At 42.0% G+C, this 61,211-nt stretch overlaps 1 protein-coding gene across 1 annotated transcript; it reads right to left on the bottom strand.

Moving 5' to 3' along the window:
* Positions 1-4,748: 4,748 nt before the first annotated feature.
* Positions 4,749-60,930, bottom strand: sema4f (sema domain, immunoglobulin domain (Ig), transmembrane domain (TM) and short cytoplasmic domain, (semaphorin) 4F). The gene is made up of 15 exons (XM_084924459.1): positions 60,121-60,930; positions 15,414-15,562; positions 14,991-15,050; positions 11,008-11,106; positions 10,132-10,240; positions 9,876-9,995; positions 9,628-9,779; positions 9,369-9,550; positions 8,905-9,046; positions 7,820-8,033; positions 7,474-7,583; positions 7,231-7,382; positions 6,879-6,934; positions 6,567-6,757; positions 4,749-6,451 (listed from the first exon to the last, which is right to left on the bottom strand). The coding sequence occupies exons 1-15, from the start codon at positions 60,209-60,211 to the stop codon at positions 5,744-5,746; spliced, it is 2,535 nt and encodes an 844-aa protein (XP_084780585.1). The 5' UTR covers positions 60,212-60,930; the 3' UTR covers positions 4,749-5,743.
* Between the last annotated feature and the right edge of the window lie 281 nt (positions 60,931-61,211).

The following is a 61,211-nucleotide window of genomic DNA, read 5'->3' as shown; positions in this document are numbered from 1 at the left end:
TTCTTGTGAAATGCAAGTATGCCCTCACCAGAAAGTTTCTGCTGTTTATAATTGATGATGGTATTTATAATTTAATACTATAATAATAACTATTATTATTATTGTTAATAGTAGTAGTAGTAGTATTGCGAATGTTTGATCTTTTTTTTTTCATTTATTTGTATAGTGCTGCAGCATTCATAGTTTTGCATTGAATTGGGTTAACCACATCTGTGTGTCACTGGCACAGACACCCTTGTTAAGAAAGCCTGATTACTGGTGCATGATGGTAACTGGAGAAACGCATTCAATGTTTGTCCATAATGTACTTTCATAAGCATCATGCTGCATCTTACACCTTTACTAGTTTCCTGTATTGACTCCTTCCATACACCTCACTCTCAGTAGTCAGATCATGTTTTTTGGTCCCTTCAGTTGTTTATTATTAATGATCTTCACACACCACACACCAAATCCGGTTGTTGGTACTTCTTGGCTTGAGTAGCCACTAGGTAACAAAAGCTCAACGCTGCGCCCTAGCATCCTGGAGCACTTCTGTTGTCTTTTGTACGTGTTTTGAAGTTTGTACGTGCTGCTTTGTCACTTCAAAGACCCGGCTCTCAGAGCCGTTTCGTTCGTTTGGGCATTCGTTTACATACAGTTCTCTTGAAGTCCCACCATCCATCCATCCATTTTGCTCCACTTATCTGGGGCCGGGTTGCGGGGGCAGCAGCCCAAGCGGAGAAGCCTAGACCTCCCTGTCCCCAGCCACCTCCTCCAGCTTATCGGGGGGAACTCCAAGGCGTTCCCAGGCCAGCCGAGAGACATAAACTCTCCAGCGTGTCCTGGGTCTGCCCCGGGACCTCCTCCCGGTGGGACATGCCCGGAAAACCTCGCCCAGGAGGCATCCTTGTCAGATGCCCGAACCACCTCAACTGGCTCCTTTCGATGTGAAGGAGCAGCGACTCTACTCTGAGCCCCTCCCGAATGGCCGAACTTCTCACCCTAACTCTAAGGGAGAGGCCAGCCACCCTTCGGAGGAAGCTCATTTCTGCCGCTTGTATCCGCGATCTCGTTCTTTCGGTCACTACCCACAGCTCGTGGCCGTAGGTGAGGGTAGGGACGTAGATCGACTAGTAAATTGAGAGCTTCGCTTTTACACTCAGGTCCCTCTTCACCACGAGGGACCGGTGCAGCGTCCGCATCACTGCGGCCGCAGCCCCAATCCGTCTGTCGATCTCCGGCTCCCTTCTCCCATCACTCACGAACAAGACCCCGAGATACTTGAACTCCTCCACTTGGGGATGAGTTTAAAATCATATGCACAAATTTAGCAAACAAAGTTATTTGCAGCCATTTACCTTTTACCCTTTTTCTAATAACCATTTCAAACTACTTACATAACAATCAGCTGTTCTACATTAAATAAGATGCCACACAAATTATTTTTGCCACTTCAAAAAAATAATTTCTGTCCACTATAAAGGAGAACATCACACCCTGATGCCTGCAGGTCTGACAGCAGCAGGTGTATCACTCCTGTTTTCTACCTGGAGACAGCAGTCACCTCATTGTTGTGACACACAACACAAAACTATCCACAACACTACACACTAACTACACAAGACCACACATTAACTACACACTACAAACACGCTAAACGTCACAAATCTCTCACATCTCAAAACTCGCTCTCCCTCTTTTTCTGCTGTCTTTATCTCTCTCGCCGTCACTCCTAAAACTTCCCCCTCTTCCTAAACAACCAAATATCATGTTGCCATATCATTTTTTGATTGGTCGACATGGTGCATTTTTCCACCAAAACGAACGGGCTGTTTTTTGTTTTGTTTTTTTGTTTTTTGGTCATAAGCAGAGTGCTTGCTAGCGCTGTCCTTAGACGTAAACTATTGAGGAAAAAACGCTGTGTATATATTGTTTATCATGACTCTGGTTTTATGTGGCCTATCAACACAATTTAAAAACTGGTATCACCTTGTTGCTTTGTCATCTTAAAGTGATCATGTGATTGGCTTACCACGACTACTTTATTCTTCCTCAGTCAAACAGCAGCACTCCTGTGTTTTTTTCCCCCTCTTAGCTCCAGGTGTTGTGCCAAAAAGTGATCCTAGGGCAAAAAGTGACTGCTGTCAGCAGGAGCGCATGCAACTGCTTAGAACTGTAGCGCCCAGATTACTTACGTAGACAGGTATTTCCGTGCAGCTGATATAAGATGCGGTAAGCTGAACACAGCTTTAACCATCTGTTTGTTGAAAAATAGTAACACGACAGCCCCGCATTTTCTTGTCGGTAACGTAATGGTGTAACGGTGACGATAGAAATAGTAATTAGTTACTGAAAAAAGTAACGCCATTATTCCTATCACTGCAGGTAAGTAACTCACTATAACATGGTTTATACAGACTTCACATTTTCTTATAAAGTAATTAAAACGTTCTAGATTGAATTGTAATTTGAGTTTTTCAATCGTGATTCTTTGTAAATCTTAAAGTTGCACTTTTTCAAATTTAAAATGATAACTCCACTGGATAATGAAGACGTTCATCTGTAGGTTGTAAACCGTCAATTGAACTCTTAACAGTGTACAACTCTGACTTAGAGACACAGTTACTCAGTACAGCGATTGCAGCAGTGACTGTTTGCAGCACCACCAAAGGCTTGTTCCTCATGTTCACGCTGCTGTTTCTGGTTTGCCTTTCAAGTGCAGTGACGGACAAGGACCGATTGGTAAATTGTTTTTTCTTAACCTTCAGTAATTTTGCGAGTCACCACAAGCAAAGTTGTTGGTGTAACTTTTTTTTTTTTTTTTAAGTGTAACCACCTGTATATGCTGGATTTTCAGAAACAACTCAAAGAAAACTATCAGAACATAAAACAAGAGACGGACAGACTGAAGGTCAGTACATGTTCAGAGAACTGCGGACATATATGACAAAATATAACGTTACAACATAGTAAACTGCCTTCATGTAATATGAAACCGTTACATTTTATCTCATCAGGCTCAGCGTGAGGAAGAGGTGAACTTCAGTTCCGAACAGTTGAGTGAATACTTGAGCCTTATGTACCAGTTGATCGCACTGATGACAGTTCACTGAGGACTCACAAGCAGGACTCCAATTCTTGGAATGAACACATTGGGATTTATTAAACACTTCACCAGGTTTATGTACAAGGAGTGCAGGGAATAGTGCAATATACAGCGGTGACAGGGGCAAGGGCTCTGGCAAATCCAGAGAGGGGAAGACAGGAAAAAACACTCTCTCCTCTTCGGTCACACACTGCTCGCTGCCAGCCAATCTCCAATCACTCACAATAAGAATCTTCTCAGGAAACACAGTGACAGATCCAGGAAATCTATGTAGAGGATACACATTAGCACAAAGGCACAGAACCAGCAAGAGCTATCAACTATATTTTGAGTCACACGACGATCCAGCGATGAGTAGCTGCCATCCTCTGGTTTAAACGTTGACAGCGATAATGAGGCACAGGTGTTTCCTCTTCACAGGTGCGTGGGCCGAGGACGTGAACCTGCAACGAGTTCCACCCAGGCGAGAGAGGGGGAGAGAGAGAGAAACAAAAACACTACTGATCAGCTACCTGCTGATCCACCGGGGCGTGACTGAAGAAATCTGCGAAAATTTTACCTGATGGTTCTCCTTGAATTGACACATTTATGGAAAACATTAAGAATTACGTGAAGGAAAGTAAGGCTAATATTGTCAGGGAGAATGAGGAGTAGGGTGCTGCGTCTTTATTTACACTTTCACTAGTTTCCTGTAGTGACTCCTTCCATACACTTCACTCTCGGTAGTCAGATCATCAGCAGAGTATGCACAGCCCAGGCTCTCTTTCCTGAGCAGATAGGCTTCATGTCAAGTAACAACTATATGTTGGTGCTGAATCAAATCAGTCAGTTGGGCAGTACTTTTAGCTTGACAATGCTGTCATGGTCCTGGATTGCTGACCCAGTGTTTTGTGTTTTTTGGTCCTGTCAGTTCTTTATTATTAAAGATCATCAGGATGATTCTTAGGTTCTTTATTATTAAGTTTTTCAACTGTGTCTCCTGGGTGTCTCTATAGTCACCTTTTTATGTAATATATTGTCTCAGTCGCCCATTGCACTTTGTCGAGTTGTCTCTTGTTGTCTATGATCTTGTTCTCATGTGTTTTGGATTCTTTGGATTTCTGAACTCTATTTCTGTACTGTTTGTACAGCATTTTGAAACCTTGGGGCGACCGTGGTTCAGGGGGTTGGGAAGCGCATCTGTAACCGGAAGGTCGCCGGTTCGATCCTTGGGCACTCTGTCCTGGTCGTTCAGTCAGTCAGTCAGTCTGTCTGCCCCAGGGCAGCTGTGGCTACAACTGTAGCTTGCCTCCACCAGTGTGTGAATGTGAGAGTGAATAGTGGAATTATACAGTGGTGCCTTGAAAATTAATTGGAAGTCAAAGCTCTACAGCAGACACGTGGGAAATTGATGAACTTTACTGCTCATCACTGTATAGTTCAAGAACTGAAAAATGAAAGGATGCATTTGCAACGGTGTAATATAATCCATGTATTTCATGTACCAACGTACCCACACTCAGTCATAGACACAAACAGGACCACATACACACTACGGTGAAGACAGTTACACAGACATGAGGCACAGAAGCTGCTTTGTGCATTCAAAAGAAGGACACGTCACTATTTGTTACATGTCCCCACATCCAGGCTTTTAGCAGACAGTACGGCAACAGGATAATAACTTTTTAAATGTTTTATTACAAAACAACGTGACAAAACAATACACTTTATGTTAAAATCCACACTCACAACATGAGGTGATGGTGTCTTTGAGTCTATAAGGTCCATTCCTAGAGACTGAAATGAATTTCATATCCTTTGAACGACTTCTGTCTCAGTGATGGTGAATCTGAGCAGTGACAGAAAGCAGCATTCAGTTTCTCGCGTCTTCTCTGCAACTACACTTTTCCACAGTGACACAAGTCTGACGGACCTTGAACCTATCAGCCTCTGCACATCTTCGGCAGAGCAGAGAGGGACAGCCCCGTCACAGTCACTGCAGTCCATGTGAAGGCTCCTCAGTGAATTTATGGTTCTAAATCTCTGTCAGTGACGTTTCTCTGTTTGAGGCCCAGGACCGGTGCAGTCTGACCGGGCAGTCTATGGCTCAGCAGTCCTTTGGTGCCTTTGAACCCATCGAGTTTTGGGATTCAAGTGGTGTGTGTGAGAAAGAGAAGCACAGACAGCAAGAGAAAGAGAGAGAGGCGGTGAGAGAGAAGTGCACTTTTCCTTTCCAGGAGAAGCAAATGAGAGCAAACAACAACAAAGGTTAAGGAGAAAGACAATATGGCTTTTCCATGTCTACAGATGTAGACGTTTCATCTTTGATTCTTTGTAATATTAGAATTATGTAATCACTCAGTTTCAAGTCCATTATCACCTGTTCACACTGCTCATATTTACATTTATATGTACATCGGCAACAGCTCTCATCCTGAGTTACTCATTATTAGAAGTCTATACCAACACTGTCATATGATTTCTGTCCTGCAGCTCTCTCTGTGCATAACAGGTCTCTCTCACATGCTTGGACATAAAGTTATATTTCTCATAAATCTCTGAAGTCTCTCTCACATCACAGCTCGTATTCAAAGGCATTTGGCAGTAGCCACTTTGCACTGATTCCAGTAGTTTTCAGGTTTTTTGGAGGATGCAAAATGGTATCGAACATTTTCATATCGAACTTTCTTCACACCTAGCCAGCGGTGCTGGTGATTTAAACATGGTAAAGCTGGAGATCTCCTCTTCTAGTCTTTTCATTCCTTCCCCCAACCCATCCCTCAGACCCTCCTCCACCTCTTCCACCTCCCCTGACTCTCTCTCTCCCCCCTCAGACCTCACTCTCTCCCGCTCCCCCGTCCTTCTGTCCAGCATATCTGGTGATAGAAATTCAGGGCCAAGCCTCCTCCCGCTGCCGCTTGTGTTGCAGTTGGCGTACAGAGAATTCCCATGGCCATTGCTGGAGTTGCTGCTTATCAGAGTGTCGCTGTAACTGTGCCCACCGTTTCCATGGTTGCTAAGGAGCGTGGTTGTTGTGGTCGAAGTCGCCGTCCCGTTTCGTTTTTCCGCCATCCGGAATCCATCCGAGAAAAGGCTGGAGCTGCTGGGGGATTGAGGAGTGGCCGAGGAACCCAGCAAGTCCCGCCCCTTTCCCGATGACAACGAATTATCTGGCAGGTTGCGGGCAATCCCACACCGCCGTTTCACAAAGAAGATAAGGACGGCGACAAAACTTAAAACTAGTAAGATGGCAAATATGTACAAGGCCAGGATATGACGACCTTCGGATGTTGATACTTTTTCGACACTGGGAGCTTCTAGTGTCAGGTAATAGGCTGCTCTGCGGCAAGGGGTGGGGTCTCTGACTGCCGGCCCCCCCTCCTAGATGAGAGAAATAGCACAGACAAAAAAAAAGTCCTTATTTTCAAAAAAATAGCAAAAACAACAAAAAAAGACAAAAGGAAAGCAAACACAGCTCTGCTTCGTAGCTTCATACCTGGCACGTGCAGACATATTTTCCCAGATTGTCGTCAGTGACAACCACCTCCAGGTCAGAGTTGTGCTGCCTGGTGTGTCTGTGGAGAGGATACTCCCAGCTACAGGGCCGAGGGGACAGCTGGACGCACGACAACAAGAGGCGCAGGCCCCGGAACACTTGCAGCACTTGGGGCGACGGATTGCAGCGACCTGGAGCGGAGGGCGAGAACGGAGACAGCGAATAGCTGATTAACAACAGCAGAGGCATTTTCACTCACAAACACACTGGACAGCGACGATCACGTTATCTGAAATGAAAGTATAAACTTACCTTCTGCTACATTACACTTTTTTAAGGCAGCGTCTACCACATCACCGGGACCGGGCCTGCACACAAGGGCAAAATTATAACAGTTAATAAAAAAGTCATTTTAGCAGCTGAACTGACTTCAGCTTTTGTCTTTGGTGTAAAGTGTATTTTTATGAACACTTCTTACATATAGCTCAATTTTCTGTATTACATTTCCATTTTTTTCCTTAGGAAAACATTGGTACACGAAAGTACTGCTGGAATAAAAATGGGTCACTGTGGTATTTTATAACCTTATACAGCTGCTGCCTGCCTTTCATTTCCATTTTTCTGGAAAATTTCCAATTCATTGTGATATTCCTGTAGTACTCACTCTTCTGTTGTTTGCTTGCAGGCTTCCTCCTTTGTGCTCCACACACAGCCCAGTCCTCTGGCTCTGGCGCACACCTCACAGCTGCGATACAGAGCGCAGCCTTCAGCTTGGACACGAGCCAGAGACAGAGGGCTGCCCACCAGAGCGTGGCCCTGGAAACACGGAGAACAGTTGCAGAATCGCTGAGAAATGGAACGAAGCACGGCTGTGCTTATAGTATGTATATGTACACGTGCGCTCTACCTTGTGCAGTAATATATTGGTAACAGGTTCCTGTGATGTGAACAGGGGAGTCTCCTGCAGTAAGGTGACATTCTGGCCCACTACTGCCACCTGGTGGAGCTCCCCACGGTCTGCAACACATTTTTGTTATTTTTATTTATTTAATTATTTCTCACTTGAGTCACAACTTCTAATACAACTTGTGAAAGTTTAGGTTTTTATCAATTTTGCATTGACTTCAGTTTTCAGGACCATCATCTTTATCTTTATCTTAGTTCAGCTTTAGGGAGCTGTCTCCATTAACTACAATTTTAAATGCACTACAATTTCTATATCCTTCTGTCGTCTCTATTGTCTGATCTCTCACCTGTTCCTAGATACAGCACTGCTGCCCTCCGCTCCTCGCTGCCGTCCTTCAGAGTTACAGCCAGTTTGGTGTAACTGATTCCCTTTCGAACCAGCAGGGATGCTGCAGTCACACTGTTCTCCATCAGAGGGTGGTCTCTCACAAATGTCAGCACCTTGTCAGGAAGTTTTAGGGAGGACTCAAAGCCCTCCGCCTTTAATGCACTGTTTAAACACTATTATAAAGAAAGGAAAGGGTGTGTCTTAGTATTTTATGGTAGTAAAGTCAAATAAAATGCATGCATGGTACATTTAAAGTTTGAACTTCCAGAGGGCTTCACAATATTTCATATGTGCCTCCTTTAAAATGTGAAGATATCATGTTTATAGAAATAACTAAGGTATAAATTTAACCTGGAATTTATTTTCATCTGTTATTTTTTAATATATACAGCTGAGAACTCTTGCAAAACCAAATGTTATAAAGTCTATACATCAGAGTTCACATTATAAATGCACTGGATGAAGATTTGTGGATTGAAAATCAGCATATACTTGAAATCATCTTGAATAGATGGCTAAAATTAAGATAAACAGATGGCTGTACGTTTGAACATGTGTGCCACCCTGTTAAATATAACTGTTAAAATAAATATATGTACACCAAACATATTCACTAACTTCTCACAGATTAAAGGAACTGTGTTTTTAAGTGTTACGCTGACATTTTGGGAAAAGGTCAGAGTAAAAGAGTATCTTTGGATCATATCCAGAAGGACACGTTGCTAATAGAAGAGAACAAACATCATTTAACCTCAGTTTTAAATGCCAAACAGATCAAGTATTTTTGGCAGGATAAAAAAATATTGGACCAAACAAGTTACGCCTTGGATCAAGGAAATGATTCCAAAACATCCACTAGAGAAATTCACATAATGTCTCCTCCTTTCTGAACTTTAAAAAGGATGTTCAGTGTAAACCAAGCATTATTTAGATTGTAACATCTTCTACAACAACCATAAATCATCAGTGATGTTTGCGGGCTGCCATATTTTGATTCAGGAAAGCAGTGTAAATCATCGAAAATGTGAAAGTACAGTTTAATACCTGGCCAGGCCGCGGTGAGGGGATCGGCTCATGATTGATCCAGTTGTCGCAGCTTTTCTTCAGCTCTTTAAATGGACCATCCAACACTTTGCTGATGTCAGACAGGCTGAAAACACACACGGCCGACAGGTCTACTTGCTCCCTGTGAGAAAGGGAAAAAAATGTTTAGCATGATGCTAAGTATGAAAGGGAAAAGTTCATTTTTTAAAAAGAATAAAATCACATCTTTTTTTTGGAAAATAAGCATGAAGCTACAGCAAGTAAACAGCTTCATGCTTATTTATACTTTTTATATCATGCAATTGAAAACTGTGAATGAGCCTGTATTGCACCATATCCACTGATAGATCATCTATATTTGTCTACAACAGCAGAAGACAACAGCAAGAAACTACATTTCCAGTGTTACAATATCTCGTATGACCAATGCCTGGCCTCTTGCCCCTGGTTACTCTTTGGCTTACCACTGGGAGGTGAACAGTCCATAGAAGTGTGTGCTGCTGGGGTCGCCTGGAATATGTTGCATGGTGAAAACATCAGTTAGGACGTTATAGCGCTGGCCGCTGGGCTTGTCCTCGCACACCAGCTGAGCCTTGAGAAAGGTGGTCCAGCGTCGCTGCAGAGTCTTCATCCCTCCCACATCAGACTGAACAGACAGAGTTAATCTTAACAGGGATTCAATCATATATAGGGATCAATGATTAAGTCAAGACAGTGGGTTACCTTGCAGACCCGGGCCACCCTGGGTACTTTGACTTTGGTGTAGAAGTCATATTCTTTGGCCACCTCGTTAAAGAAGAAGTAGATTTTGTCATCGTCTCCTGTCGGGTTTCCTGCAGACTGCTCTATGAAAGCGGAGCTGACAAATTCTGGGTCTGAGAGAAAAAACACCCGCAGACACACAGTTCTAATTATCCTTGTGGGAAAGTGTGGGGTCAGCATGTGTGACTGTGGGCAAATGTGTCTCTTACCGCTGAGCCAGTTGATGGATCGTTCAGTTCGGATGCGCTCCTGCTCAGGGCCCGTTGCCCGGGAGATGTCGAAGAGTGTTCCCAGGAAGTTGCTGGTAGCTGCTGTGTAAAGGAGACCATCTAAAAGGCAAAAAAAATGAGAGAAAGGACAACGTTTATTTTATATAAAGATATCAGGAGAGCTTAAAAACTCTTGTTTAAAAATTTCATTTTGACCAGGAAACTTAATCAGTCAATCACACACAGTGGTACTTACCTGCCATAATAGATGTGTAATGCTGACTAGGCTCAAAAGGACACTTTCCCTTCCCTGACTCCATCCTCACCACTCCATCAACTTCTTCCAGAGTAAAGGTAGTGGCATTCTGCAGAGAAGAGAAACAAAGGACTTATATTTCCTAATTAATTACAGGCTTTTCTGTCTGATCTCGTACAGATTGCTTTTTGGTAACTTACACTGCTTCATTCATAATTCATTCATTATGATCTCCTGTGCTTAAAAGGCTTAGTAATATGCAAAAGAAAATACAAATGCAATATCATGACATGTTCAGACACCCACAAAAAGAATCGAGTATCTCTTTAATCTTGCTTTTGCACTCCACAGTTGCTATTAAAATGTTGGTCTATTTCCAAGTCTGTGAATGAATGTGTTCCCCAATTTAGCCTCTTCTTTAAAGGTATAATACTGTCAACAGATATTCAAGGTGCAACTGCAGTATATTATGATGCATCACAATAATGAGGTTTATTTTTATTTCACAATTCAGTCATGATCAAATGATTATGTCATGTCCTCTCTCTCTCTTTTTTTTAGAATCATCTGTTTTCACATCAGTTAAATTTTAATTTGTGGATTTGGGGAACAGCTACACTCCTAAAAATAGTTACTGAGAGAAGGTGTTGCTGAAGCCTGGAAAAGTCTTTAGACCTCACTGCAGGTGGTGTATAAACGCATTATGGGTACAAGTGTGGGAGATCCATCTGCACTCATTAATGCTGCATGTGCAAACTCAAACCCATTATGTAACCATATTGTGGCTCGCCTGTCTGTATGTCTGTCTGTTTGAGCGGGGTCAGAGGTCATCATCATGCATCAGTCGCTAAACTACAAGCGCATGGACGCACTCACCAAGAAGGCACACTGAGGGTCGAAAGCATAGGTGCCGCACACATAGATGCGACCATCTCCCAGGAACTCCAACAGTCGGATGTAGTTCCTGCAGTCGCCCTGCAGGGGGGGACAAACAGTAAAAAATAAAGGCAACATAGAAGGCAAGATACCGTTTCCATTTTAAGCTCGGTTTAACAATCAGGACATACAGCAAATATGTTCATAATTACACATGTTTAATAAAAGTTAAATTCACATTGGATTAAGAATGATTTCACTCAGTGAAAAAGGGCAATAGGTATGTTATATGATAAAATAGTCTTTGTCTACACTGATATATGAATAAGTTTTGTTATAAATATACATTAACTTTCTGCCTTTTTTTGTTCTTCTTGTTGCTGAACACCAAATGATTAATGATTTTCAAAAATGTTTTGAATTTTGAGACAAAAAGGTGTTTTCTTCATGAGCAGTTTTAAAGAGTTTAAAGGGAAGAGTTCAGTTTTGAACAACAAAACGGGAAATTGGAGATGCCTCGCTGCTGGAGGTGACACCTGAGATTCCCACTGCTATCAGCCGAGGCCTCACACACACACACACACACAGGCATGAAACTTGAGATCATCCACTTTCATGCATGACACCAGATTACACATATATTTGAGCAAACTTTATTTTTCTTTCCTTATTGTCACACATCAAAAGCTGTTATGGAAAAACACCCTCACTGTCCCATGCCAGTTACCAAGAAACCATGACGTAAGCAATTTCTACTAAGCTCTGTGTGTGTGTGTGTGTGTGTGTGTGTGTGTGTGTGTGTGTGTGTGTGTGTGTGTGTGTGTGTGTGTGTGTGTGCCATCCTGGATGAGCTCCAGGCCTGATTCACCTCCCCAGAGACCTGATCCTCTCTGATGCACAGATCGTGTCACTCAAACCAGCCCTCCCCAGCCCTCCCCTTCCCTCCATGCTGGTACGGCTCCACGTGAGTTGGACAGAGAGCCAAAAAAGAGAGCGAGAGATAGAGAGAACGAGAGAAAGACAGAAGTGGAGCTCAGGCTGGTAACAAAGGGATCAGCCTGGGATTAGCTATTTCATTGGCCCCAAATTAACCCCATTCATACTAATAAGCTTCATTCACAATCTGGCATGGGGTGGCTCGAATGGCTCTATTCTATTCTGTTTGATTTTATTGAATTCTTTTGTACTCTTGATTAAAATGGCCTCCAATTATACATCTTTCATAGTAAAAACTTTAATGACTTCGGTGCGCATCGCAGAAATAAAAAGTCCTGCCACCTAAACATCTAAAAGCTTTTCATGCTTGCTGACATTTACCTGCTCAAAGCAATCTCCCGGTAATTACTGATGTATGTGTGTGAGTGGACATGGTCCAACTTTTTTCTCCTGACCTCATGCTCCGCGCTGACCCTCCATTATCTCTTTCTGTCCAGCACTTTTCTCACTGCTTCTCTTCTGCAGACTTTCTCCTTGCAAGCACTTCCACAACAGTTGTGACAGTGCAGCATATACAGTGATGCTACTGTAGTACCTGAAGTAAATTAAGTAAATATTGATTGACAGGGGTTGTTTTCGTCTTTCCCTCAAAGCCTCAGCTTAATTTGATTTAATTTGAATTATATAGCACCAGATTGAAACAATAGTCATCTCAAGCCACTCTATATTATAGGGTTATAAACAGTAACGGAATCTCCAACGATCCACTTTGAGCAAGAACTTGGTGACAGTGAGGAGAAAAAAACTCCCTCTGAACCTGAAGATGGCACATTAGTGCAGTTTTAGTGTCTTTCAGCTGAATGTTTTGGTTTTAAGCTCCATTCAGTTCATTTCCTTATTTGGCTCATAGCCAGTCTCATCAGCATCAGCTAGATGCCCGCTGCTTTTTTGGTCTTTCCAAGTATGTGTTACCCACCCAGCAATGAAGAGACGTTATTGCATTTCCCCCAATTTTCTTTATTAAGAGGGCATTTCTGTAAGGTTCTTACAATTTAACTCAATTGTAGTTCTTTAAGGTGCTTTATATTGTAAGGTAAAGACCCTACAATAACAGAGACAACCAGACAACTAATTATGAGTAAGGACTCGGCAAGAGCAGGAAGGAAAAACTTCCTTTTCACAGGAAAGAACTTCAGGAGAACTTGGCTCAGGAAGAGGAAGCCATGTGTTGTGACATGTTGGGGTGTTGGGGGTTACAAAGGAAAAGATTCAAACTTACAAACCAAAAAATCCCAAGAAGCATTTAAGATTTTAGTATCAGTGAAGCAATAACTAGTAAAGTATGATGACTGTATACATGCACACCCACTACTTGCTAAAGCTTTTTCTTACACCTTATGATGAATGTGATGACAGAATTAAACTCAAGTAAGATCTTTTATCATATATCAACGTCTTTTCCTGTAATCCTGTAGTTAGTAATGTCCTGCTGATAGGAGTAAACTATTACTAACGTGTCCTTATTTGTCTCTGAGTCTGCAGTTTTCACATGATTCACACACACACACACACACACACGGGCAGTTACTCTCTTGTTGAGTCTATTGTCTTGTCTCTGCAATCTTCATTTATTCTCCCCTGCACTTCCTCTCTCTCTATTGGTTCGACTTCCCTCCTGCGCCCCCTGCCCCACTTTTTTAAACCATCTGACTCACGTATATTCTTGTAATCAATGCCTTTGTAGAAAAAAACAACCCTTTCCTGGCTTTATCAGTCTATCACCTCCTTACAGTAGAAAACAGCAAACTGTGCTGATGATGATTACGAAAAAACAGGTCAAAACTAATTGCACTTCCTTCTCTTTTGAACCGCTGACCTTCCACTGGTTTTGTTTATTTTTGATTTGAGAGATTTTCTTCTGGTCTGATTCAATTTGGAGCATTATCCAGTCATTTAAGGAAATCTTTTGTGTTTTTCTCAGGCTGCACACTCCACTATGCCAGCAAAAGATCTGTTTCAGTCTGTTACTTTTTGTTTAAACCAATAAATCAGCCAGGTACAAGAAATGTAGATCAAGTGTGTGTTTCTGCGAGCAGTTTGGTCAGAGCAGAGTAACATGCTGACATGTACAGCTTGAGTGGATAGTGCGCTCTAGTTAATCAGTTTCCGTAGTCAATTACTGGACATCTGTGAGTCCACATCCACTTCTTTCTGGTTTTTCATCTCTATCTCTCTCTCTCTTTATATACGCACATGCACGCGAGCACACACAGACACACACACACACCCCTACTGGGGCATTGGCATAAGTCCCAGAACTTCCCATCCAATGCCCAACAGCACAGGTTTGTAAAGCACACACAAAGACACACAAATGTACAGCACAGCACAAAATAAAAGCAGAGACATGTGACATTTAAGTGTTTGGTGATTTTTAAATATATATATATATATAAGCAGTAACCTCCTCTTTGTCTATATTGGTTTCTCTTAATGAAGACCTAGGCTTTGTTGCATGCATCAAAATCTTTACAGCTTCAATCGAGGACCATGCGCTTAGTCATGTGCACCATTCATGTATATATGGGTGGAGTATAAATGGACTCCTATACATATTATTGGTATATCTGGTAAATGCATTGTCTCCTCAGTTGCAAAGGTTGGGATTCGTCATAGCTTATTATTAATACCTTCTAGTCCACTGTGTTTATGTTTATCCAGCAATCTTCGTAAAATAGTTAAGCCAGATATTCTCATTTACATAGCGACTCAATTAATTTTAGAAACAATCAGCGTAGTTCATGGACATTCAAATGGTTCATTAGATTTTATCTGGGTACGACTGAGCTGAGTTCCTGCAGGAAGTAGAAGTTTCAGTGCTGGCTGTGTTTTCCAGTCTGTTCTTGGGTTTCAAACAGCAATAATGGAAGTCAAAGCCACATTTCAGAATAGCAAGATTTAAGACAGTACTACAATTTTGCATTACCACCAGTTTGGCTGAAATAGACAAAAATAACACACAAGCAGCACACATGCACTGTTCTCACCTCTGTCTTTCCCTTTCCCTCACATGACTTCCTCTTGTCGTCTGAGACATCCCAAATAATCTGCAGGAAGAAAGAAGATACACAGACGTAGTAAGTCTGTCAGTTTTCTTATACACAAAGATAATACCATAATACATGCTTTGGCAGAGAGCACCAAAATACAACACAAAATACATTTAATGCTTTAAATCCACAGCTGTACACCGCTGTCGCACTGTTAGAAAGAGTTTCACTTGTTTGCTGGTAGGTAGCATAACAACAGTAACTGCAGTGACTCCAGACAAGCTAACACAAGTATGGGACAAGTTTGACTATTATATGGACGTATGCAACGGGTCACACATATAGATTCTTTTTCATACACCCTGTATTCAGTGGTTTAACGCTGCTGCCTGGTTACTCACACACTGGCACTACGCCTACCTTTAATGGGTTTTTTTCATTGAGCTTCTTGGTGTCTACAGCCAGTATGGCATCCCTGGCACCCAGGAACAGCATGCCCGACGAGCGGTCCAGCAAGAAGGTGCTGAAGTTTGCCACATCCCCGAAAGTCTCCGAACCCAGGATGGTGTCTGTCAGACAGAGGGGGTGAGAGAGGGCGATATATGTCAATAACAGGATCTAAATGAATTTGGAAAGACACACTCAGAAAACAGGGCTTGGAAAAAAAATACATCTGTTCGCTGCCTCCTTGACCCATGTAACTGTGGAAACAAATGGTTGACAGGATGAGATTAAGCAAACACCATATTCCCAGCAAGAAGTTCTAAAGAGATAAAGGTATGGAGGGATGAGAATAGGAGGGGAGAGATGAGCGCAACCCTTGTTTCACACTGTCCTCTTACACAATCAGAGCAGCAGATTAATTCCTAATCTCTCTGAGACTTTTTCACGTTCTTTTCACTCGATGTTTACCGCCATTTTTTTGCCCTTCTCTCTCTGCAGTGATATACTGTTTACAACAAAGGCATCTTCCAACTCTTCCGTCCTTCCTTGCAGCTCTCTGGAAACAACCTGCTGTTTGCCTCCTTTTTAAACGCCGTCCTCGTTCAAACGCAAATCCACTGCAGAGGAGGAAATACAACAAACTAAATTATGCATAATCATAATGTATAATACATAACTGAATCATCTTCTACATAATACATGGTGTGTAATATCAGCCATAATTCTCTCCTTAATCTAAAAACTATCAAATGAATCAAATCCCCGAAGCTTTTAAATTGTGTTCCAGCTCTTGTTTGCTCTCTCACTCAGTCACTCTCCCTCCCACTCTTTCAGCTCTAGGACAAAGCGTGTGTGTGTGTGTGTGTGTGTGTGTGTGTGTGTGTGTACTGATGTCCCAGCTGCTGAGAGGAAAGAGCACAGCTGTGTGCTGAACTTCTTTTGAGTACTGGTGAGAGATTGTGTGTGTTTGTGTGATTTAGCAAGTCCTCCAATGCCACCCTTTTTTAGCCTCACGAAGAAAGACACGGCTTCGCCTCCAAAGAAGGCGGGGCCGGCGATTGGTTTCGACGTCCCAATCAAAAACACAGGAACACAAAAGCACGCCTCAAATAAAGAAGCGCCATTGCACCACAGATGACAAATCAGATGACAGATAAATGCTAATGAGTGCAGCATGTGGTGTTAATTTAACCTCAAACAAACTAACAAGAGCAAAACAGATAATGTGCATTACTCACTGCACTTGCACAATTAAACAATTAATGAATCATGACTAATGACAACAACAGAGCCAACTCCCATGTTTGTTCATAGGGCAGACGTGGCTTTATAATATGAGAAACTGTATTTATCACCTATATACACACATTTACTGTCAAACTCGACACCTAGCACCTAAAATCTAAAGAAAAGGTGTCCAACATAAAGCCTGGGGGCCATAATCGGCCCAGCAAAGACTGCAATTCAGCCCGTTAGAATGCTTTGGAAAACATGAAGGAGTGCATGAGTTTTTGAACTGTTAACTGTATTTTCATAGTTGTTACAGCTTTTTCTATTGACAAAGACCTATCACATTGCCATTAATAGCACAACAAATAGCTAAGTAATAGATAAATGACAAAAATGTTCCTTTTTTTCCACAATTTACTTTAGAAATTTCTGTTTGGTAACAATGGGTATATGGGTGAAACAAAAAAGAGCATTATTATGAATACAGGATAGTCTGGGCAATGAGTTACCAGAACATCTTCTGTAATCTTACACATTTATCATGTAAAAAAATCAGATGTTTTGTTGAATTTGCACTTCTTTTTCTTATATTAAGAGTTAAACTTAAATGACCATCATTTATGTCTGGTTTAAATGAAAAGTTTGTTTTCAAATGTCGAATCTCCAGCTAAGCACACATCTATTTCTTTAAAAAAAATCATGTGAATCACTTGAATATTCAGTGGTCTTAGGCTCAGAAAAATGTTTGGAAAGCCTCTGGACTGCCCAGTCCACATCTTGAAGTTTCCTTGTGAACGGCACTGAACACAACACCTGTAGCCTTTCTGTAAATATGCTGAATCAGTGAGTTAAATGTGGTTGACAATACAATAATACAATACCTGATGTTTGAGCCCTGACTGCAAGATAAGATGGCACTAAAACATAGTGCAGCAGCAGCCCAAGCACAGAAAAGTCAGCTAACTGACGCAGTAAAGCCTGCTACAGTCTGTCTGAAATCCCTCACAGTTTACTATGTTTACATTGTTTGCCATTTATTTTTACGCTGCCTGTTCATTTCCTGCAATTTTATACAATTTATGCACTTCACAAACCCTCAAAAGCTCCCACAATGGAATTAAAGAAAGCAGCATTTAAGGAACGTATAGTATAGATAGTGAATATTACAACTGTATGACATTAAAGTTCCAGCGAATTACGATGGTTCACAGTAGCATCTGAATTCTAATTTAAAAGCTTTCTTCAGAACAACTTCTGTGGCTGCAATACAGGAAGTGATGTCAGATCACTTCCCGTGTATGTATGTCAATATCTAAAGTTAACTAACTTCACCTGGTCTATAAATAAATGTGTACACCGCAGAACAGATAAGACTGAAAGCAGCATCACTTCTGATAATGAAACCAAACAAGAGAGCCCGTGGCTGCGTCTGCACGCATGTTTCACAGAAATACTGCATTACTTCCCCTTCAGTGAAAAGCCATATCACCATGTCACGAACATGTTGTGCTTCAAATCTACGAACGCCGCCATAAGAGAACAAGTAGCATTCCTTTGTGCATTTCTTACTTAGAAATTAGAACGATAGAGAGGAGTGAATAATAGCACACACCCTCTATTATTATGCAGGGAGGGCAGGTGACACTGGCAGACGTTAGAAAAATACAGAACAGGCAATGCAAACAATCTAAAGTACAAAAAGATTTGTTTGTTTTCTATTTAGAGGTAATTTCAAATTGGTGATATACTCCACAAATTACGTAGAAGAAAGCATTCCTGGAGGAAAATCTTGCGAGGACCACAAATGGAGTTTGAAGGAACACGACGGCCAATTTGGCAGCTGTCGTCTAAATGATTAAAACAAGAACAATCATTTTCTTTCTTGTTATAGTGGGTGGGACTACGTCCAGTCACTTTTATAAATGGCGCTCGGCGTTGACATGGTTTTCCACTTAGAGCTCATCTGGGTGTCCGTCTGTGTGGCATGGGAAAAAAAAAGACCCCAACATGCTGACATCTGCTTGTAACTGAATCACAGACATTTTCACGTCCCCCCGCCTTGAATCCAGACTCCCTCATCCAGTCAGTCTGTGTCTGTTTCCTGTAACATTTCACATGAATGTCATTTCTCATTCACTAAGAAGCCATCTGTTCGGCTAAAAAAGCCTCCAGGCAGTCAACAAGCGAGAGCGGCACTGATTTGCTAGTGGAGGGTTAGCACTTCCTGAAAAGCAGCCAATATTAAGAAGGAGAGTGAGATCAATATAATAAAAGGAGACACACACACGCACAAGCACACATGTGTGTTTATGTGTGAAGTGTTGCCCTTGATTAAAAGTTTTTTCTTTTGGAGTGTGGCGTCCTTCTTTTTGCTTTTACACCCCGAGCTACTGAAATAAACAGCTCCCCTCCTCAATCTGTCAGTCAAAGCTGGCTTCAAATGAAAGACGAGACAGGAGGTAATAAAGCATTAGAGACCTCTCCCTTTCGTTCTCACTTTGTCTCCTTTTTTATATTTGTCACTTCTCTTTATCTGCTCTGTCATCATCCACGTTTTTGTCACCCTGCAGCTTCATAGCACCAAAAGACCCCAATTCTTTAAACTCCCTGCGCTGCCTACTTCCTCCTGCTCGACTGATACATACATACACACACACAGAGCGAAGCAGACATGAGTGTTTGTGACAGAGGCCGAAGGCAAAGTCTGGAGAAATGTCCTTGTGAACTGGGAGACTCATGCACGTGGGTCCACCACCTGCTGTGCACCCTAATGTAGGGAGATGATTCCTAGAGCTACACCATCTGCCCTTCTCACACACACACCTTCAAACCAATCCATCCAGAAACACACAGCAGAAGAGGCGCAACGAAATAATGTGCAGTTTCTTCTTTTTCATCCCATATTCGTCTTTTATCTTTACAATGACATCGCCATTTTTTTTCAAGGGTTTTATGAATACATTTGGTTTGACGTGTGTCACAGAGGGGAGAAGAGGATGCTGCGCAGGTTAGGGTAAATGCCTCCTCTTTGACGGCAGGAGACTGCAGCGCACAACCTATCGCATCCCACTTCCTGTGTGTCTTTGCAAAAGGACACATGTTGCAACAAACAACAGGAGGTCAGGATTTTGTGTGTGTAATCATCTTTCAAATCCATGTGTTGTGCTGTAGAATAAAGTAGATTAGCACACTAAAGGGTTATTAGAACGAGGCCTGTGTTTAACCACTGTACAGCTTCTTCATAGCGTGGGCACATTGCTAAATTAATGCATTTTCAAGCAATTTCTTTTTTTTTTTTTAGCTCTGTTTTGCCCGTCATGACCTCCTGAGGAACACATCTGGCACTTTAACTAGTGTCTGGTGCTGAGCAGATACTCTGTCAGAACTGCCTGGGCTTCAAATAGCATGAAACTTCTGTGAGACTGAAATAAATGGCAAAGTTACAGGTTGGTTGTAAAACACAAAAAGGACCAAAAGAGTGTAGAATAATCCTGTATTCTCAGTAATAGAGGTACAGTAAAAAATAAATTAATTTCTGCAAACTTAGATGAATTTGCCAGCAGCAGTAAAAGATTAACAGCTTCTGTCGAGCAAATTTGGTAAAATATAGATTTTACTGTTAGATTTTACGATTTTATTGTTTTCTTATAGTTAAGTGAAAAGCAGCTAAAGCGTTCTGACATTCTGTTTGATTTGTGTCCGCCCTGTACATCTGCAGCAGCACAGCGTTGCAGAGGTCAGCATCGTTGCCTCACAGCAAGACGGTTTCCGGTTCAAAGCTGTCCTTACTCTCCGTGTACCTGGTGGCCGCAGGTGGAGCTGTCAGACAGATAAAGCTTTGAGTCGTCTAAGTCTAGAAAAGAGCTACACAAAGGTGATTTGTTTTCCATGTGTGCGGGTGAATAATCACTTACTGGGTGTGTTGCAACTAATTTTCCACCTTTTTTTAAAAGAAAAAAAGATCCATGTCTGCACCGTTACATTAGGATACAAAACTGTTCAAGAATAGTTTAATTAAGGTTCCAAACCACAAAAGTGCAAATAAGTATCCTCTGTCAAGGGCACAAAGGCAGGACTGAGTGAGGCTCACTAAGGTAATTTATGTCTTAACTGTGCACAGGGACCTGCTGATTATATCGTGATAATCATTTTTCTTTCCCCGCCACAAGTGCAGTCACACACAGGGATCTGATTATTTCTTAGAATAAAGGCCTTTATTCTCCTGTGTGGATAAATACATGTATACAAATATAAAAGTCGTAACCACTAAGGCTCATTTTTAAATGCTGAGATAAGTCGAATGTTACTGAAACCACACAGAAGATGCAGGTTTCGTCGAGCAATCGTTAAAAAAAAAGATTCATATGATGCATCTAGAAAACCTGGTGACCTTAAACATGCTGGCAAAAAAATCACACCCTGACTTAAAAGCGACTGGTGTGAGTATAAATGAATAAGTAGTCCTAAAATACAAAATTCTCTCCCCTGCCATGAATCATTCATTCATTATACATTAAACATGACAGAGAGACAGCAAGGGAGGGAGGCCGACACAGAGTGTGTGTGTGTGTGTGTGTGTGTGTGATGGGGGTATCCATTAAGAGTTTAATAAACTGGCTTTTGCTCTGGGGGACCAACCTTGACTGCAGGGCATTGTGGGACTGGACCAACCAGGAAGTGATAAATTATACACCTCCCTTGTTCAACTGTCAATCAAAACTGACGGGATGGAGAGAAGAGATGCAGAGAGGCGCACAAACACAGGCTCCTGCCCCCACAGTCTCTCAACACACACACACACATGGAGTCAGCCCCTACGGTGAGACAGGACACAGCTGCACGAACAACACAATCCCACACTCTGCAGAAACACACATTTATAGCACTATCATCCACTCAATGCCATTTTCCAATTTTCCAGCTGCTGTTTCCTCTGAATTGTTCTGCAGCAGTTGGGGGCAGACGCACTTGAAAGGTTAAAAAGGACAGACCAGATTTTGGCAGATTGTCCCATTGGGCAGCGCGCGCATTAGCCGGCTCCCCTGCTCCATGCTAGCACTTCAGCGTGCATTATGTTGAATGATAGCAGGCAGCCAGTGTCATCCAAAAGCAGACAACCATCATGTCTGTTACACACAGCCATAAATCCTAACTGTTTGAGTGATAGAAATAATATGGTTAAGCTCAGTGTTGCCAGGTTTGATGCAGTACAAGCAGGTCAAGCAGGTCGAGCTGATGAGCTTTTCACCAGCGCACACCTGAACAACTGTCTTACAAATCGCTCTGCTTGCTTCTGTCAAAGAAATCACGAGAGAGGAATCCTGAATAGAAATCCATGGTGGGATTTTGTAACTCCGAAGACCCGACCCCCATACAAGGTCATCGTCTACGCTGTAAGAGCTAAATCCATAAACATCAACCCAGTCATGTTGTAGGACTAAAGCACTGTTTTGCATCTAACTGATGCAAACGTGCAGATTTTGTAAATACAATCTGGATAGTAGATGTTAGGATTGAGACAATAGACGATGATGTCGGGGATTAACCCCAGTCAAGGTGATAAGTGACAGTTCCCCAGTTGAGGCAATTTTAGCTCAGTTCTCCATTGATGCTTTTTATTAATAGAAATATTATTAAGCTTATATTATGAATCTGATGTCCATGTATAACCAACACTGCATTCATGGCCGGACTTCTCTGCACTTTAAATTAATGTGTGCGGGGAACTGGCATCATTGTTAGATGTAGAGAAAACAGGAATCTATTTCTGACTAGAGGTATAAGGTGAATCAGCGAAGAGTGCAAGTGTTATGAATTAACACAACTAATTAATCAACTGATTACCAAAGATCGAAGGCTTCACCATTGAATGCAAATGTTTTTTAATGCTGAAAATCAAAAATAAATTGCCTGTTGCTGTGTTTTACTGTCATCCATCAACTTTTTTCCTGTGTTTAGGCCACACGTTGTGCATTATAGAGGTTAGCGGGTAGCGCTCTCCACTAGCCTCCTCTGCTGACCCGCCTGCGCCAGGGGATCAGTGATGCCACAGCAGGGATGATGGAACAATTGGACTATGAAGCAAATCGCCCAATCCTAGCAGAACTAAAACCTGTGGGGCGAAAAGCTTTTAAAAGCTTCATTTGTGGCACAATGGGTTCTCAAGCAGCTTCTATCAGATTCGGCTGTTGAGCAGTTTCTGTTTTTGGGTAACCACTGAAAATGTAGTTATGAATCTGTTATTCTTCTAGATGTTTCTGTAGCATGAATTCACTTTGCTGATATAAAATAAAGGCTAAATAATTCCACTTTGATGTATTTCAAATATATTTCACAATAAGAAGCATCTACTTCGATTGTGCATGTGTGGTGATGATGTTTGGTTAACCCCTTGTTATTGTTCCTCAGCAGCTCATTGTCCTTGTTTTGACTGATGACAGCAGTCGGCTATTCAGCCATATCCTGTTTCAAAGAGCTGCGCGTTAAAGTGATGGAGAGGGAGGCGGACAGCTCAACACAAAGTGCTTCGGAATTTAAAATGAAAACGTAAACGTGTAAAGAGGAAAAGGCCGGCCCGCATCTTCGAGTCCCCACGTTCGTCTCTGATGATGAAACATCACAGTCGAATTTGTTGGAAATGTGTGACAGAGATCAAAAGGCTTCGAGTCAAAGGCAGACAGACAATCCTCCTCTTGTACTCCTCTGTATTCGCTGTGAATTTCTGCCTTGTTTCAGATGTTAAATGGTCGCACAAGGGCACGAAGTCAGCGTGCCCAAAATATCCAGAGAAAGAGCTCATCATTTAGCTCTTATAAATGGTAAATGGCCTGTATTTATATAGCGCTTTATTAGTCCCTAAGGACCCCAAAGCGCTTTACATATCCAGTCATCCACCCATTCGCACACACATTCACACACTGGTGATGGCAAGCTACATTGTAGCCACAGCCACCCTGGGGCGCACTGACAGAGGCGAGGCTGCCGGACACTGGCGCCACCATGCCCTCTGACCACCACCAGTAGGCAACGGGTGAAGTGTCTTGCCCAAGGACACAACGACCGAGGCTGTCCAAGCCGGGGCTCGAACCGGCAACCTTCCGATTACAAGGCGAACTCCCAACTTATAAGCAGCAGTCACTACCGATTCAGCCCAAAGCTAAAAAGGCTAAAACCTAACAAGTGTGCGACATGTTTTATGTATGGATGCAATTGTTAATTTCACTGAAAAGTTAATTTCACTGAAGTGCTTGCAGCTGCGGTTTGGTACTTTTACACGTGATCAGGCAAAATCCAAAGAGACACACTTACCACGCACATTAGATTAAGTCTTTACCACCTGTAAGAGTAACAATGAGAAATCTATTTCACACAGGTGGCTCGAAGTGACATACAATTTTGAGTCTATATAGTAAAATACACCGATTATTTAACAGATAAACTAATATAAAGAGTGACAATTGCTCAAACACGCTGCAGAGGTCTTTTTCTAGCCGCCTGTTTTCCTTTGAGTTAGACATGATAGAGACGTAGCAGTGGGCTGCCTGCGCGTCTGTGAATTTCATCAAGTCAAATGTAACAGCTCGTAAGACATTTAACAGCTGCTATATTAAAATAAAAAGACCAATTTTGCCCCCGAAATGAAACAACTAAATGAAAAACGCAGTTCCGATCAGAGCGAAGTGTCGGGGTTTGCGTGACTGAGCTGAATTAATAAAGCGCATACTGAAAAACCCACAAAATCTTGGGACTTTAACGGTGACACGGCGTGTGTAACCGTTTTAGGAGCGGCTGCAAACATTTTACTCCTACTTGAGGTCACGCTGATGTGTTCTTTTTTTAAATTGTGTGTGAGAGTTTATCGACCTGCGTGCTACAGAAAACGAGCCTGCACTCCCCTACCGCAACGATGTAGGTAACTCATTTTGGTGAATATCAACCGAAGCTGTTTAGGCTTATCCTCTTTAGTTACAAATGAGAAAATTAGAAATATAATTGTAATTAAACAGTTAAGGTTTATTGCAATAATCTAACCTGAAGCTATAAATGTTAATAAATAGCAGGGAGACTCACAGGATTCAAGCTCTTCCGTGTTATAGTGTCAGGACTTATCTACTAAGGATTAATAAACGATTCGCTAAAGATTCCTTCCAGACATGATTTAACAATCCAGTCAAAAAACTGAGCTTAGAAAAACAATTTCAGTTTGTTACAAACTTTTGACTTTCAAATAAATGAGTCTTTTATGGGATACAGACAAGAATTAAAAGCTTCTGATAAAACCACAGTGTTAGATCTTATATATTGCACCTTTAAACTCAGACTTGGGATAAACACAGGTAATATTTCCCTCTCCAATGTGAAAACTTTATTCTTTTATCAATGTGCCTACTTTTTAGTTCATGTAGTTCATGTAGTTCCATTATCTGGCCTAAGCTCATAAGTGAAGACATCAAAAAATGTGAAATGACCCTGACGCACAGCATCGGCCTCACCTTTCGGGTTCTCACTTAAACTCACTAAAACTCCCAAGGTCCATGACAAGCAAAGGTAGGAAAGGCTGGGAAACGAGAAATGAGAACATGCAGTATGAAGGAATGACAAGAGCAGAAAATTAGTGGCAGATGGAGGAGTACGGGTGAAGGTGAAGCAGAGGAGGTCCAAGGTGACAGTGACTGATCATCCACTTCATCACTTCATGCTCTGCTCCTCTTCTGCTTCTTTGGGGATTTTTTTTTATTGTTCCACTGTTTCTCTTGGGGTGGGATGCTGTGCGCATTTGTGTGTTTATACTTTGATGATTCTCTCCCCTCCTTCTCCCTGTTTCCAGCCTCCCACTACCTTTTCCCCAGTTTTCCCACTTTCTCTCCCACCCCCAGCCTCTCTCTCTCTCACTTCTCTCCCCCTGTCTCTCTCTCTCTGGCTCTGGGTGATAAGCAGTAGCACTACTAATCAGGCTTGCCCTAAATTCACCCATGCCCTGTAGGATTAGCATGTGTGTGTGTGTGTGTGTGCGTGTGTGTGTGTGTGTGTTGGTTTAGAAGTTGCATGCCGGCAGCATTCATCAGCTCTCACACGAGATGTGTGTACATAAAGCCCAGTGTATATGTGTATATATATGTGTATGTGCAAGAAAGAGTGAGAGCCTGTATGAATGAGTCACTGAGTCAACACAACCCTGCTATTTTTATCTTACAGTAAGACTGTACTGCCTTATTACATAACTTAATAATCTCTTAATATCACTGATCATTTATTACATAAAAATAAAAGGCCTAAAATAAAACGCCTGCCTATGGAAAGGTGAAAGAATGACCCTGATAGGGCTCGTGAAAATAAAAGAAATCCACGACCTCTCAGCCTCATGACACACCTATGGTATCAGTTTGAAAATCCTTATTCTTCTTCCTACTCTTCTCGCATTCACAAGATTTTTCAAAAACTTGACCTCTGACCTTGACTTTGAGGTCAACATAACTAAGATTCAAACTCATCCGAGACTTTTTAATAGATAGACCTGTTTGTATGAATTAGTATGAATTTCAAAATCCTTTCTCGGCTGGTTTTCGAGTTATCGCATTTGCAAACTTAAGCATCTATGCCGCCCATCCAGGGGGGTGACACTAATACCCCGTCAGCCTTTTACAGCTGAGGGGTAACAAAAAAGTCTGGTCTTGTATTTAATATCAACCCCCACAATCATTAAATTCGGTGTCTGGAAACTTGCGTTACCGCATGACGCAGTAACATCATTCACACAAAGACAAGCTCACCTGCCTCACTGTGTTTATCTCTGGCCGGCAAACTCAGACTAAACAGTTAGAGACTCTCCAAAGCCAAAACAGAGCAGGAGCAGCCATAATATCTGTCACACTAGAACAGTTGCTCTGGATCCTTTTTTGGCTCGTCAACCCCTTAAACTGAGACAACATGTACTTGTGAAGTCACATAATTACATGCAAATCAGGAGCAGTTCAGAGTTTCCTTCACAAACTGCTTCATCTAAAGGATTTGTAAAGGTCTGCGCGACAGTGCTCGTGTCATGCTGTTTTTCCTCCTTCTGACTTCGAATGCGTTGCTTGCTGCGCTGAAATGCAAGACGCTGTATCGCTATCAGCTTAACCTCTTGTGTAAGGACTTAGAACAAAAGCAACATTTATATACAGACATCAATTATGTATTTAGTGTCTCATTTGCTCAAACCTTCAAAGATGCGTTAAACGGTAAATGCCGCTGCTGCATCAAACTCCTCTTCTACTGAGAATTTACAGATGGCGGAAAGCGTTTTTTTGTTTCTGATTGAATGAGCACACGGCTTATGTTATTTGTTCAGTTGAGTAATATTGCTGCTACAGATGATTTCCCATGAGTACAGAGAAAAAAATAACAGTGCTCTGAGAGAAAAGGCAAGAAATCAGTGTTAAAGAGACAGAGAGTGAGAAAGTGAGAGGGTCACGTGGACACAAGCCAAACAATGTGAGATTAAACAATCTGATCTTTACGTGTCCATGCACACAAACAGAAACCACCTGATGCATTTTGCTGGATTCTAGTATATATTGTGGCACACAAAGATATACACACATTTATGCACACACACACACAGACACCAGTTGATACAGGCTGATTTGTACGCTTCATCGTGCAAGGTTTCTGTGCATGTGTGTGTCTGTGCTACTGGAAAATCTGTGACCTGCTTGCATTTCTCCTGTAGTTCTTTCTGCTTTAATTCTTAGCTAGCTTTACCCGCCCTGCACACCACCACAACCCCACAGAGACCCCACACATTTCTCATTAGAGCTGCACAAACCACACAGCTGCAGCGAACATCAGCATACGATGGCACACTCACATACACACTCCCAAGTTACTGAGGCAGCAGCTGGTCAGTGTCACACGCGGATCACCTTTGCAGCCTCAAGCCACATGTCACACTTTGAGTGAGGCTCCAACTGGCAGGCCTATAGAAAGTAAAACCACAAGCCCACACATGCACACACTGACCGTATCTACTGAAATGCTTCTAATCTGCTGCTTGCCGCTGGCTGACATGTTTAAAGATGACCCATTTAATGATGAAAGCAACTGCTTTCCACGTGGTGATCTGACGTCTGGAAACTGATACTAATACTCTGAAAAACCCCAGTCCACTAAAAAACACCTTGTTTAAAATGGAAAAACCAAGGCTTATGGGTAAATGTGAACCTCACCACAAAGAGTAGGTGAAAATGACTGCTTATTGTAAAATATAGGACAAGGGTTTTTTCAAAGACTGCTGAACAATAATGAGCAGTGAGTAAGAGTATGAGTGCTAACTGTGGAGACTCTAGTAAATAATTAACAGGCAGTTTCCTGTCCACTGCTTATAATGGCAATGTTAACATCAGCTACATACACTCTCTGTGTGTTTTATAGCAAATTTCTTCTCCCATATGCTTGGGTGACAGGTGATTCTCCCATTTTCACTTCCTGGTTTGTAAAAAGATGACAAATTGATCAAAAATGGACAATAGCATGAAAAAAGAGGGGAAAGGGCGGTATGGCCTTTCATTTTTATGGTCTGAAAACAGCTTTTAGCAGCAAGCCAGCAGCATGTCCATTAGTGGACCAGATAGTAATAGAGGCTAATAGGGAAGGGAGACAGAGGTAATCAATAATACATAGATCAGTTAGTTGCTTGTTGGCCTGGTTGGCTGATAGGAGAGAAGTTTAGGACTCAGCTTTTCAGTCTCTCATCACAACTAGTATCCATCATTATTCGCACTGCAGCCACTCTCCCAGCTTCTTTTTCTTCCATATCTTCAATAATGACGTCATCATTGTTCAAGGACAGTCCAGTGATCAAATTTAGGAAGATCTAGTGTCAAACATTCATATGTACAGAGGCAGCAGGCACTCATCCACTATGTTAACTATGTTGCATTGTCATATTTCAACAGTAATCCACAACGGACGAATCAAACACTGGTTCTAGGAAGGGGATTTTGTGTTTTTCGCCGCTAGCTTAGGTTCTCATTGAGGAAAGAGAAAGGTCTGATTGCATCAAACTGATTGCAGTCTGCAACATATCTGGTAGGAGTCACAAAATCCTACATGCTGCTCCTCTATCACATTTTGTCTCAGAAAGAGTTAAAAAAAATTAAAGTCAGGCAAAACGCTGGGGGTTAGGAGTTATCAGGAGCGACCGGGAAGAGCGGTTTCTACCGTAACAGCAATGATAATGACAAAGGCTAATTATAAAGAGACTTGTGACTGCTGAGCCTAGCAGTTTAACACACAGGGAGAGCCATGAAAAGCAGGCATGGAGTGATTAAATGGCAGTAAAAACACAGACAAACACACCAGTCCTCCTCATTAACATTAGTGGAAACCAGAAAAGGTTAAAAAAAAAAAAAAAAAACTTCCACTGAGCCATTTGCGAAAGCCACTGCAACACATACACACCCACAGGTGACCCCACATCCTAGGTACCACAGCCTAACCCTTTAATCACACCAACATCTGTTTCCATGAACATTTGCATCACATGAAACCAACTTTATAAACCCAACATGAACCATCTTTTCCAGACAAATATTTTTTTAGGTGGTAGCTTTGCGGTTATGAGAAATATGAAAAGGTTAGAGTGCTGATACTTCTTCTTCTCTCTAATGTGAGAAGCCAAATAAAATGAAGCAAAGTCCAATTTTCTTTTAATGTAAACTAAATGTTTTTTTAAATGTTTCAGTTTTTTTGTTTGTTTTATTCTTTTAAGTCAAATCCATATATTATATGCACCAGCAAGGAGCCTGCACCCTCTAGTTTGAGGATCAGTTTGAGGGTTGAATGAAGTGGATTATTACGGTGGCCCTGAGAGGTCAATTTAAGAAAACACCAAATGTTGCAAAAGCACACAAAACACACCAGAAGTTGAGTAAAACACAATGAAAACTAAAAATATAGCAAATGTTCACAAAAAACGACCTTGCAAAACACAACGGAAGTGTTTTTGGGGAGACAATAACGTGACGGGCCATTGCAAAAGCAGCAGCAAACGTGCATCTACAGTATTATAGGAATCATGTGACTGAAAGACACATCACCTGCATCTGTTTCTCCCTCACAAAGATGAACCACGTGTCACTTCTGCAGCTGTTCCTTCACTGTCTGCCCAAAAACCTACTTTGTTAAGCTACTGCGATATATAATTAAAGTAACCCTTTCTTTAAAACCTAAAAGATTGAAAATGACATACATTGACCCGACGTTGCCTCCAAAGCATCTATTTTGTTCATGATGTCTGGGTTCGGTCTATTCTTGGCACAGAACAAAGTGGACAGTGTGTCGAACTGAGTTTGGCCCCTGATACAGACCACGGATCAAAGCGACCAACATTTAACCACTAAGAAGTGACTAACCCTGAGGCTACGAGAGTGTTTGTTAGGGACATTGTGTCAATGCCAAAATGCATAAAGCACTCAGTGCATTAAAGGTTCATGATCTGTGTTTTAGCTTGAATAAAATGCAAACTCAATAACCCTCAAAGGTCTATCGTGAAATATTTTCTAACCGCCGCCATCAATCTTTCTCTCATTTCCTCTCTTTGTCCGACCTTGGCCTTTCTCCAGGTACAGTAGTTAGTGCTCTTCATAGATCTGAGACTTTGCTGGCGCTCCCAGAGCAGCTCATCCTGAGGAGGATGCTCTCGGCAGCTCCCTCACCTCGCTTCTCCACTCCTCTCCTTTTCAGTTTAAAGAACAATGGACACATTGTTGCCAATACACAAGTGACTCTCTATGCCTCTCTGTCTCTCATTACCCAAATTGTCTCTTTCTCAACTATAAAGCCCGAGCTTTAACTTCACTCACTGAATAAACCACACGCGTTAAAACATACAAGCACACACACCTCACCATGTGGCTGTCAGTGTATTTATATTCAAGGTTCCACTCTGGCAGTTCTCACCAGACAGTGACATAAACATGACACCCTTTGTGACCTATGACCCCTCGCTCTTTACAGTCTGATTCCCTCACATACTTTTAGCAGCACAACTGATAACACTTGAGATTCAGTATCGGTAGTATGTGAGTGCGTGTGCAGTGATGGGGGGGTTAACGGCCTTGGAACTGCACAGAAACCAGTCTCACACAATGAAAACATACAGAGATTCCCAAAACAGAGAGGGAGAATTAAATGTTTCCTGCTGGAAATACAGATTCCTGCTTCCCTGCCTCCTTCTTTCGCTCCCTTTTTCCCTTCAACTCATCCTTCCCTCCGTACTTGGCTGCATTATCAAGGTCAGCTGGATCCCAGTTTGTTTTGATGCTCCTTCAAAATTGCATTTGCTAGCAGTTCACTGCCTCGCTCCATCGCAGCTTGTGTGTGAGCAGTTTTAGAAGCTATTTAGCATACCACCAAATCACAGCAGGTACTCCACAAGGGGGAGAAAGACAGAAAGCGACAGGGAAACGAGGGGAAGAGACACAGGGGAATGTGAATAAATAAAGGTACTAAGTAGAGGGAACTAGAAAGGGGGCAGCGAGAGAAGAGAGTGAAAGAGAGGGAGAAAATGCAAGAAATTGGGAGATAAAGTGAGTATGATGAGCAAATACAAACAAGCCACATGTAAATACCTTTGATTGCACCTATATAAATTTTGGTAGCAACCCAATAAAAGTCATACAATAAACAGGCAGTCAATCACAAAAGTGGTTCTGACGCATCAGAGTATGGTTGTGGGGCGGAGCTTCACCCCACAGGCCCATGACTCTCTGAAAAGTATTCCTGAAAAAGTTTCTGGGGTGCAGATTACCGTGCCGAGGCCACTGCTCGACCCCACGGGTCATGTGCCTATTCAGCAACAATGTTTAGGTATATAGCACATTGCACTTTAAGAAGACAATAAGTGAGACACGGAGGAAAAACACCAAAATCCTTCCATTTGTGATACTCACCTTGTTACTTTGTACTAAAACAGAGAACGTCACGAGTTTCCTGCCATCTCCACTGGTTTCTTGGCAAGTTCCCAATGATGGATAGTCTCAACAATCCCACTGCATCAAGATATAGCCCCAGTAGTTTGGCACATAACCCACCACAAACAGCAAATTGCTGTTTTTACATTTCAGTTTTTGATCAAACCGCCTACACATGACGTGACATTATTTACAGTACACAAAGCTACTGGCTGGCTTCAGCTACGCGTTTACCCTCACGGAGATTAGAATAGTCCACCTTCTCATCACCAACTCCAGGCAGGAGAACGACCCCGAACGTAAACGACTCCTTAAGTGTTTCTTTCCCGTGTGTGCTCCCGTTACATGTGGGAAATTGAAAATAATCAATGTTCATTTAAAAGGCTTTGCGGTAATGCTGCATGTAATGTCTGTAAAGCTTTGAGTGCCACAACTGTCGCTGATCACAGTTATCCAGGAAAAGTCACTATTCAGTGAAGTTCAGCATGTTTCCGTCCTAATTAATGCGATCCACAGAAACCATCACTTAAACTGACAAAGAAAACGTTTACATTTAAAGTTGAATATCATACTTCCTCAAACAGTGATCAAAGACCTGAAATGAAGGCATGATTTTGTTTTTAATTTCCACTGCTTGATGAGTATAGCTGATCGCATTTTGATCACTGCGTTTTCTGCTGATGTTACTGTGCACCCACTAAACACTTTACTCTTTCCCACTTAGTTCTGGATGATAACATAAACTGATTTGAATATCAATAAAAACTTGGATTTTGTGTATTTGTGTTGTGTTGCTTTGTAGACACATCTTTTTTTTTCTTTCTTTGTTTGTCATATTATCTTGTGAAGTTGAGAGAAATAAGAAAGTGCATATAGAGAGAGATGGAAACTGCAGGAGGAAAGACACAACACATGGTGTGAGGAAACTAAAGCAGATGTATTTCCTGAGTACTACTTGTACCGCCAGTGCTGCTGAGGTTTGTGTCTAAGGTAATATATAGCAGTAAAGGTCACTGGGTTAAGTGTTCTTGTGAAATGGATGTTGAGGTCCTCTGCGTGTCTGCAGAGCAGATATCGCTCGCTCTGCTGTAGGAAACTCTCTGAAAGAGCAGATGATGCGGCAAACATTGTGCATCTCTGCTGCTGCTATCGGGATTTTCTGGAAGATTTATCTATCTGGGAAAGACAAAAACGACACCAACAACAAACAATCTAAACTGCCTTTAGTTATCTGGGGAAATAATTACCACAGCTACCACCCAGATGATGGATGGCACAGGTGACAGCTATAATATGCCTGGTGACGAACTGTAAACGAACCACTGTAAGCTGTGTCGTGTAGCTCGGATGAAAAATGTGGTGCTAGACAAAATTGTCATCGTTTCCAGGAATTTAATCAGCGTGTTTAATTTTCAATGTAGTTTTATGATCCCCGAGGTTATTAAAACTTAGATGCCTGTGATATAATCCCTCGGCTAAAGTACAAACATAAATTAAAAACTCATCCCGCATGGGTCAGAGACAAAAGCAAGACAAACACTGTTTTAAGTCTGTGAGGGAATCAAATATTGCATGGGAATGAAGGCTGCACTGTGAATTCCCTGCCCCCAAATCATTGTCTATCCCAGATCTGTTATTGACTTGAATAACTTAAGAGCCACTCCTCATAGACACACAGTCATGCATAAATAAAGCATGAGTTTAAAGAGATCAAGGCATGTGATTTTTTATTATTTTTAAGTGAACAAAAGATCAGTACAACCTCAAATATCTATCTCTGCAGCAGACTTTACAATATTCGGTGACTGTCTGCCACAATCTGCATCGGCATAGCAACATGAAGAGGCCTGCCGTGCTTCAGATCATCTATCTGCATCTGATACTGTCTGATAACTGTCAGGTTTTATTCACTGATAAATTCGTCCGTCACAAAGTGCAATAAATGTTAAGCAGATTTTCTTCAGATACACGCTGCTCCTGTTGCACCACGAAGGAATTGCTAAGTTCATTTCAAGCATGCCGATCACATAAATGCCGATAATGTTTCGATATTTCTAGAAAGTCGAGTATATTAAGACATTTCTTGTTTACAGCATCGATATGAAAAAGACAGCAGCTGGAGTTCTTGTGCTGTAGTTGGAGCGTAACTGACCACACCTGAATTTGATATGACAAAAACACTCGGCAACACCTAACCTATCAGCTTCCTGGCTTCTGGGGTGACTTTAATGAAATTAGGTCACATCAATAAAAAGCTACAGACAAAAATATTGGATCTATAAGGGCATGAGTGAGTGCGCGTGTGTGTGAGAGAGAAACTTTATACATATCAGTAGTTTGTTTGTTGCATGTACGTGCATCAGATAAATCTCTAGATATCGTGTCACACAAACCACACAGTCATCGCTCTCTCCATAAGCAGGCTGACGTGCAGGCCTGTCACATTGGCGGAAAACTAAACAACCTTCTCAAAAACATATATTTATCTGTTTGTGGCTGACATCGCAATTGCTTTTTTTCAATAAACACATCATTTTCATGCTTTTTCTATGCTTTTAAGAGCAACAAATCATACTTTTAATGGGGCAAGGACTCATCAGCCAGCAAGGAATTGGGCAGCTTCTCACATGCTGCCAGTGTTCACCCATTTTCTCAGCTTGTCTCAGTTTTTTGCATGAATCTAACTGCACAGTGAATAAAAATAGGAAGTCTAACACAAGGCCTAAATAAAAACTTCAAATAATAGCCCGACATAGGACTCCAAAGTCCAAAGTACAGTGATTTGACATGTGCAATCAGCACTTGTTCACACGTTCAGTACCTTGTCTGTGTGTGTCTGTGTGTGAGTGTGTGTGTGTTTTCTGGTTCAAGAAGATGGTTTGACACAGTAATGAAAATGGGACTCATTATTGTGGCAGTAATCTTAGACGAATGAGAAACCAGCTTACCCTTATACCGTATACAACACACACACGCACAAACTCACACACAGAAGCTGTGCTAAATAAATGATACCTATTACATCCGCATGACTGAAGCTCCTGTGCTGATTCACTGCAGTGTCTATGACTGCACATATATAAACACAAGCAGGCTGTGTAACACGGGTTAAAACGCACACATTCTGCGTGCACCCATCGCTGACTTCCAACGAAGCATTAAACACAAAGTTTTGTGTTTTCCTGAGTTCGGGTCTCCGTGTTAGTGGCAGTTAGAGTATTTAAACACAGGGGCGGTGGAGCGGGGCTGAAATCATGGAAGATTGTTTATTTAAAACTTTTGAAATGAAGCAGGACGAGGGGTGAGATGCAGTTCAGCCGGCTCAAGCGTGGCTGCGGGGCGTTCAGGGTCTGATTCCTGTGTGCGGATGAATGCTTTTAGCCTCCACATTTATTTTAATTAACAAAAAGGCAACATTTACGAAATGCTGCTACGACGGCTTCTGACACTTACAGGAAGCGAGCGATGGACTGAGTTACATGTGCCGTTTCCGTGCAGTGAATATCAAGTTTAGGTCGGGATTTATATTTCCCTGCAGGCGAAAAGCCACTAACACAGAGGTGCAGCTCACGTATACTCTCTTCCTCTTTGCAAAAAGATGCAGTGCTGTGTGAGTTGAAACTGTCAGTGTCCTCCTTCCGAACCTTTTCACTCATTTTGATTAGATGTCAACTTGAAATAGCCTCCAGCCTGAAATAAGGAAGGTGGGATCTCACAGGCACTTCAGGCTGTGAGGCAGAAGGGGACAACAAATCGTTTGTGTGAACAAGTTTGTTTTCCTTTCCATTAAGTTTCTTACTGTAGTAAAACTCAAGATGTGGACATTTACCAGACACGTAGGGTCTACCTGAACAATTCTACCGAGCTGCGCTGCTAGAACATCTCAACCTCTATCTATTTTTATGCTACGCGTTTCTCACAGAGGAGATGCAGAAAAGAAATTTGGAAGACTTTTTAGAAACAGTGTTACTGTTAACTACAAATAGCTGTGAGCTGTGCTTTGAAAGGAAGTAGTTCTAACAGTGGCTGCTGTGGTTAATGCAGTCATAGGATGTAAAATTCACCAAATTCACGCAGCTGCGGTGTGAAACTTTGCTTCACCACCAAATGAACACACGATATCTCATTTGTATTGATTCTGAATGAAAATAAGGTTATTAGTAAAAACTGTAGAGGTCGGTGATTCTGTGAATAAACAGGAAGATACTGTCTCTCTCTTTCTGCCACTCACATGATTAATGCTTGACCAGAAATCAATATCTTCCACTCCCACCTATGGGTGCACAGAAAGAGCCAGGGGTTCTTCATTTACTGCCACTTCCTTTGCCGAAGCGCTTGGATAAATGTTTATAAGTTCACGCTACAAATGTGACTTTGAGCACTGGGGAATGGCACAGATACACTCTCAGGGCTGCGTCTGTTTTATCCCCCCACCTGATACTGACGGCGAAGCTAAAGAGACGATATAGTTGCCTGCAGGGTCAAGAAAATGATGGCGTGACATTTAGAAACCATCAGTTGTTAAGAGGATCTGAGAAAGATGCAAAAAGGTTGAATTTATATAGTGTGTTCACACACGCGCACACACACAGCAATCATTATATGGATGGCGGGTTTTACCTCTGAAGCTTTATCCATAAAGAGCGATTTACCTCTTGGCTATTTCCCTCCCCCACACTCAGACCCTGCGTATGAGCTCGTATCTTCTTCTGCACACTTGGCTTTTTCAATTATATATAAAGCATCTAAAAATGCACTTCCCCAAAATACTTGTGCTTATCACACTGATAAAAACGAAAGAACTGCACACATTTCGCACAATTTATTAACAAACAGAGAATTCCCAGCAGTACTGGATGCATGTTTTAAGGTCTGTGAATGTTTTATGAAGTTTGTAAGTTAACACGCACTTTAGAAAAGTTTCTCTTCTGTCTCCAGCTTACGAGCTGTTTGAACTAAACACTAACCCGCTGCACTCTCTCTGATTAAATCAAAATTCCTACTTGTGTATCTTTATGTATTTTTACGTTGTTAAATAGTTTCAGCAAATAAAATATTTGCTCAATTTTGGACTATGTATTATTTGACATTTTTATGCCAAATCTTCACAAAATTGCCTTTAGCATTTCATTTTGTAAGGAAGAAGCGAACAGAATCCAATTTAAAGCATATTACATTATGAAATAAATTATGACAATTTATCTGCGCTTGAGTTTGTTTTCGTGCTGTAGGTATAAATCAGAAGATTGCAGCACACTGCACATTAAATATGAACGTACATACTTAGGAGACACTTAGCCGGAAGACCAGCTGAAAGCAGTCCAAAGGTCATAAAACCCACTTACGAACAGCTGGCTTTTGTAAGGTCTGAAGGCCTTACAAAAGCCAGCCAGTGGAAAAATGGGTTTTGTTTTAGCAGGTCTTATGTGCTGGTCTATTTCTAAGCTTCCTGCAGCGACAGAACTACTACTGCATCGCTGCCAGATTCAGGTTGGATTCATTCACGAACAATGCCGACTTTAAGAGCGCTGTTGGGTTTGGGGTCAATTTGGTAAAAGGACTGGTTCTTATACAGCACTTTTCTACTCTATTTGAGCACTAAAAGCGATTTATACAATTTCCAATTTTTCTGCCTAAGTCCTTTTTATCTAACATTCACGTACGTTCATACTCCAATGGATGGATCGGAGAGCAACTTGGGTTTAGTATCTTGCCCGAGGATATTTGGGATGCAGATTGGAGCAGCAAGGGATTGAACCACCGACCTTCCAATTAGTAGATGGCCTGATCTACCGTCTGAGATACAGAAAGCCATAATGTCACCAGTCTGTGGTTTCAGACTGATCATCCTCACAGTAACGTTGGTGTCACATCACTCTGATGTTACCTGTACTTTGCCTGTTCCCACACAGACACACACACAGTGTTTTGAGTTAAATGGTAAAATGATAACTGGACATGTAAAACAAGCACAGCCCTAAGTGACAGCAGCATGCTGCAGAGACTCACTGATATAGAACACATGCACGGTTAGCTGAATTACATAAATAAATAAATAAATTTCTGTATTTCTTCTTATTTTCTTATTTGCTGTGGTTTCTTCGGGGAGGAAGAAGGCCAGGAGGTCCTGCTGAGGTCCTGCTGACAATGCTCTAACCATCGTGCCGCTGCTGCTGCAGACAATATGAGCTTTTTTCATGCACAATTTTCTCATTGTACATTTATCATGAAGCAGTAGTTTCCTTCTATTACATACAATGCTAATGCTACAAAGATGGGTTTTACTTTAATGGACTTCAATAAATGTTACTGGAATCCTGACACATACTGATTGGCTGCATCACACACACTAACTAACAACAATAGACACTTGAAAACTGTGTGTAGACATTAATCATGTCAGTAGGGTTGCCTTCATCCATTTATCTATCCCCTCACCCCCTCTCATACACACACACATGCATGCAGTGACAAATTGCTGACATGGGTACGATATCACCAAGTCTGGAGATGGGAGTCCCATGAGTCCAGCCCCTTAACCTGATTCCATGTATCTCATTCTCTTTCTTCCTCTTCATGCATCCATACAACACGAGGACGTGTTTGCGTGTGCGCCTGCGTGAGTCTTCTTGACTGGGGGTCTAAAAGTCATTTCCCACGATGCCCTGTATGCAGCTTCAGCGTTCTCTGTGATGTCATCGTCACTCTGGGCGACAAGGGGAAATAAAGAGGCGGGGCTTTCCTTCCTGACACCATCTCCAATACAATAGAGACGCACACTGTGTCGGGTAGTGCAGGAAAAGCTCTTGGATTGGTTTATGCAAACCGTGTCTATGTAAATGGCTGTGTTTTATGAACTCCGCTCTTCTGGTCATGCTTCAAGGAGGAGTCACAAATGCAAACAAAGAAACACAACAAGGTCTGCGGGAGGTAGTCGGTTCCATGTGCAACAGGAAGTGGAACTAAAGCTAAAGACCAGGTATGCTTGTGTTACAGAAATCAGCCAGAAAGCAGAAGTTTAAGAAAATGGTTCACTGTACCATGAATCCTGTGAGTCTGCTCAACAAAAATAACCAAACCAAAACCAAGGTGAGGTGATGACTGCAGCTACCACACTGTGTGACTGACAATTTGTTAAAGGAGGAGTAGCATATGATGGAAATAATGCAAAAAAAAAAGGTGAAACTAAATTCAGGCTGGTATTTTTTAAATCTTTGGTAATTACTTTAGAGGAAGACGACAATGGACAATGACTAGAAAACAGGTCTGATTACTCTCTTAGCTTCTCTTGAAATTAACTGGATCCAAAGTACATTTCACCGACTGGAAACAGGAAGCAGGAAGTGTTTTGTGTTGTAAGAAGATGTGAACCGCTAGCAGGTCCAGTTACACAAATATACACTCAAAATCTACCGGGCAAAGAGAGCGTGAGTGTAAAAGAACATATGTAGTACAAACGAGCTACGAATGTGAGAACAGAGTTTACAATGAAAATATGTATTTTTAAAATCCCACTTTTTTAAACCATTTTTAGACCATTTTATAGTCAAAACAAACACATAAGAAAAATAGACACAAGCATGATCACAAAGAGAACACGTACATATATGCTGCACTGTACACTTGGCTTCAGGCTATTATGGAGAACCCATATCCCCAGGTACTATCCGCCCCCACACTCTTTCCTGCCAGTCACACAAATATGCAGGACCTGTTCTACAACTCCACTAAAGCATCCGCGTGTATCCGCGTGCACGTATGCTGTGAAAGACTAAAATTGGGTCAGGTTGGGGGGGGGGTCAATCATCAGCCACAACATGCCAGCTTTTCGTAGTGCCAAGAAACAAGATGAGGAAGGAAGAGAAAGAAGGAGACAGATATTTTCTGGATACAGTCGCAATGTACAGGCAGCTGGAGACGGTAGGTGCATTCGCTTGAGCCTTTTCCTGGAATGCTGCTTTTACAGTGCCAACATCCTCACTGTGTTTCCTCCTAACAGCCCACCATAAAACATATTGCAGGACCTATTTTTTTAAGCCATTCACCTCAATGACCTCTACTCAAATTCTCGGATTTGGACATTTAAGATTTGTTATAACTTTGGACATTTACATTTACAACACAACAACACAAAATTTAAAAATGTTGGCTTCAGTGTGAATAGATATTTGGGATTCAGGTACTTGTTTTACTTTATTTGCAAGCAATGGTTAGTGCTGCTGTCCCAAAGTGCTGGGTAGGATTAAGGTTAGGCTTAGCACATATGATGACTTTGACCTCAGAGGGTAAAAAGGCTCTGCTTATACTCTAATTCTGCCCGCTTGCAATTGATGTGACCTTTTTTAATAAAACAGTACCTAATGCTCATGAGGCTCAGTGTTATTGGTGCAAAGCAACTATTATTTATCAAAATAGCTTTGACACTCTCAAATGGTTCAAGTACAAACCGTGTGCAATCTTTTTTTTTTATTTAGTGGCATTTCTTTTGGAAACACTGTTGTGTACTTGAAACAGAAACAGTTAAATCCTCAAAATATTAAATAAGCTCCTTCAAAATCTATTAAAGTATATTAATGATCTGCTAATCTTGTCTTTGGTCTGATGAGTCTGCACCTCTTTGTTAGCTCAAAGGACTGTGAGTCAGCACAGTGTAGTATCACCACACAGGTGATATATGTTCTTTTCAGCTGCTTTTTGCCCAAATGACAAAAACCCTACCACTAAAACTCCAGATGAGTTAAAGAGACTCACTAAATTGCAGGTGGGTAAAAAAGATGAAGAAGCTGCCAGGACTGTATAAAGTATTGAAAGGATAAGTCTCATAACTTTTGCTTTTGCCTGAGGAGATCCTGTGCTGCTCAGAAAACACACACTCTGGAGAGCTGCTGTGTCATTATGTAATCAGCACTAAAGATCAGTCATTCGTGTACAAGGACAGTGTGTGCAAACAAACACACACACAACAAAATGTGTTTGGTACAATCCACATACAGAGCGTGCACTACGTGTGTGTTTCTGTGTCATTCATGCACGCACCACACACGGCAGTAAAAATGGAATTGGACAGCACCAGCTTCCAGTGCACATATAACTGATGCTGACCTTCCAAACAGAGACAGCAGTTCCTCTCATCAGAGCAAACCAAAATAAATCCCTCCCCGCTTTCTTAAAGTTAAATCACCGTCTCTTTGGGGGGAGGGTTTTTTTTTTTGACTTCCCCACAGTGTGACTTTCCCCTCGGCCACCTCACTCTGTCAGGGCCGGCTCCATCCACTGTGTAAGCCAGCAGGGGTGGTCGCTCTCATCTAATAAGCCCCTGTCACACAGATTAATGCCCGGTGATGATAAATCTCCCCCCCGGATCGGCTCGGACCAACTGTCCGCCTGATTAAACCCAAAGGGAGAGACAGAGCGGGTTACACAGTGTGATATGGAGAGACAGACAGGGAAAGGAAAAAACTCCTCCTTTTATCTCTCCTCCTCTCAGGCTGCCATGAGTCTACAGGACATGACAGCTCGTCTTGACTTCCTGCCCTTGTTTCTCATCTTTCTCCTCTCCTTCCATCCACTTTCATTTTCTCCCAGTGATGAGAAAATTTCCTTGTAGCTTCTCTATCTCTCTTCCTATTTTTTCTCTCACTCTGATCCCTCTATCTCTGGTTGTGCCCAGAGATAGAGGGATCATCTATTCCACTGACTTGATCCAAATTTTACTTAAAAAATACTATCCTCCCTTTCTCTCGTTCTTACTTTCATTTCCTGCCCGTCTGTCCTCTCTCCAGTTTTTTCTCCCTTTTTATCCTCTCTCATACAGGACACTAATCCTAGAAACACCTCACTTCATCCTTTTTACACCATGCTCACACTCCTGGATGATATAGTTCTAATTCTTCCATAAGGATTCCTTTCATCCTTGTTGTGTATTCCAATGCACAGAATACAATACTGCTGCTTATTTTGAGCCCATATCAAAATCTAGTTATTGAATTGTTCATTATTACAGATTAAACTAACCCACAGGTAATTCCTCTGCCAAAAACAAAATTCAAAGGAACTGCAACATGTGGTGAACTTATGGTCCTCTGAAGCCATAAATTGTAAGGATAGGATAATGAGACATTACATACTGCCTGAAATACGGCACCAGTGCAATTCCCCATGCAACAAGTACAATATCGCATTTGAATATCAACATCTCAAATAAAACGAGCAATTTTAATGTCAAGAAACTTCATGTTGTGTCCAACTAATTTACACTGTATTTAGGCCTATATAATGAAAATGTAAGATATTGATTCAAGGTCAGAAAATGTAATGAAATACACATTTTTACAATACAAATCTAATGCTAAGTATTGTACAAGACATTTTTGTACTGTATGTATTGTTGTAAGTATTAATAGCAGTTAAGCAAAGCAGATTTGGCTAAGTAAAGCTAGCCATCTTAATAGCTCAATGACCTCTTCTAGCTAGCGGGCTAGCTAGAAGGTTAGCTTCTAAGCTTCTAGCTAGCGGGCTAGCTAGCTGTCAAAATGGATTCAGTTGGTTTGTGATAACAAATAGCAGGTTGCCAGCTTTGCTGCTATAGACCGAAATCAAGCAAGTTTAATATTAGCAGACAAAACAAGTCAGATCATATCATTAGGTTGTCCAACGCTATGAGGGTTAACCAAGCATCTGTTTTGCAAAGCTCTAACCAACAGCTAAAAGCTAGTAAGATTTACTGAGTCTAGCCTATTGCTTGGTCACTTGATTTCATATGCTAATGTTATTATTTCTATTTCATGATAATAGCCTTATACTGAGATACATTATTACCCAATTTTATATATATAACATAGAGCTATAACATGTACATGTTTTTCCCAGAAAAGACATTCAGAAAGATATTCTTGGACGTTTAAATTATTTTGATGCTGCTATTTGAAAAAGAAAACAGTTGCATAATGTTGTTTTAAGCATCACTGAAATATTAAAACCTCAGTAGTAATGTAACACCAACCGATTTTAAAAGTACAGCAGAATATTGGTTTGCAGTTCAAAGAAAAGATTTTTGAACAGCAGTGACAACAAGATGGATCTATTTTAACCGTATATACCCCTGCTTTCATAATCACCAGAAGGCCTCAAATCCGCTTTTTTCACTGCAGCGGCTTCACACCGTCAAATCCCTGTTTACCGCCAAAACAATCACTTGTAAGGTTTGATTTGGAGTATTTTGGGGACTTCTGTTTGAGCAGTGCAAACACTACATAAGACAACAACATTCACAGATTGTGTGTGACCTAAAAGAACAAAAAACAAACAAACAATGGAGCTGCACCACCCAGTCTCGGTCAATTCATTTACCGCACATGCAGGCATGCATTCGTGTGGTTGCACCTGTATGTGCACACCTGGAGGGAGGAGCTTTACACAAAGGGAAGAAGGAAACAATGTGAAAAATAAAATTTAAAAAAGGTCTTCAAAGTGGTGCGACTGTCTGTCAGCGTGTGTGCACGTGTGTGTTTGTGCACATGCAAGTCTACATAAACTGCATAAGCAGCATGTTTGCAAGTGTAAATACATGAATATTCTCTATGTGTGTGTGTGTGAAAGAGAGAGAGAGGTTAAATTTGGTCAGTTTGCTCCAGGACAAGCAAGATTAATGAACCTTAGCTCATTCCTGGCAAATGCTACGATCGCTCTGTATGTGTGTGAGTGTGTGTTTGTGTGTTTGACCTAACAAGGAAATCTTTGTCTGTGTAATGGCTTTTAGCTCCCCTGGAACCTGCTAATCAGCATGTGCATGTGTGCAAATGAAAAAAAAAAGGAGGATACCAAACTGTATTTTTAAAAAGTGGAAATTGATGACATCGTTTTGATACCTATAAATATTCTGGGCCTTATGCTCTAATAAGGATGTGTGTTAGTTGCATGCGTCTGACATGAAGCATGTGTGTGGCTGCGTTCCTCTCTTATTTATTTTCATAACATTAGCTGTGCAAATTTTTGACATGTTTATCAGTGTTTGATGGCTTAAAGTCCAGCAATGGAGCACTGAACGGTCTGCAATGAGTCAGCTGGCTTAGGAACAAGCAATGAGCTAGCCCACATCCATACGCACGTATGCATCGATAAGAAGAAGCAGAAAGACAAAAGATATATACAAAAAACACATGAGCATTGATTATTGTGTCAATTCAGAGGGGAAAAATACATGATGCATACCACATATACAGAAAAAGGTCAGGGTTAAATGCATTCAGGTGTCCATTGTTAGGGTTCTTCGCTCGTCACTCAGTAGCTTAAAACAAATGCTCTATATTTAATATAGAGCAAGTATGATTCTTATGCAGGCATATACACAAATACCCACTTCACCAACCAATTCAGGCATGTCAAAAGTGAGCTCACACAGCTGAAACGTCTGACTTGTTTCGTGATAAAATATAGCAACATTACATCGTCTGAATGTTTCTGGCTGTTGTGGTTGAACTGTGGTGTCAATTCACTTGTCAGACAGATTCTGTCTTTCTGGCTGACAATGCAAATAAGCCTGTTAAAAAAAACAACTTGCTGCAGAGAAAAATACACATTTTCTGCTCTTGTTGCAAATTTGTCGTTCTTTGCATCATGATTCCAGTCCTTTGTATAACAGACACTTTATGCTACTGTGTCATTTTTACATTAGTACATTAGTACATAAGTACAGTTTAGATGCACGAAAGCTGACACTAAGCAGCATTTTCTATTACCTATTATTGCTGCAAAGGCACAGAGTTTAGCTTTAAAAAGCAACCTAACTTTAACATCTGAAGCTATAAATATCTTATAGTTAAAAGAATATGCCGTCTTTCCCGGCATCTCAGAGGGCAGCTCTGTTTGAAACACAACAATGATGACATGCAAATTCCCAACTCGTTCATAATGCAAACCAGTCCAGCTGACAAAGCTAAACACGCCCATGGTGTTCAACGTGACTTAGAACGTGTATACTACACAAACAGAACCAGCACTTAAAGGGAAAGGAGCTGGACTCATTTTCCTAACGCTTTAAAGTGATCTACTTTAAAAGAGTAGTTTTGTCTTGCTCCAGTTCTTATGCTGAAAACAATTATGTCCATGTCCACGTACAAAACATACCTGCTAAGCTACTAACTGGCCTGACACGTCCTCGGTCAACCTTCACTTGCCATGTTAGTTCACATCTTTAACTCTTCTCACTATAAATAGAACTGTAGGTGACATTTATTATTATTATTTAAATGGGACTCCTCCTACTCTTTTAAAAGTACTCTTTTCATGCCCTGCTCTTCACGTTCAGCTGTTAAAACCAAAGCTGCAAGTATGTGTGTATTTTGTAAGGCTGTTTGTGCAATAAAGGTGACTCATGAGCTGGCGTGAAGTCAGCTGACGATGCATTTACTTGACACTACAAACATGCACCCATATGGACAAAGAAAAAAATGCAAACTTAGGAAAAATTGAATTAATACATCCAAATGATGGGAAAGCGTGTTGTGCATGAATGTACAAATTCTCCAGTGTTACTTGGAATTTGAACTAGAGCTTTTCTGTGTCTCACACTGACAAAGTCCCCCACAAAGATTTATCAGAGTCTGAGTGCGTGTAATTTGCATGTAATTCTTTACTTTGTAATGAACTGTAACTATTTAAGTGCAGTAAGCCCATAAAACAACTCATGAGCTCATTCCATAAATCATAGTTTCTCCATAATATTCCTCCAGTTTTATTATTATATCCACGATTTTCTTCACAGGCAAAGACTGATCTCTGCTAACTTCGCTTCTACATTCACAAATCCTTTCTATCTGCCGAAGCGTAGCATGTGCAACACTGCTGCACTGCTGGTATCTGTGCAAAGTAATGGGATGTTATGGAGCTTGCAAAATCCTGTTACGCAGCACAGTACAGTGCATGGCGCAGTCATTATTTAGTACCGAGAAGACTGTTGACACAGGTAGGTACGTAATGGTTTCCTGGGTTTGTGAATAAGCCATTAATGGCATTAATCACTCACTGGACACTGAAAACATGAGGCAAATAACACAAATACTCTTATCACGTCTGATTTTAGCAGCTCCGGCCACATATGTGTAAATAGGTCACCTGTTCTACCATAGACTCAGCTTATAAGCACTGCCGCTTCTGCCAAAACAAAGCCTTCTGTGTTCTTCCATGACAACAGGACACACATGGGTGTGATGAGATAATCGTAAGTAGTGCCTTAACATCCTGCCAATCTTGCACAAAGCAACTAGGAGCTGCATAATGTAATCAACATAAGCACGAAAACACTTAAGCCTTGCAATTAATTATCAAAGTGATTCACCTTAGATACCAAACCACAAGCTTATTAGCCCTAAATTCCCTCTTAAGCACAAACACACACACACACACATAAAGGCTTTGACCTGACCCATATGTTTGGTGGGATAAGTCCACTTCACCTCTGAGTCTATGATTACAGTGTTTGCTTTAAATTCCCTATTAGTGCACTAACCAGTCCTCACACGTTAGCACACAGACAGTCTCATTAACAGATTTCCCCTGCATTCGTTTACCTTTACGTTGTGCTTGCGTTAAGACGACAAAGGTCTCAGTATGTGAGGTCAGTAAACAGTGAACAAGAAGATAAAGCTGTCCTCTACTCGTTCATCTACTAAAAGGTAATTACAGAGGCATAAGCAAATATTTAAACTGGTGCAGAAAAAGCAGGTTATACTTTTAATTTCTTGATTGCCCTCCTTGTCAATGACATAATCGAGTTATATAAAAGAGCAGAGCATTGTCCCTTCCAAAGTTCAATGTGAGGTCTTAAAATGTTTAGTTTGGCCACCTAATAATCCAGGCAGACACACCAAAGTCAAAACCAAAGTTAGAAACAATGTGGACTTCATGCACTAGCAGCCAGCAGGGGGCAACTCCTCCAACTGCAATAACAAGTCTGCTTGTATGGAAAACAATGGAAAAATTCTCTGCTTCTCTATATTTTTCCCTTAATTTATGACCACGGAAACAGTCGATGGTTTCAATCGCAGGTTTTAAGACCTATTTATTACAGTATGATGGTCATATTTTTTTTGTAACATTTGACTCTCAGAAGTATTATATATATTGAATGAGTGGCTAAAAAAATTGAACGGAATGGACGGATGGATGGATGGACAGATGGATGGATGGACGGATGGATGGACAGATAGATGGATGGACAGATGGACGGACGGACGGACGGACGGACGGACGGATGAATGAATGAATGGATGGATGGATGGATGGATGGATGGAGGTAACGGCCAAAAGGTCTTGCTTCAAATAACGACTCAACAAACCTGCAGATGACATCAAGGTTGGCAAGTCCATCTAACAGATTATCAAATTCAATTTTCTTTATTTTGGCCATTTTTTTGTAATTGTGCTAGCAGCTTTCACGTGCATGCATTTGTTAGGTCTCTGCGCCACATCAAGCAGCAATGTCATTAATCTAATCAGGGCCGCTGCGCTCTCATTTCTATTCTGTTCCACGTGGATGAGGAAGCCGTTACATAAAAGCACTTAAGCTGATGAGATCTGCCGAGATGGAGGCCGCTGCGATGTCGTGCCGCCATCTGACTGCACACGCTGAGGTGTGATGTCATCGAAAACTTTTAATTAAAACTTTAAATCATGATCAGGTCGGTAACCCGCTGTTTCATAATGGAGGTTGTGTGGTGCTGTCTCAACAGATTCACTACATTAAAACTTAAGGCAGGTTAAATATTGAACATTTTGAGCAAACAATGGCGTTACTGTCTTTGTGTGGGGACTATCTGAGTTTTAATCTGTGCTCACTTCATCAAAACAAAGGCCTGGATAAAGTGCGCTTACTATGATGCCATCACCTATGTTTATATGCCCCTATGTTGTGCTCTGCAATGCCAGCATGCTTTATAGATCAGTGTGATATGGCTTATATGAGGCTTTTCCAGCATGAGTGATATTACGCACACACACATACATTTTTTGGAAGAGCCTGTCGTCTATTGTAATGTTAAGCTAAAAGATGAAAGTATGGTGTCTGTCTGGCACTAAAGACCCTCTCTCTTTCTATATTCCCCCCGGACCCCACCACACACACACAAACTACACAAACAGGCTCAGCAGACACCTCAATTATGATAATGTGGATCAGCATTAATGTATCCTTACAGCACGGCTGGCTTTCAACAATGTTGTGTGCAATGTGAGTGTGTGTGTGTGTGTGTCCCAGACAGCAGGAGAGGAGGGGCAGCTACTGTATCTCATTTAACGCAGGTTACTCCCTGCAGGAAAGCAAAATGCTGAGGCCTTCAGCATTTCTACCTTGCACCAGGAAAAACACATACAAAGAGAGAGAGGGAGGGAGGGGCTCACACACGTGGTTAAACAAAAGTTTTTCATGAATCCAACAAAGGGAAACATGGGCGACACATTTAAAGCTCCAAGAAATCCAGAAGCCAGTGTGTGCTTTGAGAAAATGGAAAGACAAAGAAACACGACAAAACAGTTGTGAGAACTTGATTTTAATAGCACGAGGGAGAGATGTGTGTTATAGTGGTTACATGTGTGTGTACACATACTGCTACAGTCACACAGAAAAACCTTAGTGCTCTAATGGGATTTTTTTGGCTTGCCTGTTTACACTAGTCTGTAAATGTTGCCAATATCTTGTTTCACTGTGAACTGGCTGCAGTAGCTGCCCTGACATGTGAACATATGACAAAGAGGACTTTACATCTTCATTAGGGCTTTTTGTGGAGCATTGGCTCCTGCTTCTCCACAGAGATGTGGATGCAGAGCTTTAGCCACGAGTGGTTGGATTGTTCCCCGAAACAGATCTGCACCCAGATGTTCAGGATGTGAAGGAGCTCTTTTAGCTGTCAGCTCTTCTCCACGAGGCGCATGGTCAGACGCTCAGTTCGAGCACATGAAATAAAAATCGCATGAATTCTCTTTTGAATATTTACACTAAAAATGTTTTTGCCAAAAAAATATTTGACCGTAATATAATATAGGAGCGCATCCTAAAGTGGGCCAAATCTAAACTGAGTAAGACTGGATGAGATGTGAAGATTGTAACCCAGCTGATTCAATGATCAGTTGATTCAATGAGATACCAAGAATATGCATAACATAACAGTCTTGGGAAAAGACCAAACTATGCAGAAGAGACTTAAGCAAAAGCACAAGTGCACTTTGAGCCTACAGACCACCTTACATTTGTAAAAAAAAAAAAAAAAAAGGATTGTAATCCTCACTCATTTATCTGCATCACTGTTATGCTCCTCGACAACCCTTTCTCTCCAGTGTTGCCTGGGCTTGATCGCTGATTGGCTACACCTGATGCCTGAGCTCAGCTTAGAGGGCGCACACCACTTCCTGCCAGACCTCATCATGTTCTCTTGGCTGACGGTTATTAAGTAATTTGAAATAAAACCAATGCTTCTACAAACGCTGAGCAAACCCTTTTTAATCAGCGTGCTTTAGCTGGAAACTGTGCTATCCTTCTACTGAAGCGCAGCTTTGTTGCTTAGGTTTACTGTGTTTGGTGCCATCCTGATTGGGGATGTGCGTCAGACGTTGGTAGTGAATTACACAAAAGTTTAATGTTTAGAAGCGCCTCGAGCCTTGTGCATCACTGAAGACTGATAAAACTGAGGTTATTGTGCGCGGCCCTAAAACTCTTAGAAACATGGTGTTGAACCAGATGCTTACTCTGGATGGCCTAATCTAGGCCTCCAGTGAAACTGTGAGGAATCTTGGAGTTGTTACCCACATTTGCACCGTATCTCTAAAATTAAAAACATCCTGTCTCAGAGTGAAGCTGAAAAATAAGTTAATGCATTTGCTACTTCTAGGTTCAACTATTAGAACTTATTATTATCAGGATGTCCTAAAAACCTTCAGTTGATCCAAAATACTGCAGCAACACTCTCCGTTAGCTACACTGCAATAGACCTAGGCTGCTGGGGACTTCCCATGATGCACTGAGTGTTTATCTTCATTCACCTCTTTTCACGCTCTATGTGTTTACACGTCACTCTACAATTAATCATTAGTTTGTCCTCCGTCCCTACCCCCACACCCCAACCACTCACGGCACATGGTGGCCCCTCCCTGGCTCTGCTGGAGGTTTCTTCATGTTAAAAGGGAGTTTTTCGTTCCCACTGTTGCCAAATGCTTGTTCATAGGGGGTCGTCTGATTGTTGGAGTTGGAGGTGACTGTTGTTGTGATTTGGCGCTTTATAAATAACACTGAATTGAAATTGAATTGAGCAGAAATTAGTTTTGTTGTTATATTACGACTGAGAGTTGCTCAAAAAGGCAAACCAGTGACAATGAGTTTTGTAGGGTCTTTTAAGAACATTCCTAACTCACTCACTTCAGATCACATAGGTCTTTAGCTGAGTTAGCTAATGTTAAATCTTTGTCCAAACATTATGAGTACACATGTGGATCAGTGTTTAAGGATGTCTAATGAGCTGAGTGCTATGATCTTTAGTGTTGGGGAGTAGCAGGGCCCCTTCTGGTGGATACTTGTGAATATGGTGGCAGTAACTGTGTAAGCGCTGGGCCACACACTACCTGAGTCTGCGAGACAACTAAAGCACAAGCAGCTCCTTACAATCCCCCGGTCATCTGAGAGTACACCGAGCACTCCGTTCTCAACAACTACTTCTCTTGAACGTTGTCTCCAGTCTCACCTCTTTCATACAGATCCTTTCCTTACCTCCTACTCCTCATTGTCCCTCTTTCTTAACCGCCCCTCCCCGACCCTGCTTCCTTCTTCCTCCTCCTCTACCGCCTTCCTTGTAATTACCACCTCAGATTCCAATTAAAACAAACCACAAAAAAGAGAACAGAGGAGGGAGACCAGGGGGAGGTATATGGGACGCAGGAGGAAAAGAGGAGAGGCTGTGGTTGGGGGAGGGAGGGGGGATTTAATGAGCAGTTTGTACACACACACACATATATATATATATATATATATACACACACTGAAACTGCTAGCAAATCCTGGTGACTTTTAAGGCTTTTTAAGGGACATCAGACATACATGTTTACATAACACTCATATCAGTGTGTGCTAAAAAGTCAACTTAGATGTGTGTGTGTGTGTGTGTGTGTGTGTGTGTGTGTGTGTGTGTGTGTGTGTGTGTGTGTGTGTGTGTGTGTGTGTGTGTGTGTGTGTGTGTGCTGTTAAGCAAAGCAGTGCAACACTGGGAAACATAAATGGCAGGAAACAGGCTGAAGCAAACAGAAAGGAAAACTGCCAGGAGTTCCCTTTCACACACACACACACCAAAATAAAAAAACAAATGAGACAGAAGGTCAATATACCAAAGAGGAAGAAGGGCTGATAAAAAGAATGAAAATTAAACTGGAGCTCAACAAATCAGAAAGAGGAAGCAAGACTATGTCGATACGTCTGTTCGAAACTGACCAACACACACACAAACACACACGCACATACATAAAATAATACCGAAGAAACTCCCCACAGCGGAAGGCACTATCAATCAATGAACACAAAGTAGCACAGCAGGGTAGCCCTTACTGTCAAGCAATCTTTGTGCGAGTAAGTGAGTGTGTGTGCGGATGAAATGGACCTCATGGTTGTGTGCCAACCAAGGCTGCCAAAAGACACACGCACACTCGCATGCATATAAACACATGCACAAAAGGAATGAGAGAGAAGAAGTGCAGAGAGGTGCTTTAATTTGCTAGTCTGCCAAAGGGAGCCCAAGCCTAACTCACAGAAAGGAAATAGATATCTCGGTTTGTTACACACACACACACACACACACACACACACACACACACAGATACACACAGCAGCCTGAGACAGCCTTATCGCTTTTTATTTAGAACGCTGTTACTCAGCTTCTCTTTGAAGGCTACGAGTGTGTGTGTGCCAGACGGGAGTCGCTGCACTGACTTTATGACTTGGTGTGTTACCTTGATCATAGCAGGAGCAGTAACCTTCTCCGCATGACCCGCCAAACGCCCCGTGGTGTGTGTGAGTGAGAGAGAGAGAGAGACCAAAGAGTGTTTTCCTAATCTTCACTGAACTGTAAATTACGTGTAAAATACCATCCATGCTTAGGATCTGAGAACTGGTTGCAATGAAGTGTCTCGAGTTCAACCTGTTGGTCCGGTTCTTCTTCCTGAGCCCAATAGACTGTGTGTATTTGTTTACTCTTCTCACGTGGCAACTATAAAGCTTGTTCACACAGATTGTGATTATAATTTGGAACTTTAGAGAATATTTGAGTCACATTTCTGACATTACTTAGCAGGGGGATGGAAGCCTGCTCTGCTGTTAAGCTCTGCGCTGTGCTGTTTGGAATATAAAAGGAATATAAAACAATTAAGCACATGATGAACATTGTAAATATTTGAAAAGCAATCCTCTGGGAAACAGGAGCAGCAGGTTAGATACTAAACTAGTACGCACTGTCAGGCCTTTATCACTGGAGTATGTAGCTTGGCTTCCCAGTAGACCTAAAGTGCCCTTTAAGACTTGAATTTACAGACCAATTTCTGGTACCTGCAGATCCGACTTAAACTGGGTTCACACTACTGCACGAGGCTCGCACAATCACATAACTTCTGCTGCGAGACTAATATCATGCTGCTGCATCACCGTGTTTGCATGGGAGATGGATTTGGGAGATGTCTGTTACTGAAAAGCAAAAGATTACTGAGCTGAGGTGTTCCACTTCCTTAATGTTGTATTCACTATCAACAACCTGCGTTTGCATTTGCAAAGTGGTATGAGAAAGAAGCCCACACAAGCAGCCTGGACTGACCAATCGCAACTGGACTGTAACTGTGAACTCTGTTCCCTGTTCATGTTTATCATCTCATTTATAACAATAGTAAATCAATAGGTGTGAAAAAAGTAAGGGAAAGTCTGAAAGGGTCTACCCATATAGGCCTGTATATTTCCCTCTGCAGTGTCTCCCACACATAGACATTGCATGGGTGGGCCGCCAGTGTGTATTAACTGTGTTAAGAATAGAGAGAAATTCACGTTCAGCATTTTATTTTTTGTGTTAGTCTGAGAGAACAAAGTCATCCTGCGATCGAATTACACATGCACAATCCTCTCACTCTTATTTTGACAGCCCTTCCCATCTCATGTTTAGCCAGGATCCGATCCCATCTTTTCCGTCTTGGACAGCAGCTGGCGATGTTAGACTTTCTGCTCTGGAGATCCACTGCAAACTGGAGGGTTGATCTAACCAGAACCTGCAGCAGGTGGAGAGCTGGTTCATTGGTGTCATTTTTCTCCAGAGCAGAACAAGCACTAACATCACCAGAGTCTGTCCCAGATTGTTGGAGTTGGAGTTCATCCACAGGGTGAGAGACTCACTTGAAATGCAGCTGATTGCATGGATAATTTATTAATTTTTCAGAGGAGTAACTTATTAATGATAAAAGCTTGTCTGCCCACACAGACATAAAGCCCCATTAACAAATTAATATTCTACTTAATAATCTGAGGGATGTCACTTTGTGCCATAACTACTTAATTGTTTTTTTAAATCTGACAGAATATAAGCAGAAGCATCGGTGCCAGGAGAAAGCAGTATTTACTAAACATTTCTTCTGTGCTCAAACTCAGCAGTCCGCACACGATGGCTTTTTCCAGCTTCCAGCTGTCACCGAGAGTAAAAAATGCCAACAGGCACAAAAGTGGAAAAAGCTGACTGTTCACTGCAGCGCTGATGTGGGGAGTTTAACATGTCCACCTTTTAGCCCAACTTCTGACAAACACTATGAGAAGAACATGGTGTTCATGTGGCGTTTTATTTGATTTTGGCTTCGCAAACAAAGTCGCAGGTGGCATGCGGGCATCGAAAGCCCCGAAACAAACCTGGCGAGATGACGCGAGCGTGCGTGTGTGAGTATGGGAAGCAGGAAAAGGCTCAAGGAAGTGAAGTATTGTGCTCATGAGAGGAAAGAAAGAGGGAGATGTGTCTGTGTGCCTTTCCTTCCTCATCCTAATAAACTCCCACCTTTTGCCTTAGTGCTGACACAGAACAACACAGCAAACACACAGACACACACACACAGACACAATAAGGCCATTTGACTTCAGCACGTAAGAAGCTTATCCAATCACTCATTCAATCATGAATCAATTACCAAAAAGTGTGTGAGAGGCAAATAAATGGAGCGTGCCTTCACATTCCATCCACTAATGGAAGCACGCACTGACCTGAAACACCCCGAAACAGAGAGAGACGAGCCAGCAGACCGACGGATCAGTTGACCGATGACTTTTGTTGGTTCAGGACTTCCAATCAGTTTGAGTAAACAGCCGCCAAATCTCTGAGGAACCTCTCATTACGACTGCAGCAGAGCGCGTGTGGTCGCAAAGATGCTAACAGGTTAAGTGGATGCAGTGTCTGAACCTGAGCAAGGTCACCCTGCACGACCTCTGACCTTGCCTCAAATCCTGTGACACCCGTTATGTCCTCGCTGTCTGGTTGGTTTGTCCCGAATCAGACAGATCAATTACTCTGTCTTTGCTTCATTTCATCAATATCTATTAGTTTCTATCTCTTTTCCACGAGCTACTCAGACCCACTTTAAATGCTCTGACCTCTTTCCACCTCCTCTTTTTTTCATGCTCTTCAGCTCTTATTTTTTCCTCGGTTCATTACACGAAAATCCAACTGTCCTTTCTCGCTCCCTTTCACTTCACCTTGAGTCGGTGGCCAAAACAATCCCTTCTGATTTGTACCACTGATGATAGTCAGCAATATTCACAGACAGGAAACACAAAGCATGACAGGGTCACCTAGATTTGATGAAAATGTTTTAAAGGCTTCTAGAATTTACAAAAGAACAAGCGATAGAAATTTTTAAATCCACGGCTTAACTGTACCCTCTCAGTTTAAACGCTGAAAACTGTTCGCAGTGCATTATAATTGGTTTCGGATTGCTTTCTATCAGATGGGATTTTCACGCAACAGAGGGCTAGAGAGGCAGGAGATGAGGAAGGAAAGCGGGTGTGAATCCCAATGAGTTGATGATATATGCTTGAGCTGTATGCGGCCGTCACTTCTTCTAAAGCCCTGCGAAGGTAATACACGCTAATGCTCTCTCTGCTAAACCCGCCAGGACTTTAACTCCAGAATATTCAACAGCTTAAAAAAAAAGACAGAAAGAAAAGAAAGCAGGCTTTTACATTATGACACAGCACTTTTTGCAGGATTTCCATTAGCGAGGGAGTGAGAAGAATGCAGAAGGTAGGAATGAATGAAAGATGGAGAACTCCACCGATCCGCCTATGCAGTAACCTACAGGTGACGTGTAGTTTAACCTGGTAATGGCGATCAAACTGAGTGGGGACAGCTATACTGAAAAAAGGCGGTGCAGAATTAGGGCAGTGAAAAGAATTCCAATCATTAAATCCTCTTGGTAATCCTACAAATCTGCTTGTGTCAACTATGCATGTGTGTGTGAAAGAGAGACAGTGTGTGTGTGTGTGCGTGGCTTCTGACATCTGACTTGGTTTGACCTTTGCTCTGACAGAGTCCAGTCAAGGCGCGACTGTGTGGGCTGACCATTGACAAACAAGTGCGTGAGCGCAGCTAACGTAATTCTCAGAATTGAAATGTCTGGGCTTTATAGAGGACGCTTTATAAGTCAGAGCGTATGAGAAGCTAATGAACTTTAGTGACGACAGCAAGAAGGAGTGAGAGAGTATTTGCTGTAGGTGGCTAACGGTCAATGAGAATTTATCCATCTTCTCCTCCCTTCTTTGACTCCCTTTCTTCCCTTCGTGTGTAGCAAATTTTGGTTTCATTTCAACTGATTTGCCATTTTTTGGACAAATATTTTACACTAACTTTATAGAAAAATCCATGTAGGTGTGCGAGTCAGCTAGCTTTAGCTTAGCTTAAGGCTTAGCTTTAGCGTTAGCTTAAGGTCTTTTGAGAATTTAGAAGATAACAGGAAAAAGAAAAGTGACTGGAAGAAACAAATTATGGGGAAATGGGGAGAAAAAGCAGTCTGTTCTAACTCCTGAAGCTTGATATAATGAAGATTTGTCAAGTCCCGTGGCATTCCTGAGGAACGCGAAAGGTGACCGTCCGCGCTCTTATGCTACGCACCGGGTTATAGATGAAATCCAGTAGAATGACGCTCCTGTGGTAATACACATTCTAGCCGTGTATTCCAGGCCTAACCCTAACCTTATCCCTAACCTTTAATGACGTTAAATCGCTTTGGAAAACACTAATTAAAACGAAAGTACATGTGTGGATTCATTCCTAACGGTTCTCATGTTTCCTCATCTTTCCGATCTCGTAACCTAGGGACATGTTGGGTGCCCGTAAGTGTAATATATCGACAATTTGTCACCTGGCGTAAAATGCTACGCTTTGGGAGTGAGAACGTGTTGAAAAAAGAGAAGATCTTAAGATTTGAATATCAAATTGCTACATATGAATAAAACGAAAAAAGAAATCAGCTTTGCGTCAGGAGGAGGTGTTTCTGATGAAGCCAACGAGAGACTGGAAGGCAAACTTTAAAACGCAACAGCTTTCCCCTCCTCTGCACTCAAGCTATAGCCGAGGCGAGAGCTTATCAGACCAAACTGAGAGAAGCGCTAAAAGCATTTCCGATGCCATTCTCCACTCCCATGGTACCACTCAACTGCATCAGGCCCCATCAGCTTCACTACCACGAAGGAGAGGGATGAAGGGCAGACAATGAATGACGGAGAAACAGACAATGGGATACGGGAATGAGAAAGAAGACATTCTCTTGTCTTTGCAAAACCACGTTACATTCCCCAGTGGGAGACTAACAATGCATCCTCAACACAAACACATAATCTACTGTAGTCCACATGTACCCTCACAGGCAAAGCCTGCTTCAGTTAGTTTAGTAGTTCCTCTCTTCCTGGCCTAATCCCCAGGCATCTTTCTAACATGGATATACCGCAGTAACAAGAATTTTGAGCCTACCAAGCCCTCCAAGTGAGAAATTTTAGAATCATTTTCCTGGTAACAGTGTGAGTCATATGAATGCAAGTCAGATGAAATGAGTTTCAACACATGTTCTGTTTTAAATTATTAACATACACAGAAGGTAAAATACAACATGGAGCTTGGCAATTAACTGCATTTTTAAAATTCTGGCTTACAACTATAATCAAAACAAGTTATTCAGGATATAAATATTATACCTTTTGAATTTTGGTACAAAGCGCACTGCTTTCCTTCACAGCACTGCATTTTTCCCCTTTCTCAAATCCAAACTCTTTCACGGTTTAGTTCAACTGGAGCAAAGACAATGAAAGGAGAGCCTTTAATCAACAAGATCCATTGAAAATCTGACCTTCTGCCAACAGGTCCACAGACCACACCAGTTTTCAATGACCACACACTCATCCATCTCCCAACCAAAAACACACTTAATATTAAATGATGGTACCAACCATGTTTTCCACATGCAAGTAAGCGCCAGCCAAGGAACAGCAACAAAAAAACTACAATCGAGTAGTAAATCTTTGATCACTAAAGGCAAGTGAAGTGAAAAGTGTTTGAAAAGAGATTGTGTTAAGCTGCTGTTTACAATAAACAAAGAAAAAGTATAGTTTTTGGGAGGCAAGCAGGTGGTACAGTAGGTGGACGCTGGGTGGCCTTGTTAGCAACATAACGCTTATATACCTGCATAGTATCCGACTAACCGAGCTCATCAAATTAGACCAAACTCTTCTAGCCCACTCTGTAAACGGACCCTGATCCACACAGTCACCAAACCACTGGGAGAGAGACCTTCCCATGTGTGCCGACACCCTAATGAGATTCATGTGAGGAGCATTAAAAGTGCTGCTAGACCAGCGCAACTGGAGCTGGCAGAGGGGGAGCGCACACAGCGGATATACACATAAACACAATGGAAAGGTGGGTGTAGAGAAAAAAAATCGAAATCTGTTCGTGAAAGTGAAAATGATGACCACCTACACGGCCTTGTTTGTGATTTCTTGCAATTAAAATCCGACATTCTCCCAGTGACTTCATTATTTAGCGTGTAATTTCAGCCGAGCAGTTTTATGACTTTTCCCTCAACACTTACCCAGAGAACTGCTACAGTCCCACATCAGTCTAATTAACCACAGCACCAGCTGATAAACACATCCAACAAGCGCCGTAAAAACAGATTCATCATAACTACAACGAGGAAGGCAGAAAAGAGCATTTTTCACAAGACAGTTGGATAATGTGAGGCATGACTGTCTGCCTGTCTGTTCGCATAAAGTGCAGTCTTGAAATACTGGAACGTCTGACCTTCTGATGGCGCCATATGAAAAGTCACCACGACTCCAAAATCACTGAGATTCATTCTCTGCTGGCTTTGAATGACTGTCAGTATCTGCAGTCTATTAGCAGAATAGCATCTGACATGATGATGCCATGCTAAAATGTTACTGTACGTGCAAATCTAGCTCAAGACAAACACACATCACCTGAAAAGTTGCTCCATAACAACAGCACTGTCTTACATAAGAGTCCCCCATTGTCATCATAACACACATCCAAACAGTGAAGCATGCACAGAGACACACACCCAGAGGGCAGGAACTACTTCAGCTCTCTGAACGAAAACACTGTTGTTGTTTTTAATGAAGACATAAGCCCTGCGTGTTTGCACTTGGCATCTCGTCTCCAAAGCTTCTGATCTGCCCAAAAAACAGAAGAGACACTTGAGTTATTGATGCACTTCTTAAACTACAACTGCTTTATTGTGAAAACCAGACGCATTGCTCTGTGGGGCAACATATCGGCTTGTTTCCCACTCTTCCCCACTCTCTATCAGAGCTATGCAACTGGATTTGTTGTGAGGCCACAGGCCACAGTTGCATAATAATACAGAGCCAGGGAGCTAAGTTACAGGCACTCCATTCATTCCGCCAAAGGAACCCGGATCGACAGCAAAGACGTGTCAAGAGGACGGATTTAGATGCGGGCTGATCACACCTGGAAAAACAAAGGGTTAAAGCACAATAAGCGCTGCAGCACAGTGCAGCACAGGGCTAAAGCCCATTAACACAGTCAGGTGACTGAAGTGCAGGCAGCTAATGGTCAACGGGCAGAGTGACGCAACCTCTAAATCTTTTCCTCCTCACTGCATCTGCGTGTAAACACCATCATGTGCTACATAGAGTACGAAAGGAGCTTAAGCAAGCATAAAATATTGAAAAGGGGAGTGGAGGAAGATAGCAAAGGCACTTATTACCTGTAAACAAAGAGAAAACATTCAACAGGGACAAAGATATAAAAGATATAAGCACACACACACACATGCACCAATCCGGCCTCCGGAGGGACACAGTATGGCTCTTTGTGACTTCTTATTTTGTTGTGATGGATGTCTCCTCTCATTTTTTTTTATTTTTATTTTTTTCATTTAAACTGTCAGTTGCTTTTTAGAGAACAGAAAGGCTGGCAAGTCTGTGCTCCTGACCCCGGCAGTCACAGCACAAAGAGGGAGCTTGTTAGAGAGCCCGGGCTTGTCTTGTGTTCACTCTGACTTATAGCTATACAAAATCTGTCTGGCTCTTTTATCCTCGCATTATTGCTCTCTCAATTCAAATATTTCCAACTAAACAGAGTTGAAAAGAAAGGAGAAAAAAAATGCCACTACTTTACAGTCATTTTTTTTAAACTACACTTGTGCAGCAGGGTAATATCCCAGATCATCCAACTGAGTTTGCCCGTCTTCATCCTCTCTGCTGAAGCGGCGCCCCCAGCGAAGATGCTGAATCATTACCAGCTCACAGAGCCGCTGATTCTGACCTTTGGCTTCTCCAGAGGAGGGCGAACGAAAAAGACAAATTCCCTACAAGCAGCAATCCCTCCAGCAGAAAGCTCATTTGACTGAACTGTCCCTTTAAATTTCAAAGCCGATACGTGTCTGGATCAACCAGCACACAGCCTGGCGTTTCTGCCCAGTCCGTGCACTTGTTGTTGGCTGCGAGCAGAACAAGTCTGGCACCTGCCTGCTTCCCCAGTATCACCATTTATCAAGCAACAATAAAGGCAGAAGGCAGAGCTTTGGCATCGCTTTGTGTGCGTAAAACAAAAGAAAAAAACAACAACAGCGCAGAGAAGAAGTTAACACAAAAGACACCTGAACTTGTGGTAAAGGCTGATTTGCTTTTAAAATGCCAAATCGCTAATCGTTTGTGGAGCACTATTTCAGCTCTATACGGGCACGCAAACTCCTCTAAAGTTGCATGTGCTGCCAGAGCCCCAGGTGTGCTTGTTTTGATATCTGTTATCATGATCATCAGTAAAGATGCTGTGCACCGTTTTTACTCGCACACTGACACATTTATAGTGTGAAAAAAGCCGTGTCTTAATGCCCGCTTTAGCTTTGACTGTCAGTAGTGAGCTCCAACCTTGGTGCCCAGACTTTTTTGCTTTCCTCCACCTTGCAGTTGAACTCACCTCTACGAGCGCTCAGAGTCGCAGCCGATGATCCGGCGGAGAGAAAGACGAGCAACGCGAGAAGGCTTAATATCGCACCGCTGAGAGTCATCTTGATTCAGTTCCTGTCCAGCACCAAGGAGGTTGGAGGTCTGTCCAGTCCGATTTCACCACCAGGACTCGTGGGTTCAGCTGCGGTGCATCTTGATCTTGATCCTGGATTTGTCTGAGTCCAGTTCAGTGGAGAAAAAAAACTAGAGATAAAAAATAAGTTCAGGTGATTGTTTGGAAATGAAATAAAGGCGTCCTGTTCTTTTATTTTGCTACAGGTTTCTGGTTTCCCGTCGTCCACAAAGCGCAAAGAAGTGTTCGCCCGCTCACCGAAAATAAAGAGGGCTTTTTATTACGCACTAAATGAAAGCGACATGAAGGGAAACAGCGGATAAACTGTTGTAGTACTATCTGTGGTGTACCCCAGTCACAAAGTGCGCACCAAAGTAATCCAAAGTACCGTCGAATAACGTCCAATGGTTATAATAAGCCGAAGAATCGCTCTCCTCTCCGCTCCGTGTGCCCTGGTGTCGCCGATCCTGTCCCGCGGCTACAAACAAAAATCCGCTCGTTTTCTGTTTAACATTATCTCAGTAAATTCATCAGAGGAGGAGAAAAACATATTCGATCTGTATATTTAAAATAAATGAAAAGCGCGCAGTACTGCTGGAGCTCGAGCGCAGGAAAGAGGATCACCGGGATATGGAGAATTGTGACGGGCTGAGGATGCACTGCTCTGAAGCACTGAGCGCGCACGGCCCCGCCCTCCGAGCAGGCTCAGAGCAAGTGCCTTACAGGTAAAGGTGGTGGTGTCACAGCACACAGGTGCGCGTACGTAGCCCTGCTTTTCGCAGAAGAGTCACAGCTCGAGCGTGTCAACTTTATCTACTGACCGAACATGTTTTGTGTGTTTTATAAGGAGTCATTTCGCGCGTGGGAATGGACCCATCATTGGGTCAGGGAGTAATTACGGTGTTTTCGCCACATTATTATCCTATTATAGAAATGCTGCTTTGTCACTCGGTGAGGTGTGTTTTTTAAGACCTTGAAACGTGTCATTA

This window comes from Perissodus microlepis, chromosome 3 (assembly GCF_051167445.1).
Source record: "Perissodus microlepis isolate ML-2025 ecotype Zambia chromosome 3, ASM5116744v1, whole genome shotgun sequence".
Classification (NCBI taxonomy): domain Eukaryota; kingdom Metazoa; phylum Chordata; class Actinopteri; order Cichliformes; family Cichlidae; genus Perissodus; species Perissodus microlepis.
The sequence above is the reverse complement of the archived record's forward strand: the minus strand, read 5'-3'. Positions and strand labels throughout refer to the sequence as shown.

Bases quoted from the DNA above. Each gene is read 5' to 3' on its own strand.
- sema4f (XM_084924459.1), bottom strand. From the start codon at position 60,211: ATGACTCTCAGCGGTGCGATATTAAGCCTTCTCGCGTTGCTCGTCTTT. The intron at 15,563-60,120 runs GTGAGTTCAACT...TCTGTCTGACAG, and splicing joins GACTCTGAGCGCTCGTAGAG to ACACCATCCTGGGTTCGGAG. The intron at 7,383-7,473 runs GTAGAGCGCACG...CCGTGTTTCCAG, and splicing joins CCAATATATTACTGCACAAG to GGCCACGCTCTGGTGGGCAG.